General features: G+C 35.9%; 3 protein-coding genes across 7 annotated transcripts in view; 2 read left to right on the top strand and 1 right to left on the bottom strand.

Annotated features, from left to right (window-relative positions):
- Positions 1 to 28622: 28622 nt before the first annotated feature.
- Positions 28623 to 38174, bottom strand: LOC127097838 (homeobox protein HAT3.1). 5 transcript variants are annotated; one of them, XM_051036321.1, is made up of 11 exons: positions 37942 to 38174; positions 37629 to 37717; positions 36123 to 37218; positions 35399 to 35978; positions 33922 to 34087; positions 33709 to 33832; positions 33512 to 33624; positions 32614 to 33162; positions 31912 to 32187; positions 29924 to 30013; positions 28623 to 29847 (listed from the first exon to the last, which is right to left on the bottom strand). In XM_051036321.1, the coding sequence occupies exons 3-11, from the start codon at positions 37174 to 37176 to the stop codon at positions 29002 to 29004; spliced, it is 3798 nt and encodes a 1265-aa protein (XP_050892278.1). In that variant the 5' UTR covers positions 37177 to 37218; positions 37629 to 37717; positions 37942 to 38174; the 3' UTR covers positions 28623 to 29001. The 5 variants fall into 5 exon arrangements, with proteins under 5 accessions (XP_050892278.1, XP_050892279.1, XP_050892280.1 ...); XM_051036322.1 differs by having other exon boundaries at positions 35399 to 36218; positions 36363 to 37218; XM_051036323.1 differs by having other exon boundaries at positions 35399 to 36362; positions 36510 to 37218.
- Positions 38175 to 59087: 20913 nt separating this feature from the next.
- Positions 59088 to 63745, top strand: LOC127092669 (uncharacterized). The gene is made up of 6 exons (XM_051031554.1): positions 59088 to 59486; positions 59583 to 59788; positions 61468 to 61744; positions 61955 to 62062; positions 62590 to 62834; positions 63101 to 63745. Exons 1-6 carry the CDS (start codon positions 59325 to 59327, stop codon positions 63216 to 63218), a joined length of 1116 nt encoding a protein of 371 aa, XP_050887511.1. The 5' UTR covers positions 59088 to 59324; the 3' UTR covers positions 63219 to 63745.
- Positions 63746 to 71110: 7365 nt separating this feature from the next.
- Positions 71111 to 72089, top strand: part of LOC127096275 (pumilio homolog 11) — a 3192-nt gene continuing 2213 nt past the window's right edge. Inside the window, exon 1 of the mRNA XM_051034867.1 lies at positions 71111 to 71234. Coding sequence (XP_050890824.1) covers positions 71111 to 71234 — 124 coding nt within the window. The remainder of the gene's footprint in view (positions 71235 to 72089) is intronic.

Raw genomic sequence — 72089 nt, 5'->3', positions numbered from 1 at the left:
CGAGAATTCTTGACGGATGACATATATAGAGCACAGTCTTGTCAAGGTGCAGTTACTTGCCAAATCCCTAATTTTTGCCTAGATTGCCCCAGTGTGAGGTGTTCAATCTAGCGGGATGCAAATTCTTTTTTTTTTTTCAATGTCTCTAACTTTTGCCTGGATCGCCCTTTCGGGTTTTCAATCCACCGAGACGCTCCTTTTTGCCTAAGTCGCCCTTTGGGGTGTTCGACTTAGCGAGCTTTTACTTTTTTTTTGTTTTGTTTTAGGCGAAGTATTTCTTGACTGCATCTGGAATTCACAGGACGAGTGAACTTCTCCGTTGTTGTAAGTGTCAAAACATTGCCTGAAGAGGCTCTCTTGAAAACGTATGGACGTTCTTAGCTTGGAGTCCACTTGCCCCTGGAATCGGGCACGAAAGACAAGACTTTCTTGAGCACAAGGTCCCTCGGAACACACGAGCCTTGACCTTCTTGTCGAATGCTTTCATCACTCTCTGCTGACATAACTGATCATGGCAGTTGATCTCTTCTTTTCGATCGAATTCAGCATCAGCCAACTTGGGACTTTGAGGGTGCTATTTTTTTTGTTTCTTTCTTTCTTTTTCTTTCTTTTGATCTGGATTTCTTTTGATTTTTTTTGATTTTGCACCCTCCTCTTTTCTTTTTTTCCTTTTTTTCTTCCTTTTTTGTTTTTGATAATGCCCCAGTTGGCTGTTCTGCTGATTCTCGAGATGCAGCTGAGTGATCTTCTTCTCTTGCTCAAGAAGTCGGGAAATCTCGTCAGGAATCCCTTCAACATCATCTTCGTCCGCTTCGAATACAGGGAATTCAAAATTGGGAGATGACGTCCGATCACTATGTTCAATGGGTTTGAGAAACAACCTGCATAATGATTTGATATGAAAAGCTCTTTGAAAATCAAACAAGACAATCGTTATGCAGATGAAAAGATTGCTTTTATTCTTGTTTTTTAAGGTTTTTTGGTGATCACCAATTTCATGCAAAAAGCAAAAAGGGAAAATAATTGGAAAAACAAATGTTTAACATGCTTTTATTTGAATGAAAATATCATTGCACAAAATGTTGCCAACAATATCATCACTTCTCCTTTTGGCATGGGAGAAGGGTTTTTAAACAAAGTGATTGTTACTCTGACTTATGAAAAACCGTAGAAAAGCCCACAGTGACCCAATTGTGGCAGACACCTCCAGGAATGATGACTGTCGATATCTCTTGCATTAGCAGCTTCTGCTTTCTGAACAACCCTTCTGAAGAAAAAGTCGGCGCCAGCCCAGGACTTGTTATCTTCATGCTTGATTAACACAGGGACCTAAATCCTCCAAGATCAGAATACCTGACCTCACAAGGTCTTGAACCTTCATCTTCAGCTGAAAGCAGCTATCCACATCATGACCAGGAGCACCCGAATGATACACACAATGTTGTTCAGGCCTATACCACCACCGAGGGTTGACGGGTATGGGCGGCGGGTCTCTGGGAGTAATCAAGTTCCGCTCTATCAGAGTGGGATACAGCTCGGCGTAGGACATGGGGATTGGATCAAAAGTGATCTTCTTCCTCTCATTACTTGTACCAGCTTGATTGTCAATGGGAGGCTGGGAAGCCTGTTGCTGAGGACGAGGTTGTTGACGCTGATGCTGCTGAGCTGGTCTTCTCTGTTGCTGTTGAGTTTGAGTCGCTGGAATAGTTACAGCAGCAGCCTGACGATACTGTCCTCTGTTCACACTCCTCCGTCGGTGCACAACATTTGTTTCAATTTCTCCCCTTTTGGGTGCCCCAGAGTATAGCTTCTTAGAACTGGAAGAACTTTGAAGAGCCAGGATGGCGAACCGGAGCGCGGGTTGCTCTGACATTAACAGTCTCTGCAGCAAGAGGTTGTTCACTGATTCTGATACGGCATAATCATTGACGGGAATAGTGACAGTAGCATTCTCATGAACGGGTACATCCACTGGTGAAGCACGGTGGACTGGTGGAATCATGGCTTCCAGTCTCTGGGCTAAGGCACGCAGCTCCTCTTGCCCCTGAACAACTCCTTGCATCGTTGTCATGAACTGGGCCATGTTTGCCCTCATCTCGGCCAATTCTGCTTGAACCTGATCCATACTCCTTTGTTGATTGAGTCTGGTTGAGTAACGATGCGGTCGGCGGTCAGCAATCCTCTCTCAGTCAAGAACCGAAGTGAGAAGTCTCTCCAAACATGTCTGTAATGCAAGGATGCTATGTGCATGATATGCATGATATGGGTACTATTTTGTCATGAATGATCCTGATAAAGGATATGCATATGCAAGTTAACTTTTCTTTTTCATGCATTACTATTTTTGGAAAATAAACATGCTATGATGCAAATGATGCAACATGACTGGTCAGGCTGTGCGTCTCAAGGCACAGGGTCAAAGCTTCGGCTTGAACTCTGATCACAAACATCTGAAACCCAAAGTCAATCTGATCAACTGGCATCTGAAACCAATCTGAGGAACCAAGTCACCATAAATCCGACTTGGGGAGTTCCGAAATAAACGAAACTGGAGATTACATCACTATCATCACAGGAACATCCATTGAACGGATGACAGCCAGCTTCTCTGAACAGGTACTTTCAAATTCAACCCGGGGATCCGAAATAAACGGAACCCACTGATAAACCACGGACAGAACTCTGGCGTCCCAGAAATAAATGTCCATAATTCACAGTCACCATCTGTACCGAGAGTCACCAACTGTACCTGTTAAAATGATCAACCCCCCCCCCCACTCACGGGTGTCATCTAGGCCAGGGTAAGGTCGAGAGAAACGCAACATAAATAACCTTTCGCAGAATATCATCCTGTGCACACCCGATGTATGCACCGATAATATCCCACCAGGGTCTGAACTGCTCGTGATATCAATGTTCCGCTAAGTGGCGCCATACCACCCGCTTCCCATGAATCACTCTATTCCTAGGTATCCTAGATTTCACTCATGGCCTGGGTATTGGGTCTTTTACCTCAAGTAACTCCCACCCCCAAACAGAGAAACACAGACAGCACAGCAGATGAATATGAATGAAATGCAAACATTAATGCAAATAATAAATGCAAACAGTAAGTGCACATATATACAAATGAATGCAATAAATACAACACAAAGCAACCAAAACCCTAACCTAGAGAGCGCTAGGAGAGACTCGCTCAGGGAAGATGGACCAGCATAGGTCAACTTCTTTATGTCCCCAGCAGAGTCGCCAGCTGTCGCATCGCGCGAAAAACCGGCGGGAAAAGAAAGAACAACAGAGCCGCCACCGTGCGTTATTTATCCCAAAAGAGGGAAAGGAAACGCTCAGAGTAAACCTGGGAAAGAACATGGTCTCGCGACCAAAGAGTATGGGTTCGGGAGTCGGTTATGCGAAGGGAAGGTATTAGCACCCCTACGCATCCGTCGTACTCGACGGGATCCACGCACAATAGAAAGGAAAATGGTTGCTAAACACTGCTCAAATACTCACACATACTGGCTGAAAGAAACGCAAGAGACTGACTGAAACTGACTCGGCAGGATGTCGCATCCTGGGCCTACTTAGTCTATCAGGCATAGACATCAGAGTCGAAGTAGTTCGGACTGGGGAAACGACACATGCTCGCTAGGATGTCGCATCCTATGCATACGTATCTTCTCGGACGAGAGAAGAATCAGAGCATTCGTAGCTCGGCTGACACGCACACAAACAAACACAGGCAAACGTGGAGCCCGACTGCCAATCACTGGACTTACATCGGCATCCGAACCTAAACACGCGCACACTGGAACCCAAATGCCACTCGATGGACTTACATCAGCTTCCAAGCACACAACAACACAACAAGTTAATAGGGAGTCGGGGACTCGAGCCTATAACTGTCAAGCACACACTCAAACAAACAGACAACAAATTGCTAAGGAGTCAGGCACTCGAGCCTAGCAACTGTCAGACAACACACACAAAAAAAAAAAAGGGCGCCCGGAGAGATCAGCTCAATCTCCTGCCTACATACTTCATCTGGTGTGAAGATCAGGGCGATGTAGTTCCCCTACGCAGGGATAAAGGACTAGCCTAACCAGATAACAGAGGGAGACACAACTAGGGAGACTACGACTCGAGCCTAGATGTTATCATGCAAATCAACCCTAAGTTAAGGTTTCTAGCTAAACGGCACGAGGGCCAACCTATCCTAAGCATGGCTCACACAGGAAGCAAGCCACACACACTTAACTTGCACAGGAAGCAAGCCAAGCAAAACCTACTTGCACAGGAAGCAAGTCTAAACTAATCCTAACTTGCACAGGAAGCAAGTCAAACAATCCTATCTTGCACAGGAAGCAAGTCAAACAATCCTATCTTGCACAGGAAGCAAGTCAAACAATCCTACAAGCACAGATAGCACACGCTATACACAAACAAGTGGCTCAGACAAGGGTTAGGTTTTAGTCAAGGGGTCATATCAACCTCAACAAACAAACCTCTGGGATGGGGTGAGTATTGCTCTTAACCTTGCCATTGAGGGGCTAAGGTGAAGCAGATGAAAGGATGAAGTGAGGATGAGACCTCACAGCTCTTATCCCTGGCCTGGGAGAGCTCAAGACAAGAATGTGTGGGTTCAGAAAGTGGGAACCCTTCTACACATTTAAAACTGACTCAACTGTACAATTGTACAAGATCTTGGGTTTTTATCTGTAATGCATCAACACAGTGGTGTGAGCAAAACAGATGACACACTGAATAGTGGGGGATAGATTGCATATCCCTACCTTCCACCAATTGCCTCTTCACTTAGGAGGTCTTTGACTCTATGCAAGGACAAAAGTAAACACCCACAAACATTGCCTCTTAAGGAGGACTTCAGACAGTTGCCTGGCCAAGTAACAGGCCAGGTCTTCCAGACTACATGAAGTAAAAGAGAGATACCTCAATGCAAATTGCTTATACAAGCAAAGCAAAGCAAAAAGTTCACAAGGAACTAAGCAACTAAAGCACCTGAAACAGTCAAGCAGATGTTAGCATGCAACTTCAAACAAAACAAACAGAAACAGACACCAACAGTTAATTGGAGGCACATGGATGTGCAAGGCACAAGGCTTAAGGCATGTGAGCCAAGCCACCTACAAAACAAACAAGTTAGACAATGGTATCTAAGCAAGCTCAATCAAAAGAATTGGTCTCAATGGCCATTTGATGGTCAACCTGAAAACACAAGCTCAAAGGTGAGTAACAGGTCCACTAGGACAAGCCTAGGGTCAAAAATGAATGAGAAAGTCAAAAAAGCAAGGGGCAAGTATCCAAAATCATGTTCAAACAATTAGGAAACAAAACCAACTGGGTTCACATCCATATCAACCACCATCATCATTTCATGAACAGATTAGGTCAAAACATGGCAAACAGAAGCTCATAGAAGTCAACAGCAAGACTTAACTCAAAAGTCAACTCAAACATTTCCAAAAATCACCAAATAAATCATGGTCAAACCTAACACATAGCATGGTAAGCATGTCAAATTTCATCTCATTTGGACAAGTGGAAGGCAGTCAATGAAAATCAGAAAGTCAAAGCAATTTTGAACATGCTCAATGAAGTCAACCAAACATGCATCAACTTAGAAAAATCATAAGTCACGAATGGTGTAATATAAATGAATGGGATCAAAACCATGGCAAAGATGAGGATGTCTAGTTATCTCATGTAAAATTTCATGTCCATCTAATAAAGTATGAGAATTTCACAAATGAAATGGGAACATGTGTCACACAAGGGCAACATTTGACTAGGCAGGGAAGAAAAATCTCAAACAAATGGAAAATGACACAAATAATTCCAAGAAAATTCACATGTAAACTAGACATATAAGAGTAGGTTCATGCAAAAAATCAGATCAATTGGAGGTCAAGAAGCATGGTAATGAAAATCATGAAGTTGGACATCAATGATGTGACACAAATTGTCACACCCTAATTCAAAAAATCATAACTCACAAACCACAAATGATAAGTGCACAAACTCTACACCAAAATCACCATGAGTGTGTCTATTTTAAGCACAAAACATTTGGGAGCCATTGGATACATTCTCATCATTTCACAAATGATTTGGCAAAGTGTACAAAATTTGGTCACATGTCACAAACCCTAGCACCATTTAAAAACCACTCATCCAAAAATTCTGGAAAAATAATGATAAAAAAGTAGAGATCATGATGAACACAACACAAAAAATCCCATTGAATTTGGATCAAAAATGAGCAAGTTATGATTTTTGCAAGATTGGTAATCAAAGTGAAGAAATTAATTGAATTAATATTGAGAAAATGGCATTTTGGTAATATTTTGGCCCACTAATCAAAACACGGTCGTTTTGGCCATTGTGAGGAAATGTTTTCATTGGCTAATGCTGAAAGAGGCCATGCACACGAAAATGGGGAAAATCTGGGCAAATTGGGATTAGGGTTTCAATGAACAGTGCAATCTCATCACCTTCAAACACGATTTTTTCCAGAAATTGAAATTGGATATATGGAAATGACCAGCAAGCAATGACAAACATGAATCTAACAACCATTTTCATTGAAACCTCGTGTGTATCATGAATCGAGCACAAACACATTTCCACACCAAACTTGTTTTCAAAATAACTTCATAAACACACAACCATTTCCACAACTAAGGCCATCATTAAACTCAGCATTGAAAGACCTATTCAAAACATGTGTCAATTTTAAAAAAAGTGGAAGTTGAAAACTCACCAATTTGGAAGAGCAGTTGTGTTGCTGATGCTTTTTGATGGTTTTGAAGTGAAATAACTGTCCTAGAGCCTTCTTGATGATGAATGGTGAAGGTTGTTTGACTTGTGGATGCTTCAATCTTGGATGGCCATGGAAGAATGCTCTGCAAGAACAGTGCTGCAAGGCCTCTATAGGTGGAGAAAAAGTGATTGCAATGGCTTACAATGCAGTTTGGATGATGTTTCAAACCAAGCAGAGTTTTACTCTTTGGAGTTTTTGAACTGTTCTCTTGAAATGCCAAAAAGCAAAACATGAATGCAGTTCTCTTTAAGCAAAGCAAAGCCAAACTTCTCCTAGGTCCTTGGACAGATTTTGTAATTTGATCAAAATGCCAAGTGAGAGAGTTTGAATGAGTGAGTGAAATTGGTTTGGTTATGCTGGTTAGGTTGGCTGCAGAGCTGGTTAGTGACAAAAAATGAAGTTTGGTTTGCTGTTGGATATTGCTCTTGGTATGGCAGGGTTTGTGATGATGAATAGATGGTCCAAATGCAAGGCTTGGTTTGGTTCATGTAGGGTTTTGGTGCTGTTGTGTTTGGACAGAGAGAATGAGATGCAAGTAGCAGGGTGAGGTTTGAGAAGGATGAGAGGTCTTTTGCTGCCAAAAAATGTGTTTGATTGTGTTTGCAATTAGTGTGTAGCCTGACAGAAAAAATGGTGCTTCATTCTTGTGACAAGCAAAGCCAAAGTTTTGTTCACTGTGATCTTTTGACAGTAGGTTTGAAATGCCAAATGCCAACTGAATGCAGTTTTGGATTTGTGAGTTAAGCAAGGCAGGGTTGAACTATTGGAAGTTTTGTGGTGAGGTTTGGTTTGGATTCTTTGTGGCTGCTAGTAGCAAGAAATCATGCTTTCCTATGCTGTTTGCTGTTGCTTCTGCTTTAAGCATGATCTTGCATTTTTTGTGGAGGTCCATGCCAAGTGAGAGAGTGAGGATTTTGTATGAGTGAGAGAACCAATGAAGTTCTACTGGTTTTTATGACAGGAAAATGCAGTTTTTGTATCAAAGCCAGGCTTAGTTCATTTTGTGAGTTTTGGAATGATTTTGATAAATGCAAGATGTGATCCTTTTTAGCATCCAAGAGCCAAAAGGTTCTTCTGTTGTGTGTTGGTGGCTAGCTGTTTTTTCATAGCAGAAAAATGGTGAGGAACCATGTGCAAGGCAAGGTAGGTTAGGTTATTTGGTATTCTTTTTTGACAGAAATTGCAACATGCCAAAATCAGTCCCTCTCAATGAGTTCTGTTATGTGGTTGTGGAATGTGGTTAGAAGCTCTTCTTGACAGAAAATAGTGAAGCAGTCCTGTTACCAAGCAAGGCAAGGACAGACTTTGTAAATGCAAGAGCAAGGTGAATGAATTTTTGATGAGTGAAGTTCCTGATTTTCTCCCTGTGTTGCAATGTTGTGACAGGATTTTTTTTGATAATGCAAGGCAAAATGGCCAGGTCCCGTTTTAGAGAGTGTATGCAGTTGGTTTCATGACAGAAAAAAAAGGATGGAGGGTATGGTCAAGCTAGCTAGTTCATTGAGTGTTTGGATAGCTCTTGTAAAAATGCAAGTAAGGTCAATGCAGGTTTTTTTGGATGAGTGATCCCTTTTTCTGCCATGTGTTGGATTGTGGCTGCTGCTAGTTTCATGTGACAGTACCAGGCCTTGTTGTTTTCTTGTGTTGCAATCTTTTATTGTGGCTGCAATTGGTGTTTGCAATGTGACAGAAAATTATGGACAATCCTGCTGCCTTGTGGTTCTAGGCATGGTTGTAGGATGGATTCAATGAAAACATGTACTTGCCCTCCACTTTTTAAGCAACTAAACATGGCCTTCTATTGTTGTTGGTTTAGGCTGCAAGATGAGGTCTCAAATGACAGAAAAACAATGATGCACAATGCTGCTAGGTTGTGGTACAAGGCATGGCTGTGGGATGGCATGGACAAGTATGGTGAAATTGTACCTTTCTTACAATTCAAACAACCAAGCAATGGCCTTATGTACTGCACAAAATGAGTTTGCAAACACATTCTAAATGACATTCCTGAGCTTTTCCAATTTGGCCAAATGTTAAAAAAATGTTTATATCAAAAAGTCAACTTTTGGTCAAACTTGCATTTAAATGAAATAGGTCAAAAAATGCCATTTTGATTGGTGAAGTTTTAGCTCATGAAATTTATATTTTTGGAAAGAGGGGATCAAATGTGACTTGTAGGAAAAAACCCCACCAAAATTGGCCAAACGGTTTGAGAGATATGGCCCTTTGAAGTTCAAGATTTTCTGAAATCGACTCGATCATAACTTGCCAACCACACATGGGAATTAAGAGTTCTAGGACTTTTTGGAAATGGGAGAACAAGATCTTCAACTTTCATGTTGGGAAAAAATTCATTTGAGGCTTGTATCAAGATGTAAGTTTGAGGATCAAGACTTTCCATTTATGGCAGGTTTCAGTTACAGGCCCAGTTTCCATTTTGGGAAATTTTGATCTGGCTTCAAATTCTTCCATGATGGTGTTTGGCATGATGTATGATGACTATTTGGACATGAATGAACTCTCACAAACCCATTCCAATCATCCAATCACGGATTAAATGGACAGTTGACCAACAGTTGACTTTTAAGGTTTCTGACTGATTGTGCATTGACTGATGACTTCCAAACCCTAATTCCTTGAGAACTTGACTTCAAATGATGTCCCAAGTTGTATGAACTCTTGATTATTGACCATGGTGCCCAAATTCCACAAGAATGACCACCATCCACTGCTTTGACTGACAGTTGACTTTTTTAGGGCTTTTGACTATCTGTGTATGAACTGATGATCTCCAAGTCTTCAACCCTTGACCAAAATACTTCAAATAGACCTCCAAGCCATGTGAACTTGTTGGACAAACCCCAGGGCCTTGGCTCCTTGAGAATTGTGCTTGCTTGCTTGACTGACTGATCTCCTGATCAGTTTGACCTAATTCTTGCTTGCTTGCTCTTGAGGCAACTGAGGGTTATGCAAATGCTATGCAATGGACCATGATATGCTATGACCTAATATGAAAATGTATGTACAATGATAGGTGCAAATTTGAGGTGCTACAATAGGCAGTCTTCTATACCTAACTGCAAGTAGACCTGACATTTCCTATGCAGTTGGGGTGTGTGCTAGATACCAAGCAGAGCCCAAAGTGAGCCACTTGAATCAAGTAAAGAGGATCCTCAAGTACATCAATGGGACTTGTGATTATGGGATGCTGTACTCACATGGTTCTGAGCCTGTCCTATCTGGATACTGTGATGCTGACTGGGCTGGAAGTGCTGATGACAGAAAAAGCACATCAGGAGGATGTTTCTTCTTAGGAGACAATCTCATATCATGGTTCAGCAAGAAGCAGAATTGTGTATCTCTGTCCACTGCAGAGGCTGAATACATAGCTGCTGGAAGCAGTTGTTCCCAACTGGTTTGGATGAAACAGATGCTCACTGAGTACAATGTCTCTCAAAATGTCATGACATTGTTTTTTGATAATCTCAGTGCCATCAATATCTCAAAGAATCCCATCCAACACAGCAGGACCAAACATATTGACATTAGACATCACTTCATCAGAGATCTGATGGAAGACAAAGTGATTACCCTGGAACATGTAGCCACTGAACTCCAACTGGCTGACATATTTACAAAGGCTCTGGATGCCACTCAGTTTGAAAACTTAAGGGGCAAACTGGGAATATGTCTCTCTGAGAAATTATAGCAACCAATGATGTTTGGGATGTATTGTTTAATATCTCTGCCTATTAAACAATTGGAAGTGGGCTCTGATTGGTCAAAAGATCATAGCTATGCCACTTGCAACAAGTGTGGCAACAAGAGGTTAAGGAGATATCCTAACTTGAGGCAGCCTATGCACCTGCAGGAGTTCAAGGACACTGTTCATGCAGGAGTGGTTCTGGATGTCAAACACAAAGTCATGGCATCTGATATGGTGGTACCTACTGTAAAGTAAAAGTGTGTGACTACTTGATTAAAGTTGTGAAGCAAGATCAAGTGGGTGTTAACTTGGTTGAAACTGTGAAGTAAAACCAAGTCTGTAATTCTGTCAGTTATGTGTAATATTGGTCTGCAGTTTAAAGTGTTGCTTTGGCAACATTTTTGACAAAAAGGGGGAGTAATAGGAGATACCCCAGGACAACAGATTATTTTGCAGATATTCAAGACAGAGGTTGTGGTGCAATTAGAAGTTTTTATTTAACTTCTGTGTGTGTGCTGGTTTGTGGTATGTGTGAGTGTGCTGCCACTCTAAGTGTATTAGCTAGGTCAAATTCCTGCTAGATGTGTGATTTCCGCTGCTATGGACTCTGTTGTGAGATCAAAGTGTTTTAGCCAAAAATTTGCCAAAGGGGGAGTTTGTAGGTGTTTAATTGGCTGCATTGTATGGTAAAACACTAGCTGGATTCCAATGTCTTGACTGATGTCATGACATGATGTGGAGATGTTTGTGTGACTGCATTATAGGTTAGAATACCTAGCTGTACTCTTATGTCTTGACTGATGTCATGACACACTTGAGTAACTTACTGCAGGATTAGCTAATACAGGATGTATTGAATGTCAAATTGGATGTTGTGACATTCATCCCTGTCAGTAGATACTGAGGAATAGAACAGGTGGTGTTCTGTTAGAACTCAATATTTATTTTCAGTCCGGTTATCAAGGAAATACCAGACCTGGCATAAGGCCTACTGTCTGAATGTCAAACTGGATGTTATGACATTCATCATTGACAGCATATACTGAACAATAGACAGAGTGGTGTTCTGCTACACTTCAGTATGTTTCTCAGTCTGTTCTTCAAGAGGATAACATAACTGACTTAAGGCTAAATGTGTAAATGTCAAATTGGATGCTTTGACATTTATTAATGTAAGCTGTTACTGTAGAATGGACAGATTGGTCCTGTACAGTTCAGCAAATTTGTACAGTCTGTTTTCAGGAAAAACAGACTTAGCATATGGTCCTTGATGTCAAGCTGAATGTTGTGACATTCATTCCTAACAGCATATGCTAAATTGTAGGTTGTTTAGTTTTTCTGTTTCAGCATTTTTCTCAGGCTATTCTTCAGGGATTCAACAGCTGAGAGAAAATCCAGGAAACCAACAACCAAACTACATTTAATGAACCTAACAAATAGCCTATTTGTTAGTAACCTAGATGTGGAATTTAGGGGAACTCGCGTGACCTTAAATTCAGGAGAATACAAGTTCAAGGCCCAAGTGCTGCAATATAAAAGGAAGTCATTCCTTCATTCAGAACTGGGGATTTTGAGGCGTGAAGATTTAGTGTGTCCATCATACTTCACTGCTGTATTTTTGTGAGTGTTGTATTAGACATATCTTGTAAGCCAAGCTATTATCACGTAGATGATTGCATTGGTATAGGGTGTTCATTGAGTTGTAAATGTTGTGTCACTCTAAGCTTTTAAGTGTGAGTGCTGTGTATCTTGATTAAAGTTGTTAAGCACAATCAAGAGTTGTTTGAAGTGTGACTTCAAAATTGTCTTTAATATTGATTAAAGGTAGTAATCACTGAGGTGATTGAGGGGGAGTGAGTAGGAACTCTGATCTTAGTGTAAGATTGAAATTGCATTGGGTAGGGATTAACTGAAGAGTTGTAAACGGGGGAGTTTAGCTTTGAATTAATACTACTAATAATGGATTTCCTCCCTGGCTTGGTAGCCCCCAGACGTAGGTCATGTTGGACTGAACTGGGTAAACAATTACTTGTGTTATTTACTGCACTTACTTTTAAGTTCTACATAATTCTTGTCTGTGCAGAATTGGATGTCATAACAACCCGTGTGACATCGAAAGTCTGATAACTAGAATTTCAATTGGCATCAGAGCAGGCACCCTGCCTGTTAATTTCTGGGTGAGATCTAGGGAAGTTACTTTCTAGTACCATGGACAAGGATAAATGACACTCAAATAGACCACCCATGTTGGATGGTTCTAACTATGATGACTGGAAGCCTCGTACGATAGCCTTCTTAAGATCTCTAGATAGCAAAGTCTGGAGAGTTGTCAACAAAGGATGGGAACATCCAACGAAGACTGGTGAAGATGGAGTCAGTGTGCAAATTCCTAAAGAAGAGTGGGACAAGGAGCAAGAGGCATTAGCCCTTGGAAATTCTAAGGCCTTGAATGCATTGTTCAATGGAATCAGTAAGAACATCTTCAGGCTGGTGCACCACTGTGAGCTAGCTAAGGAAGTTTGGGATACCCTAAAGATAACTCATGAAGGTACCTCCAAGGTGAAGATGTCCAAACTTCAGATGCTGACCACCAAGTTTGAAAATCTTAGGATGAAAGAGGATGAGACTATTCATGACTTTCACATGAATATTCTTGAAATTGCAAACACCTCTGGTGGACTAGGTGAGAAAATGGCTGAAGAGAAACTTGTAAGAAAGATTCTCAGGTCCTTGCCTAAGAGATTTGCTATGAAGGTCACAGCCATAGAGGAGGCTCAAGACATCTTCAATATGAAGGTGGATGAGCTCATTGGTTCTCTCCAAACCTTTCAAATGGGCTTGTGTGAGAATGCTGAAAAGAAGAACAAAAGCGTAGCTTTTGTATCTAATACTGAAGAGGAGTCAGAAGCAGGATATACTGGAGGTGATGAAAGCATATCAAAAGCCATAGCCATGCTTGGGAGACAGTTCAACAAGTTTGTGAAGAAGATTGATCAAAGAGGTAGACCTAATGTCAAGAGCATCTCGTCTGACATCAGGAAAAGATCAACTTCTGAAGAAAAGTTCAACCAAGGCAAGGGAATCTAGTGTCACGGTTATGAAGGTTATGGACACATTAGAGCCGAATGCCCGACTTACCTCAAGATGCAAAAGAAGGGGCTAGCTATCACATGGTCTGAGGGAGATTCTGGAAGTGAATCTGAAGGAGAATCTGCTAAACATGTCACTGCACTAACGAGTGTTTGTGCCACTGATGATGATTCAAGTGCAGATGAACTGACCTTTGATGAACTGGTTGCAGCTTATAAGAAGCTATGTGTCACCAGTGCAGAAGTGCGTGTACAAGGAGAAAAGCAGAAGAAGCTCATCAAGGAGCTGGAAGATGAGAGACAGAAGCATCTGACAGTCATAGAGGGTCTAAATGGTGAGATAACCCTGCTGACCTCCAAGCTGGATCAAATGACTAAATCCATCAGAATGTTGAATAAAGGAACTGACACCTTGGAAAAGATCCTAAAGATAGGACAGAAGTCTGGAACCATATCTGGTTTAGGCTTTGTGAAAAAATCCTCAGCTGAACTCAAACGCCCAAAGGCTAAAGTTCAGAAATTCAAGCGGAGGTCACATCCAATGTCTCAACATTAGGGAACCAGGATGAATAATCATCAGAAGAGGAAATTCCAGAAATGGAGATGTCACCACTGTGGTAGGCTTGGCCATATAAAAGCCTTCTGCTACAGGCTTCATGGTTACCCTAACCAAGCCCCTCATGTCAGGCCTAAGCATAAGACATATAGGCACTATGTCCCCATCAAGAAGCGACAATGGTATGCTAGGTTAGCTCACACAGCTCTAAGGGCATCTACCAGAGAAGACTGGTACTTTGATAGTGACTGTTCAAGACATATGACTGGTATGGAGAATATATTGGCGGATATACAACCTCACACTACCAGTTATGTGACCTTTGGTGATGGTGCTAAAGGAAAAATAAAAGGTGTGGGTAAGTTGGACTGCTCTGGAGTCCCAGAACTGAATAATATACTGTTAGTAAAAGGACTGACTGCCAACCTCATCAGCATAAGCCAGTTGTGTGATCAAGGATACTATGTTCAATTCACTAAGGAGCTATGTGTTGTGACAAACGGAGATAATCAAGAAGTTATGAGAGGATCCAAATCCAAAGATAACTGCTATCTGTGGGAACCTAAGCTATCAAACTTCTCCACTATGTGCTTCTCTGCCAAGGAAGAACAGGAGGTGAAGTTGTGGCATAGACGCCTTGGTCATCTACACTTAAGGGGAATGAAAAAGATCATATCCAAGGAAGCAGTTAGAGGAATCCCAAAGATGCTTATTGATGAAGGAAGAGTCTGTGGAGAGTGCCAGGTGGGCAAGCAAACCAAGATGTCACATCCGAAGCTGGGACATCCTACAACTTCCAGAGTTCTGGAACTATTGCACTTGGACTTAATGGGACCTATGCAGGTTGAAAGTCTGGGTGGAAAGAGATATGAATATGTGGTGGTTGATGACCATTCCAGATACACATGGATAAGCTTCATCAGAGAGAAGTCAGATACATTTGATGTCTTCAAAGACCTGTGCATCAGACTTCAAAGGGAAAAGGACAGTTGTGTTGTCCGAATTAGGAGTGATCATGGTACGGAGTTCAAAAATTCCAAGTTTGATGAGTTTTGCTCGTCTAAAGGAATAAGTCATGAGTTCTCCTCTCCTATAACTCCTCAGCAGAATGGGATAGTTGAAAGAAAAAATAGAACTATTCAAGAATCTGCCAGAGCTATGATTCATGCAAAGAAGCTCCCTATGCACTTTTGGGCTGAAGCTATGAATACCGCCTGCTATGTTCACAATAGAGTCACCTTGAGAAAAGGAACCTCCTCCACTCTGTATGAAATATGGAAAGGCAGAAAACCCACTGTGAAGTACTTTCATATCTTTGGAAGTAAATGCTACATTCTCTCAGATCGTGAACAGAGAAGGAAAATGGATCCCAAAAGTGACGAGGGTATATTCCTAGGATACTCAACTAACAGCAGAGCTTATAGAGTGTTCAACTATAGGACCAATGTCCTGATGGAATCCATAAATGTTATTGTGGATGATAAAGAGGAAGGAATCAATGTCATAGAGGATGTTGGAACATTTCTTGAGACTACTACAGACATACCAGTCAAGTCTGAAGAAGTACAAGAGACTCCTCCTGAATGTGAGGTAGATGCACCCACCAAAATGCCATCTATCAGAATTCAGAAAGACCACCCTAAGGATCTTACCACAGGGGATCCCAATAGTGGTGTGACTACCAGGTCAAGAGGAATTAGCTCAAATTCCTGTTTTGTATCCAAGGTTAATTCTATAAGGACATCCTAAGGCGGATAATGGTCTCGACAATCGGACAAGATACTCAACGGGTTTGCCCTTTCGGGTGTGCCGTTGCAACTCTCATAAGATCATCCAAACCAAAGATCCGGGAAAGAACGGTCACCGAAGTCAACAGCTCAGAAGAGGTAACCCAACCATAGTGGAAACTCCACAATGGAAAAGCTCTCTCAAAAGAACCTCGTCCGGCTTGTGGTATGTCACGTCACAACAACATGCCCAACCAACATGTGAGGAATGTGAGACCACGCTATTCCTAGGTGTATACTCGGGCCTGGGTTTTAGCCCCACTCAGAACACCCATCCTAAATCATAGGAACCAAACCTGTCCAGAATCCAGCACAATGGTAATATGATACATGCAAACATATATGCAAATATATACACAGTATAATAATCGCAAATTCCATAAATAAAGCAGTAAAAGCAACCAAAACTACCCTAAAGAGCGCTAGGATTGACTCGCTTAGGGAAGATGGACCAGCAAGAGGTCAACTTAGTCCCCAGCAGAGTCGTCAGCTGTCGCAACGCAAAAAACAACCGGCGGAAAAAAAACATGTTTACAGAGCCGCCACCGACGCTATTCATCCTATGACGGAAAGGGAGCGCAGGACTAACCTAAGAAAGGGAAAGGAACGGTCTTACGACCAGAGATTGCAAGGTACGGGAGTCGGTTACGCAAGGGGAAGGTATTAGCACCCCTCACGTCCGCCGTACTCGACGGGATCCACGCTCAAAAGAATAGGAAAAGGTTGCTGATAAACTGCTCAAAGAAATGCACACACTGGAATAATAAAACAGGTGAAAGAAGATGGAGGAAGGGGACTCGGCAGGATGTCGCATCTTGGGCCTACGTAGTTTGTCAGAAACAAACATCAGAGTCAACGTAGTTCGGGGAAATGGGAAACATGCTCGCTAGGACGTCGCATCCTATGCCTACGTATCTTCTCTATCCAGAGGAAGAATCAGAGCACTCGTAGCTCGGCTAACGCACGCCGAAGCAAAACACCGAAAAGAGACGCTGAGACGTCAAAAGAAAAACTCAACATGGAAACAGAATGCCAATAGATGGACTTATATCTAACTCCTCAAAACAAACAGGAAACAGAATGCCAATACATGGACTTATATCCGACTCCAAACAACAAAAAGGAAACAGAATGCCAATACATGGACTTATATCCGACTCCAAACAACAAAAAGGAAACAGAATGCCAATAGCTGGACTTACATCCGACTCCAAACAAGTAACAATCGCTAACCAGCGAACACCAAAGAAAAAGGTTATCAGATTGACAAACTAATAGGGAGTCCGGAACTAGAGCCTAATAGTTGTCACACAAACTCAAAGAGACGCTGAGACGTCAAAAGAAACAAAAAGGTTGAAAAAGAAAAAGGGTGCCCGGAGAGATCTCGCTCGATCTCCTGCCTACGTATCTCATCTGGTATGAGAATCAGGGCGACGTAGTTCCCCTTAACAGGGGAGAAACTCTCTCCTAACTAGAGACCAGGGAAACAACAGACTAATAGGGATACTAACTCGAGCCTAATAGTTGTCATGCAATCCACAAATCCCTAGGTTGAGGTCTCTAATCAGAACCTAACTCACACAGGAAGCAAGTCAGTCCAAACAGCAAATAAACACCAATCACAAATGATCAAGCATCACACACTATATACATTCAAGAGGCTCAGACAAACGGTTGGGCTTTAGTCAAGAGGGGTCATATCAACCTTGACAAACAAGCCAAACTGTAAGGGTAAATAGGAGCTCTTAACCACTAACATTGAGAGTTAGGGTGAGCAGATAAAAAATGGTAATGAGGATGAGACCTCATGCTCTTAACCCTGGCCAGGGTGAGATCATGACAATGAAAGCGTGGGGATCCAGAAAGAGGGACCCTATTCCACTTGACTGGCACTATACAAAGATCTTGGGTACATGTTCTAGAGCATCAGCACGTAGTGCGAGCATAAAGAACGACTCACTGAATAACAGGGGACTGGCTACTAGTCCCTTCTATCTATCAATTGCCTCTTCACTTAGGAGGACTTATCAAGTAACATGCCTCACTTGGAGGTCTTTGGCACAAATGTAAACAAACACAATCAGAGCCTCATAAGGAGGACTTCAGCCAAATGCTTGCCAAAAAGGTGACAGGACTTCCAGACTACATGGAGTAAGAAGGCTAAACTACCTCAGTGGTGTATCAACCACACTCCAAAGCAAAGCTCAAGCAAGAGCTAAAAGCAAGCCACTAATGTACCTGTACAAAAGCTTAACAGTTAGTATCTCAATCAGAAAACCAACAGACAAACAGTGGAACTTTCCTATATTTACACAATACAAGTCATAAGTGCAAGCACTCAAGTGAGTTCATCACATCAATGGACCTACAATACAACAATAGTTAGTAATCAAAGGTATTGGCATCTCACAAAGTGAAACCAAACCAACCATTAGTGCCAAATGCTCAAACCTAAAACACAAAGCACAATTAGTTATGTACAAAAACACTAGTGAAAAGACTAGGTCCAAAACCAAACCAAATGATCAAAACAGAAGTCAACCTTTTGCATAATGCACGTTCAATCAATCAAGAAAATGTCCTCAAAAGAACCAAGATCAATTCACAAGGCAAGTTGCTCAAATGATCCATGTAAAGCAAAGGCAAGACAATCTGCATAAATTGGACATCCAAATTAGAAAATCCAAATCAAAATAGAAATGCATCCAATGGACATGAGACTTTTTATGTGAACTCATCATGTTATGAACAAACAATGTGCAAAAAATTAGATCCAGAAGAGCTCAAATGGTAGGTAAACAAAAATGCACAAATTGAATACCAAAAATGTGACACAAATTGTCACACTACATCATCATGTGTACAAAACAGTGATAGCATATGATAAAAATCCCAAACCAAAGCTCAAAAATTATATCACATGTGAGGATCAAGCATGCAAAATTTCAGACCAATTGGATTAAAGATAAACATTTCACAAGCAAACGAATGCAACATATCAAAATGATACAAGGCTCAATCAAAAATTCACAATTAAAAAATCCAGAAGCAACAGATCATGAAATTAGTTCTATAAAAAACTAGAGATCAACACAAGATTATGAAAAAAAATTGAAGTGAAATTGGATCATTCTACTATTTTTTGTGATTTTTCAAAGTTGGAGAAAATATTTGAAATAATAAAAGAAATATGGAAAATGAAAATCAAATGAAAATCAGAATGTACACAAGCAGATTCGAACCCACGCATCCAGAGTAAATGAGAATATCAAAAATTAAATCAGCAAAGTACACACGCCAGGGATCGAACCCACGCATGGAAGGTAAATGAGAAAAATCAATTGGATTTCAGAAACATGCACAAGCGAGGGATCGAACTCATGGAAAGCAAGTCAAAGGCGCCTAATGAAACGCAGTGTTTCATTTATGCGTTTGCAGCCAACTCAGCATGGTCAAACATGCGTGGAACGGTCAAGCGGAGCGTAGCCAATAGAAACGCCAAGCAAGCAGCAAACGTGGAAGCACAGGTGTACAAAACCCTAGCGATATGCAGAGACGCCGGAACAGTAGTTCCAGTCGTCTTCTCCGACCATATCCACGGCGGAGGTCAAATTTTTTTTCCGGAATTTAATAAAACTTATACCATTCGAAAGATCATTCAATGCACAGTCCAAATCCATGATCAAATCAAACTAATTCTTCCTGACATAAGCGGATCGAGCAAAAACATAATTGACATCCAAACTTGAATTCAACATAACTTCCTCATTTCTTCACCAAAATCAATTCTAAACATATCAGCATGATCACCTAAGCAAGATCTACATGTTTATGGCAAGAATTTGGCAAAAAAGAGAGGTCGAATTTTCACTTACTTGAAGTGCAGTGATCAAAAATCGTGTGTTCAAGCTTCCAGAACTTCCAGATCTTCTCCTCTATACTTGCTTCGAAGCTTTGTGTACAAAAAATCCACTGAAACCTCTTAGATCCAACTGAATTTCAAGCTTCCATTAACATGAGGTTGCACTTGAACTGCTCCAATTCTTGCTCAATTCCAACAAATAATGGTTGATTCCTGCTCAGAATTCCATGAGGATCAAGAATCTCATAAAATATTAGGTGTTTGTGTGTAGAAAAATGAAAATCCAAGTGAGAGAAAAATTGGAGGGAAATGAAAATTCTAGATCTCAAAAGTTAGTTATGAGGAAATTCAGTTATGGTTTAGCTTTTATATGAGGTGTTAATCATGCTGAAATTAGGATTAGGCTTGGTGTTAAACATGATTAGTGAATTATGAAATGTTTTGCAAAAATGCCAAAGTGAGCTTGCATGGCCATGTAGCACGTGCCAAATCTCATGCAATGCTTGGATTTCACTTAAAACCATTCAATAATCATCATGGAATTGGTAGCTTGCTTGTATCATCAACCAAATTTGAATTATAAAATTTCCCTCCAAAATGCTCATGTATGAACAAGTGATCATATGAGTTTCTTTCATGCAAGGCAATGATTCATTTGAAAAGTATTGGTCAAGACAAGCATTTTGCAAAAAGAGTGGACCAATTTGGAGTTTTGAATCAAAAGTTATGGCATTTTGAACTTCCATGTATACTTTGTGATCATTTGGCCACAACTTCTCAACCAGTCATCAAATGATCATGATATAGGACTTTTTGAAAAGGGAAGAGAAAGATCTTCAACTTTCATGTTCACCAAAAATCCATTTGAAGCTTATTTGATGTTGATAAGTCAAGTTGAATATGGACCAAAAACTTGCCATTTTTGGAACTTGAAATTACAAGTCACTTTCCATTTTTGGAAACTTTTGCCATGACTTCAAAATCTTCAAGATAGATGTTTAGAATGACAAATGGACCTCTTTTGAACATGATTGAAGTGTTGAAACTCATTTTCCCACCTCATAGCTCTCAGTTGACTGCACAGTTGACTTTCTGGTCCTCAGATGACCTTGAAATGCCCTGATCAGCTTGAGCCTCTACCACTTGAGGAAATTGCTCAAAAATGAAACCCTGGCTCATGTAAGCTCAATATAATGATCATATGATCCTCATCATCATCAAATACCTTATCTACTTGAGAAACCCTGGCTGGAAGAAAGTCATTGATTAGGGTTGACCAGAGGTCAAAACCCTAATCCAAAGGAACTTGAGAATGAATCATGAAACCCTTGATGATGATAGAGCCATGATGATAGTAATATACCCTTGCAAACAAGATAATGCCCAAGACCTTTGAAGAGCCAAGAAAACCCTAATTGAAGTGCAAACCCTCAGATGGTTAATGATCAATTCATAGAGACCCTCATGCTTGAATCATGTAACTTCCCATCTTCTGAATAGACTTTGGAGGTTGATCTTCTTAGTTCCATATGATATGCAAAATGCAATGCCTAATGTCCTAAAATGAAATGCAATGTGTCAAACTAGTCCCAAGAAGAGGAGGGCAAATTTTGAGGTGTTACAAAGTGGATGAAAGTAATGAACCAGCTAAGGCCTCAAAGGAGATGATGATCACTATTTGGAGGCTGAACTAACTAAGGCCTCAAAGGAGGCAGCTGACACAAGAGGTGCTCATGCAAGATTTGTATTTTTGGAAAAGCTTTATAAAGACCATCTGCAGTGGGCTAAGGATGTCGAAGATGATGATTTGCAGGTTGACTATCATCGAACCTGCACATTAAAGTGTTAACTCTTGCTCTGGGTTGAAATGCTCATTTTTATGGATAAAAGTGCAACCTACATCGATGTGGTCTACCCTCAATACTTCAACGACTTGACTGCGATTCACGAATACAATTGGGGGTCGCCTGTTTGGTCTACATGTACTTGAAAATGGGCACGGGTTATCTTCTGAACACAAAGCAGGTGACAGGGAATTGCACGCTTCTTATTGTAATTTATTGTTACTAATATTTCCATAATTCTTTTGTTATGGTAGTTATTAATGTTGTATTTGAATAACTTTCAGGGATGTATTATATTCTAGTTCCCTTGTATCACACGATTGTCGAGTTACAAAATATCGTGCAGTACAGGTGGAGGAGAAGGCATGGGGTTAGACATACTCGTAGCTTATATTTGTATTTTTTTATATTTTCAAACAAATTTGTATAATTGTTTTCTTTCACTTCACCTTAATTTAATATGAGTTTACTGTGATATAACTTTGCCTAAAAAAGTTACAATGTTGGGACAATAGTGCTACTCTGAAATGATTCATGGGGGTTTTCGGATATGCATCTCCAAAATATTCTCTCTTCAATTAACATGCTTCCAATTTTTTTAAAAGAATTTCAAAAAATATTTCGAAGGTGCATCTTCAGATACACCCAAATAATATGCGAAGATGCATATTGAGACCATGTTTTGTTCAGCATGGGGTGGCTAAAAAAAATGAAGTCTGGTGTGATTTTGGATACGTTCGGAGATGCGTCTCCTAATGCAAGAAGATCATTTTCAAGTTTTCAAAATTGTGGGATGCACAATGTAATGAATACTTCTTCTGATCTCATATATAAGCAACTTAAAAAATGTCTCTTTAAAAAGAATATCTAAATACATTTAAATTTTGTTGAATTGTAATTCCTTGTGTCGAAGTAGGTTGCTCGACAAAACAAGGAAGTGTCGAACCACTTAGCATGTTAAGTTGTGTTAGTGTGTCGAAGTGTCGAAGCATGTTGCCTCACACAGGATTTCGACTTATGCCTATTTTAGTAGTGTTAGTTATTTTGGGCTTTTATAGTTTTGGGCTTTGGCTTGAGGTTCAAGTTAACCTAAATCTATAAATAGAGGAAGTAACTCTAATTTTTGTAATGAAGTGAATAGAGTATTCATAACATTGTAATTCACATAATTTTGCAATTGCAAAGTGAATAATAAGTTTTCCACAGTTTATGGGCAAAGAGAAACTCTGCAGAATTTTAATTCTTCTTCTCCTTCAACGTTCTTTACACTCTTTCTTTCTCCATTGTTCTTCTCTTTTCATTTCTATTGTGTGGGTAATAACAATCTTGTTCATTAAGATTGATTGAAATTCTCCATAGGTTTTGAGGGATTTCCAACATCTGGTATCAGAGCCTGGTTTAAACGATTCGTGAGAAGAAAATCACCATGACAATGAATCATCCAAACGGACATTTTCCAGTAAATCTTCCGATTCACAAGAACAACAATTATGAGAGTTGGTGCAAGCAGATAAAGGTTGTGTTCTGTTATCAAGATCTTTGGAATCTTGTGAAGGAAGGAGTAACAACGCTTGCAGAAGCCTCGACAGATCAAGAAAAGGCTGCACATAAAGAATTGAAGAAGAAAGATTATAAATCTCACTTTATAATCCATCAATATGTTGATGCATGTAACTTTGAAAAGGTTAGTGATGCAGAGTCAACGAAAGAAGCATGGGAAATTTTGGAGAAATCGTTTGGAGGCACAAAGAAGGTGAAAGAGGTGAGGTTACAAACTCACAAAAGGACTTATGAATTGCTTCAGATGGAAGACAATGAAAGCATAATTGATTTCTTCACCAAGGATACGAAACTGGTGAATCAAATCAAGGTATGTGGAGAAGTGTTGACATCAAGATCTGTTGTTGGAAAGATCTTGAGGTCGTTGGCTCCAAAGTTCGACCACGTGTTAGTAGCCATATAAGAGTCGAAAGATTTGTCAAAATTAACAAAGGATGAGCTTCAAGGGACGTTTGAATCTCATGAACAAGGAATGGCTGAAAGAGTTGCAAGAAAGTCAAAGAGTGATATGGCTTTGCAGGCTCAATCAGCAAAAGAAAGAAAAGGAAAAGGAAGTTGTAATGGCAACAAAGACATAGGAGGTTACAACAATTCGACTGGTCGAAATCATCAAGAAAGAAATTGGTCGAATTAGAGAAAACCCTATAACCAAGGCAACCAAAGAGGTGGTGTTGTAGGTAGAGGAAGAGGTGGTGGTCAAAAGCCAAACAAGAGTCACATTCAAAGTTACAATTGTCAAAGGTATGTTCACTATTCTAGTGATTGTCTGGAAAAGCAGAAGAATCAAGAAACTTATGCAAAGTTGGCAAAACATGAAGAAGAAGTGGCATTGTTGATGGTTACAACAAGAGATGAAGAGAGATTCAAGGACCAGTGGTACTTGGATTCAGGATGCTCATCACACATGTATAGAAGGAAAGATTGGTTTGTCAACATAAAGCCCTCAATGAAGAACATGGTGAAATTTGTAAATGACAACACTCTAGCAACTGAAGGTGTTGGTGATGTTCTGATTATGAGGAAAGATAGCAAGAGGTTAGTAATTTCAAATGTGTTGTACATACCAGACATGAAGAGCAATTTGCTCAGCATAGGGCAGTTAGTCGAAAAGAACTACAAGGTGTCGATCAAAGACAAGATGATGAGATTTCTCGACTCAAATGGAAGGATGATCTTGAAGGCTCCAATGTCTCATAATAGAACTTTCAAGATTGAGCTTAATGTGATAGAGCATAAGTGCCTTGCAACAATAGCCAACAAAGATGAATGGATATGGCATTACAGACTTGGGCATCTCGATTTCAAAGACATCAGAGATTTGAAGAGAATAAATATGGTTTCAGGATTGCCAGAAGTCGACATTCCAAACAAAGTGTGTGAAGAATGCGTGCAGGAAAAGCAGCATAAGAACAACTTCAGTAAGGATGCAGGAAGCAGGTCAAAGGTAATTCTTAAAGTCATATACTCTGATGTATGTGGTCCTCTCCAGGTGGATTCAATTAGAGGTAACAAATACTTTGTTACATTCATAGATGATTTCAGTTGAAAACTGTGGTCTTACCTGATCCAGAAGAAAAGTGAAGTGATTGAGGTATTTGCCAAGTTTAAATCTATGGTCGAAAGACAGAGCTGTCAAAAGATCAAGATTTTGAGAACTGATGGTGGTGGAGAATATGTGTCGAAAGATTTCGATGCATTATGTGTGAAAGAAGGGATTGTGCATGATGTGGTTCCACCCTACACTCCACAACAGAATGGAGTCGTAGAAAGGAAGAATAGAGCCATTATGAATATGGTTAGAAGTATGTTGAAAGGCAAGCATCTACCCAAAGAATTATGGGGAGAAGTTGTGTCGACTGCGACATATATCCTGAACAGATGTCCGACGAAGAAGCTAGAAGGAATCACGCCAAAAGAATGTTGGTCTGGTGTCAAGCCTAGCTTGAGTCATATGAGGGTGTTTAGATCTATAGCACATAGACATGTGTCAGATCAGTTGAGAAGAAAACTTGATGACAAGTCGAGTCAGATGATCTTGATAGGATATCATTCGGCTAGAGGATACAAGTTGTTCGACCTAGTGAATAAGCAAGTAGTGATCAACAGGGACGTGATCATAGATGAGCTTAAGGAGTGGGATTGGATTGAGAATGTCAAGAAAGATTCAGTGAGAATCTTTTGTGATAAACCAGCTAGTGAAGTCGAAAGAGAAGTTCTACATGAAAAAGTCATAGGTGAAGCAGGCCCAAGCAGACCTCGGAGAACAAGACACGTGCCTGTAAGGTTGCAAGAATGTGTGATTACATCATATTATGTGGTCAATGAAGAAGGTGAGTTGGTAACTCTTCTTTTTACGCGGATATCGAACCTGTCAATGCAACTGAGGCATTGAAAGATTCGAAGTGGATGAAAGTAATGAACGAATAGCTGAAGTCAATCGAAGTCAACAACACCTGGTCACTTGTCGAATTTCCCCAAAACAAGATGTAAAGTAGGTATACAAGGTAAAGTTGAATCCCAGAGGAGAAGTGACTCGACACAAGGCGAGACTTGTGGCGAAAGGATTTCTTCAGAAAGAAGGAATCGACTTTGATGAAGTCTTTGCACCTGTTGTTAGGATCGAAACAATCAAGTTGGTTGTTGGTCTAGCAAACATAAACAACTGGCAAATGTGTCATATGGATGTGAAATATGCATTGCTTAATGGACCCTTAGAAGAAGAAGTTTATGTTGCACAACCAGCTAGGTTTGTGAAACATGGCGAAGAAAGAAAGGTGTACATGCTACATAAAGCCATGTACGGACTTAAACAAGCTCCAAGAGCTTGGAATAAGAAGATAGATGGCTTTCTAAGGGAGAAGGAATTTGTGAAGTGCAAATCTGAATATGGAGTATATGTAAGAAGAAGCAATGGTGGATTGCTTATACTATGCCTCTATGTCGATGACTTGTTGATAACATGTAGCTGCAAGAAGGAGATCAGAGACTTCAAAGGTGATCTCAACAAGGAATTCGAAATGTCAAATCTGGGTGACATTTCATATTTCCTTGGCATCGAATTCTACAAGAGTGGTAGAGGTTTGATGATGCACCAAAGAAGGTATGCATGCGAAATACTTAAGAGATTTGAGATGCAACATTGCAACCCAACTTCGACTCCAGCTGAGCCCAGATTACAACTGTCGAAAGATTCAGATTCAGATGATGTCAATCCAACCCAATATAGAAGACTTATTGGGTCACTTCGATACCTTTGTCATACAAGGTCTGACTTAGCATACAGTGTAGGTATGGTAAGTAGATTCATGCAAAAGCCAAAGGTATCACATCTAGCAGCGACCAAGAGGATACTAAGGTATCTGAAAGGAACTCTCGACTATGACATTTTGTTTCCTGCAGCTGATGAAGGAAAAGAATGCAAATTAGTGAGATACACTGACTCAAGTTGGTGTAGTGATGTTGAGGATCAAAAATCCACAGTTGGCTATGTGTTTATGCTAGGTGGTACACCAGTTGCTTGGAGTTCGAGAAAAGAGCCAGTAGTGGCATTATCATCATGTGAAGCAGAATACATAATTGATTCTCTTTGTGCATGTCAAACAATATGGATGGTGAATCTGGTTGAAGAGATAACAAAGAAGAGACACAAAGCAATTACCATGAGGATCGACAACATGTCAGCTATCAATCTGGCGAAGAATCCGATAGCACATGGTCGAAGCAAGCACATCGAAGTGAGGTTCCATTATCTTCGAGAGCAGGTAGCAGATGGGAAGATGAATGTGGAACTGCAGAACTGAGAATCAGATTGCAGACATCATGACGAAGGGAGTGCAGGTCGAAGTGTTCAGAAGACTAAGAGTTATGATGAATGTAGATATCATAAACACAATGAATTAGATGGTGTGTTGAACTGCAATTCCTTGTGTCGAAGCAGGTTGCTCGACATAACAAGGAAGTGTCAAACCACCTAGTATGTTAAGTTGTGTTAGTGTGTCGAAATGTCGAAGCATGTTGCCTCACACAAGATTTCGACTTTATGCCTATTTTAGTAGTGTTAGCTATTTTGAGCTTTTATAGTTTTGGGCTTTGTCTTGAGGTCCAAGTTAACCTAAATCTGTAAATATAGGGAGTAACTCTTATTTTTGTAATGAAGTGAATAAAGTACATAACATTGTAATTCACAGTATTTTACCGTTGCAAAGTGAATAAGAAGTTTTCCACAGTTTATGGACAAAGAGAAACTCTGCAGAATTTTAATTTTTCTTTTCCTTCATTATTCTTACACTCTTTCTTTCTTCATTGTTCTTCTCTTTTCATTGCTATTGTGTGGATAATAACAATCTTCTTCATCAAGATTGATTGAAATTCTCAATAGATTTTGAGGGATTTCCAATAAATTTTACACTCTTTTTAATTTTACCTATATTTTTTACTTTGGAAATTGTTTATTTATTTTGTTACTTATAAGTTTTTTTTTACTAATATTTAAAATCATTGAATTTATTTATTTTGTTACTTATATTTGATACCGAAAGGATTATCCATAAATCCTTTAGTGATCATTCACTCTCATTTGATGGATTCAAAGTTTCATTTTTTAATTCAAATTCAGTTATTTTGATGGATTCAAAGTTTCATTTTTTAATTCAAAATCAGTTATAAACATCTACGGAAGAAGCATGCAACTTCATTGCGGTGGTGAATATAAACCATTCACCACCTTCCACAACAATTTATACTTTTGTTGCATGTATTTTAGTTTTTGATTTTCTTTTCAATTTTATAATACTTATTTTATCTTGTCCACCAAAAATGTTTATGTTATCTAAATTTCAGTTTCAATATTTATATATTTTTTAATTTAAAATTGGAAAAAGTTTGTGTTATCCAAGACAAATCTACTATACAATAAATGATCTGGCCAAAATTAATAACTTTTAAACTTCCATTTATTATGATATATAAACTCAAATTTGAAAATGAACTTTCCCTCCGAATAAATTTGTACCAAAATAAACCGACTAAAATCTGTAGTTACTCCCTTATTAAGGATATCTATGCATACAAACATCTCCATTAGCATAATTTTAATGTATAGTAGTAAATATCTACTTAATATGAAGAAAATGGATTCTAATTATATTACTCCATTCCAAAATAATCGTAGTCCAAGATTTTTCAGAAACAAAAAAACCATAAATATATCTAATAAAGTTGAAATTTGATAAAATCTTCTTTATTAATTATTGATTGTTAATCATGGTTAGAAATACAAAGTAAAATATAATGATGCTCCTGTTCGATTCTGACATTTTGTTACTAGGTGTGCAACATAACACAAAACACAGTGCAACATAACACAAAACACAGTGCAACATAACACAAAACACAGCACATCATGATATTGAATCCTAATTTAAATTGTTCCCCTTTTTCTATCTGTTTTTGTTTTGTTGGTAACCGTTCTCAAAAGAGGAGAAAAAAACATCATTTGGTGGAAAGAATATGTGAATGAAAACAATAAATACATCAAAAACTGATAACTTACAACTATTTTTAGGGTTTGAATGAGGGAACTCTAAAACCAAGTCACTTGCATGAATACCTGAATATCTATTTCTTAAAATACAAACTGATACAAATGAGATATTACCTCCGGGAACAGAAACATCCGCCGAGCTGATCGTATTAGAATCTCAATCTCACAAAAGGATGGATTAATCTTTCTGCCTTAGGAAAAAAGACAATTATGTATATCATTTCCCTTTCTTTTTCTTTGTTTTCTTGCCTGTTTCAACTTTCGGTGGGGTTGGGTCTTTAGGGGCCAACCCTGCTTCAGATGCCTGCGGCTCAGACAATTGCTTCCTTTTCCTAGACCTCAGGGTTCTTGATTTTTCTCCAATAGTCTTCTGGGAAACTAATCCAGATTCCTTCTCTCCTTTATTTTCTGCTCCATTGTCAGTGACCTGCTCTGAAGCATTACCCATCTCTCCTTTCTTTTCAGCTGCGCTGTCAGTGGCCTGCTGCTTCCTTTTCTTAGAACTTAGGATTCTTGATTTTTCTCCAATAGTCTCCTGGGAAACTAATTTATGTTTCTTCTCTCCTTTATTTTTGGCTCCGGTGTCAGTGACCTGCTGTGAAGCATCACCCATCTCTCCTTTCTTTTCAGCTCCGCTGTCAGTGGCTTGCTGCTTCCTTTTCTTAGAACTAGTGGTTCTTGATTTTTCTCCAATAGTCTTCTGGGAAACTAATTCATGTTTCTTCTCTCCTTTATTTTCGGCTCCATTGTTAGTGACCTGCTGTGAAGCATCACCCATCTTTCCTTTCTTTTCAGCTCCGCTGTCAGTGGCCTGCTGTTTCCTTTTCTTAGAACTCGGGATTCTTGATTTTTCTCCAATAGTCTTCTGGGAAACTAATTCATGTTCCTTCTCTCCTTTATTTTCGGCTCCATTGTCAGTGACCTGCTGTGAAGCATTTCCCATCTCTCCTTTCTTTTCAGCTTCGCTGTCAGTGGCCTGCTGCGAAGCATTACTACCTGGACTTGCTTTCATATGTGGTGAATGTCGAAAGCTCCATCGAGAATTTCCAAACCACTTGTCAACCTAAAAGTGGAAAAAAATTGGTAAACGCGGAGTTGTGTGAGGAAGATGAGCTCAAACGTACGGTAAAGGAAATTACCTGATGAAATGTGAGTCCAATTTCTTGCGCCAAGCTTTCTTTTGTGGCTCGTTCTGGATATTGATTTTCTTTGAAAGATTTGTAAAGCCTCTGCAAATAAATACAAGAATGGAAAGATAGTTAAATCCTAAGCAGATTGAGGCGTGTTTTGTGTCTTTGCTTCATTTGAATGGAAAGATAGAAAAATATACAAAAATCAGCAGTAGATCATATGGTGCTATTCAAGCTGTGGGTTGATTGACTATATATAGACAACCAGGTTACTCAGATAAAATGCATGTCAATTTCTGCCTGTGTTCTGTTGTGTGTGACTGTTTGTGCACATGCTTCATAGAGATTATAACTAGTATGCTTTAAATTTAAGAGGGCCATCATTATTCTCTTTCCAACACTCTCTACTATAGGCGGAAATTCATGCGGATTCTAGAAATTTCCATGGGACTCATCCAAAACAGCATACACACAAATTGTATCCCATAGTAAGAGTATTGGAAAAAGAATGTTGGTAGCACATCACAAAATTTAAAGCAGTTTGATTGACTTCAAAGAATAACATTTGGTTAGGGATAGTAATTAAAATACAAACAATAAAACACACTTGGTTTTTATTATTTTTCTCTGAACTTTGTAGGTACTATTTTTGTAAATTTTAATGGTAGGAGTATCGTTTATAGGAATGATCTAGACGATTGTTAACTTTCTAGACAAATTCCAATCTTTCTGTCAGTACATAAGTAAGATTGGGTTGAGTTTCTAGAGATGTCAATAAATTTCTCTGTCCGGCCATATATTTCAAGTATTCATAATATAGTCTTCCTATGACTGCAAGATATGTAAAGTGAACACTAACCCAATTTAGATGCAACTCTAGTACAATCAGCACCATTAGTAATTCCCTAATCTCAAAGTAGGCAAATTTTCCCTCCTTTTGAAAATAGGTATATTAAAAAACTAAATAGATCTAGATGAAACTTCTATTCCCAAAACCTAACTTTTTTGTTCAGTGATGTACACCCTCGGGTCATTATTATAAGCAACTTCCATTTTTTTATTCATTCAACAATTTGATGAATCTGGATTATATATGAACTAAATACATCAATTGTTGAATGAACCAAAAAAGTCTAATTTACTTATAGTAGTGACCGGAGGGTGTAATGGTTTATAGCCTTACATACTGTCCAAAACGAAAAATACTTGCATAGAAACGAACATAACACTAACTTTAGAAACAACCAATTACAATTCTTTTATTAATTAAAAAATAAAAAATAAATTTTTCTCCTGCATTATCACCACCACCCCACCCCATAATTCCAATTAAAAAAGAAATTAAATTTACAAAAATTCTCTCTCCTTAATAGTTGTTTCTAAGAATATTGATGTAGGTGTATTCATATGCAAGTATTTCTCGTCCAAATATATATTAAACTACTAATCCGACAATTATACAATTAAAAGGACTTAATGAAGCGTTAATTCAAAAAACTTTAAGCAAAACAAATGTCATTATTGTTGTTTGAAACAAATTTACTTTATTTATTGAATGTATCATGATATATATAGATAACATGTACAAATCTAATAGTTCATTTAATAATAGAAATATAAAACAATAAATATAACCTATGCGGTAAACCATGAAAGATATCTAAAATTCCCATAAAAGGACCAGTTATAACGTGTAGTAAAAGTAAAACAAAGTATTTTGTTATTATTATCAATTAATATAATTGCAATATACTTTCTGTATTTCAGAAAATTCTTAACCTTCTACTTAATAAACTACAAGTAGTCCAATTAAAAGATAAACCCTCCCCCCAAAATAAAAAGCTCCTTTTTGCAATTCAATTTTGCATATAGGCCCTCGAGTATATCTAAAGGACATAAATTGAATGAAAGACAGAGGATGAACGAGTATTGGTTGAAAGATATCCTGAACAGAAAACAAACTTCAAAACCAAATTCAAACAGCAATTAACAATCACCTGAACAGCAGCTTCTCCAAGTTTTTTGTGTGGAGATCCACGCTTTTTACCCCTGGAACCAGATTCGGTGCATCCTTCAAGTGTTTTGGTGGGTGAGTTATTTGTATTTTTATCTTTATGCTGATGGGTGTTCCTCTTAGTAGAACGTCTAGAATTATTTGAGGCACTTCCATTTGGTGACACTGGAGTAATTTTGCCAGTTAGTTTCTTTTTTCTACTTGGAGTAGTGGTGGCAGCCCAATCTTCATCCTCACTAGTATCACTGTGGTATGCCTCCTACAATAGGAATATAGGCATAGCAGTCTAAAATATTTGGAGAGGAAAAAAACAAAAGAAGGAAAAATAAATATATTAAACTCTGCACCCCTTCTAGAAGTCTTTGGTTCGTGCGGTTAGAAATATAGCTGAATTTTGTTTTCTTTTACAGCTAAGATTACTAGAGTTCTTTCATGCTTAGCAGAACTCATCAGAAAAATAGTAATGAAACAAGTCGCTGTGAATGTATTATTCTGATACTGCTAGAATATAACAAATTACCTTATAAGATATTGATGAGATTTTATTATATTCTGACACATACAAGAACCCTGTATTATTATGTCAAATTGTATAATGTATACCCTATATCAAATAAGAAAAGAAGACTTTGCATATAGAATCAGAGTATAGTATTTTAAACCTCATACCACAAAAGGGACTTACTTCATACAGCTTTTGGTAGTCCAACCTTTCCACATTTCTTTTCCCAGAAGCCGGAGTCATATCTTCTTCATCGAGATCTGGCTCAACTAAAGATGACAGTTCGTCAGCTAGAGATGGCTTCTTGCGATTTTGTTTTTTAGAACCTTTGTTCTTAACATTATCCAACGATGCAGATGTGACATCACCAACTTGTTCAACGGACATGTTATCCTTAATTGTGGCAGCAAGATCCTCAGAGTCCGATGTGAAATCAGAGTTTGAACTTTCTTCTGTGGCTTTACCACCAAGATTTGGAGCATCAGGATCATAATCATCATCTTCTGAATCTTCAGAAGGAAGACCCATGTATTGATCCTCATGACGCGTCTCCTCTAAATTCTCAGAAGCAGAAGCATACTCAGATTCGTCAGAACTAGATTCACCTCCTTCAACCTCCACATCCTCTGGACCATTTGGATTATAATCATCGTCATCAGAATCATCTGAAGGAAGTCCCAAGTTGTTATCCAAGATACTTCCAGCAGCTGTAGCTGCTTCGGGGAAAACCCTCTGAACAAAGATCAGTCACGTAATCAGGAGGGCATAGAACGAAATATATATATATATATATATATATATATATATATATATATATATAAAACAGGGAAAAGGCTAATGACTTCTTTATTATGTATTGATTTTTTAGTTTTTTAACCATTATATAAAATAGTTATGAAAACTTGCTTTTAAAACAAGTATTATTTATTCTGATTTTTTAGTTTCAAAAACAAGAAAATCAAAAATTTGTTTCATAAAACAGTTTTACAAAACAAGGTTTTCAGTTTTTAAAATTTAAAATAAAAACTAAAAACCAGGTTTTAAGAAGGGAATCAAATAAGCCCCAAGTTTTTCCACTGACCTCCCATGTGTCAGTAAGAGAGAGACTTGTCCCTAACAGGTCATTAACAATATCAATGCAGTCATCTTTGCAATCACATCCTGGGCATAACCAACCCTCATCGCCAGGTGGAACTGTAAGCCACATAAGAAAATACATAAATGATAAATAACTTTTAAGCATAAAGTGATAAATTAATCAGGTGGACCAGATATTACTGTCTTCAGTTAACAATGGAGGATCCAAACAGAGCTGGTGATATCCTCGGTCACAAGCACCATCACAGAGAATTATATCATTATTAGTGCCCAACACTTTGGTCTGACATTTTGCACAGAATATCTGCAACAACAAAATTGAAATTGTCACAACTCCAAAATCCTGGGAAACGGAAAGCTTCATTAAAGAATGAATATAAAGGAATAACCTACATCCTCACTATCAATCTCTCCCTCGGAATCAAACAATGATTCAGGAAGCTTTCCTTCAGCACACAATGAATCCAAATTTTGAAATAGATCCCTAATTTTTAATTTCCGTCGAAGAATTTCAGACTTAGCTCGTTGAATCTCCTTCTCGGGCTTTAATTTTTCCAAACTGCAAAATTACCACAATCATACAGTAGAAACAAATCATTCACCACAAAAACAAACAAAAATGAAACAAGCTTTGAAATTGGCTATCATAAAATAACTGGCAAAGCAAGAATGATCAAATATCATTTATTCATCAGTTTTAAACAAAGAATATGCTCAAAAATGACAACAAACAACAGGGAAAAATTGGATCATTATATAAGTACAGAAATAGAAAACTTGCTAATGTGCTTAAATGCAGCATAGAAACTGCATATGGATCAATGGATATATATAATTTCCAAAATATTAGAGTAAAACAAATTAGTTGAATGACACAAATAAAATGCGGCACAAAAACTGCATATGGATCAAAGTGTACATAATTTATAAAATATCAGGCTAAGAAGAATCAATTAAAAAAACGACAAAAATAAGATGTGGAATACATGGGATAAGCTTGGAACAACTGAGGTGCTAGGTCAATTGTTTAAATCCAGTAGTACAACCAGGGTACTACAGAACAAACTTTCCTGATAGCCAAGTTGGTAAAACAAGCCTTGCTCAAATCTAAACCAAACTATCTCATAATTTAGCAACAGAAAGTTAATAGGGTAATATAGCAAGGGACCAAATTAAATGAATCCCATGAAAATGGATCATTAAAGATAAATTGAATTCTATAAAGTTGCATTTGGTGATGTACATTTGTAATTTTATTTTTATACAACTAAAGTAAAATTCAAATGGTCAATAAAGTTAAATTCAAGCATGAGTTGATGCATTCTTCAGCAGGATACTAAAGACAAGTAAAGGGAAAGTAAGGTATCTGTAGTACAAGTTTTTCATTTATATTTGGAAAGGCTTTAATGATCAAAATAACATGTAAAATAATCTGATACCATGTCAAATCCAAATGCTAGTACATGTTGAGAACCTTTTTTATCTGGGGGCAATAAATAGAAGTTCTAGTACATGTTGAGAACATGATAAGCATACTGTTCAAGAACTCATAATATATAATCACTCTAAACACATACACAACAATAATCCCAATATTTCAAAACATGCAGTTATGGACTTGCAATTATTCAACTCGTAAAAGGCAATATATAGGATAAGGATTCTTATGATGGTATCTTAAAACAAGGACATGAAAGCCCCAGGGGGCAGAATATTGCAGATGTGGTTCCATTTCAGTTGCCCGGCAATTAATCAGTAGAAATAATATCATCATTATGATATTGAAGCTAAGATCAAACATAAATCAGAATGCAAATCCAAATATAGATTACAAGCAAAGCAAATCACAGGAATGATACAATTAACACACCTGCCTCCTTTCCAGCCCTCACCAGAATACGCATCGATCAAGTTCTGTTCGTAGCCCATTCGGTTTAAATAATATCTCAATTGAGCTCTGATTTTAGAAAATTGATCATTAATTCCCTCTTTTCTTGCCTTTTTCTTTTTCTTCTTCTCTTTTTTTGTATTTGTTTCATCATTGTTAACATCAACAACATTATTAATTGGTTCAGGAGCTTTAGGTTTATTATCTCTTGACCGCAGAGCCCTGTCACTGCTTCCCAACGACCTCAATATATACTTCTTCGGTGGTTTCGAGTTACTTTTACCCATGTGTCTCGATCTTGAACGAGCTAAGCTTTTAGACCTTCCTTCTGAACAATCAGAGCTAACAGTTTTAGCAACATCTCCAGAAGGTGGATCCAGTACCTTGTTCAAAGAATCTGCATTCACTTGAGCAAGAGCAGATTGTGTTTGGTCTTCAACAGGGCCAGTTACTGCATCACTCATTTCACCAGGCTCATTTGGAAGACTAATATCTTTCACGCCATCTCCAAAAGGTGGATCTGATGGCTTATTCGCAGAATCCGAGTTCACTTGAGCAGGATGTTGTGTTTTTTCCTCAACAACAAGGGAAGTTACTGCATCACTCGTTTCACCAGGCTCATTTGGAAGACTAATATCTTTCACGCCATCTCCAGAAGGTGGATCTGATGGCTTATTCGCAGAATCCGAGTTCACTTGAGCAGGAGGTTGTGTTTGTTCTTCAACAACAAGGGAAGTTACTGCATCACTCGTTTCACCAGGCTCATTTGGAAGACTAATATCTTTCAGACCACCTCCAGAAGGTGGATCTGATGGCTTATTCGCAGAATCCAAGTTCACTTGAGCAGGAATGGGTTGTGTTTGTTCTTCAACAAGGGAAGTTACTGCATCACTCGTTTCACCAGGCTCATTTGGAAGACTAATAACTTTCACACCATCTCCAGAAGGTGGATCCGATGGCTTATTCGCAGAATCCGAGTTCACTTGAGCAGGAACGGTTTGTGTTTGTTCTTCAACAACAAGGGAAGTTACTGCATCACTCGTTTCACCGGGCTCATTTGGAAGACTAATAACTTTCACACCATCTCCAGAAGGTGGATCCGATGGCTTATGCGCAGAATCCGAGTTCACTTGAGCAGGAACGGCTTGTGTTTGTTCTTCAACAACAAGGGAAGTTACTGCATCACTCATTTCACCAGGCTCATTTGGAAGGCTAATATCTTTCACACCGTCTCCAGAAGGTGGGTCTGATGGCTTATTCGCAGAATCCAAGTTCACTTGAGCAGGAACAGGTTGTGTTTGTTCTTCAACAACGACGGAAGCTACTGCGTCACTCGTTTCCCCAGGTTTATTTTGAACATTTTGAACACATTTGTTTTCCGACTTGTCATCAGATAAGCAAACAGGGACATGTTCCGAGGGTTTAGGCAGTTGAATAACAGAGTTCTCAGTCATATTTGCCAAAATTTTATTTGATTTTTCATCAATAACAGAATCGGTTGCCACAGTACCAAGTACACTCTGTTCGTTGTCTAAACACTCAGAGACGATCTGAACTGTTTTTTCATCAATAACAGAATTGGTTACCACAGTACCAAGTACTCCCTGTTCGTTGTCTAAACACTCAGAACTGATCTGCGCTTTTTTTTCATCAATAACAGAATCGGTTACCACAGTACCAAGTACTCTCTGTTCGTTGTCTAAACACTCGGAGCCGACCTGAGTTGTTTTTTCAGACAAATCACAATGTTGAGTTCCCATCTCGTCAGTAGTTTGAACCTCAGAAAGCTTGTCAAATTTCACCTACAAATCACAATCATTATGCCGTGTCAAATGTTGAACTAGTCATTGGTAGGAGAAAACACACATCACCACAGCATCCACCACCACTATAGCCAGAAAACAAGTCTAAGAACTACAAAGAAGACAATCAATCTCTCTCAACTTTTACACTTTCATGCTTAACATAAATACACACATATACATAACATTAATACATAACATAACCAAGATTTTAAAAAATGGTCTGCGGCCACGAAAACCGCTGTTACAAAACACTATCAGCAAGTGCCGCCATTTTTATGTTAAAAGAACAAATTGTGGTTGGCTGACATCGCAAAACCCCTCTGCATAACATTAATCCTTGTTGACACATTAAAATGAACTGGAATGAAGTTCTCAACGTAGATGAGAATGTGAAGAATAAAGCTCACCAGGTAGGACTAGCTTTAACCACTACGGACTTGGCGCTCTCAAAGTCTGCAGATTTACCCCAATGAAGCAAGTTGTGGCTTGAATTTAACTAAACAATGAACAAAGAAACATAATTTGATAGTTACAAAGGAGGCAGCTAAAAACACCAAATCAACAAATGAGTTGAAGTTGCAGAAATCATTCAAAAATCCCATTTTCAAGACGCTAAGTTCATTCTTAAACTTGCATAGCAACAGAGGTAACCAACAAGAGCAAAAAGATAAAAGATTTAAGCATCAAGAGAAGCAGAAACGGTAGATTTGAAAAGCTTACGGTGTGGTAGTGAGTGACATAGTAATCTTCGCGGGAAATGAGAGAGACGAGGCGACGAAGACGAAGATGCAGGAAAAGGGGGGAAAGTTCGATCTAATGTGAAACGGTGAGAGAGAGAGAGAGAGAGAGAGAGAGTTCCCTTTTCGGAATCTCAGCGCCAACGAGAGAAAAAAGCGGTGCTTCTATACTACTCCTGCAAATCTGGGCCACCGTTCTTGTTTAAGATAGGGCTTGTGTTGCATTCAGATTCTGTAGGGTTTAATTAGGTTACAAAACTATTATCCACACCCCTCGTATTTTCAATACACTTCTCCGTGTTATATTTTTATATTTATATTTATATTTATTTATAATATAACATTTTTAGTAAATTTTAATATGATATACAAGGTGAAGCAACTACCTCATGTGTTATATTTTTACAGTTTATTTTTAAAAGTTTTAATAATATGGCGTATATTTTTGTTACAAATTTCTTTTTTTTATATATATTTAAATAAAAAAGTGGTTAGAGGTTTTCAAAAAATTATAATTTTAAGTTTTTATAACAAATTAATTAAAAGAAAAAAACTTGTTTCAAACCTATTCACTGTGGGTTAAAGAATTAGTTTTGATATTCGACCATTTAAGGTAAATATTTATGATTAGATATTTTAACATTATAAAATAATAATTTTTTAAATAGATATATTTTAAATATATATATGAAAAATAATTAAAATTAAATTTTCACAAAATATAGTTTATCATCCAAATTTGTCGTAGCAAAAATAAAATATTTAATTTTTTTATAAAAAGATATTTAGACCAGGTCATTTCAGGCTGTTTTTATTACAAAATCTCTTTTAAATTTTTTTAAAAAAAAATATGTGTAGCTATAACATTATTTTTTTATAATTCTCTTTTAATTTTTTACAAAAATGTGTAATTATAAATATTATTTTTTTAAAATCCCTTGTAAATTTTTAACAAAAATATTCTATGTAAAAAGTATTTAAAAAATGAGATTAATTGTTATGCACTGTCAGTGTAAAAAGTTTTACACTGTCAATGCATCACAATCATCCGTCTGGATTACTTTTTAAATGTTTTAAATAAAAGTCAAACCTCTTAAATAAATGAGTGGTTGTGATTAACTGACAGTGTAAAAAATCTTTACACTGTCAGTGTATATCAATTAATCTCTTAAAAAATTATGGCTAAATATATGTCATTCCTATATTATTGAATTTCGATTTATCTTGTAAGATTGTTTTTTATATTCTTCCTTATAATGTCTTTATTATATATGTTTAATTTCTGATTGGCTATTTCAACCCATAATTTTTTTTAAATCTTATGTGGAGTTCTGAGTATCCAAACTCTGTGTGACAAGTGAATAAACGTCGGGATGAAGTGAAATGGAAGGCATAGAATAAGTTAGTATGTAATATATATTTAATTAGTCGGTTAAGTTAGATATTCAACCGTTTGAAAAATAAACTATTATGTAATATATATTTAATATGAAAATATTATAAATAAAATAAACATAAGTTTAGTGATTAAGAATCTCACCCATTTAAACTTAGGTATTGAGTTTGTTGGTAGCAAAAATTAGAATTTTTCAAATATTTTACTATTTAAAACAGTACAAATATATTTTACGTGAGTGACTTTTGATTTACCCCTCTTGTAATAAATAATATAAAAATAAATAAAAATAAAAACTATCACAAGGATTTTAAATAATAAATAAAAATAAAAATAAAAAATCACGTGAACGGGGAATTAAAAAAATTCTTACATTACTAAACTGAAACTCGTTAGTATTAACAAGGGGTAGGGCTGACGTATATTTAATCCAAAATGATAATAAACAAATATTTAAATAATAATTGTTCTAGACCGGTTAAAGGTCCAAATGACTAAGGCCTAGTTTTTTTCAAATTCATTCCACTTAACTCAATATATAAATTTAGTTCACACAAACAAGTAAGGTATATTCTCCGATCTCCAATTTTTACATGAGTCAGGATGTTTATACCCTGGTGATCAGATAGCGCATCATTAGAGCATTCAATAAAGACAAGTTTATGATCCTAAGGTTTCAACGGTCGTCCTCAATATAAAACCCGAGGTCGAAGAGGGCGGAAAGTGTTTGTAACATCCGAAGTCGAAAAGGGTGGGGAATAGTCACCCGAATTCACATCGAAATGAGAGAATCATGAAGTTGTACAGGTATGGTACTGCATGGTTGAAGGAAGACTTATAAAAATTAATTGGTATTGCCTATACCATAATTTTGATGAATTTTGTTATGAATCACGAATATGTATTTCATGGACAAATATCATAATTCACTAAAATCATGTTTAATAATACTCATAAACACCAAAATTATCCTTTCATTCACAAACCACATATTATCCAATAAGGGTCATCCAAATTCAAATCACCTAAAAGTTTGTTTATTAAACAATATATTGATTTTTCTCACATCTAAAATTTTTTAATTAATTATATTCCTAAATGTGAGTTAAATATACTAATATTTTTATAATATTTTATAAAAGATGTATTTAATTATTTTAGGCTATTTTACCACAATTTCAATCCAGGACAAAGATTTTGTTGGTTTTAACTTTTTTTATAAAAAATATTATTATTCATCAGAAAGATTAAACAAAGTTTTGAAATTTTTTATAATCAAAAGGTTAATCCTTATGACATTATCAAAGGTCTTTAAATACATAAAACAAAGAGACTTTAATGAGTCTCATGGGTTTTTACTTTTTAATCATAAACAAAATAAATAAAGCATAGATTGCTAAAATTTTAGAAAATAGTAAAATACTATTTTCGGAACTTAAACGGGCTTAAACGGCTTAAAAAACGAATATTGTAATGAGTTTGATTGATATGACGAATCTCTTTCTGAAAAGATATAATAAGACTCATTCTGACATCGGACGCCAAACTTGCGCAAAATTCAGCTGAAGCTCGACTTCTCCTTCGATACGTGCAACCAACCCTCATACCTCAGATTTTCCAAGTTTCCGTCTCCCAATGTTGAATCCTTACAGCATATCATTCTCAATGACAAATTCCCAAAAGTTATGATTAATTTTAGAGTTTTTAGATTTTTCCCCAAAAGGATTACGGTTAACATAATGATAAAAAGAGTGATCAAAAGGGATTATCCCTATAAACACTAGTGGGATATTATCATATAGAATTTACCAAAAGGGTTTATCACCAACATGCAATTTCATATTATTCTGTGATTTAACATCAAAATTAATTTTATTAACAAATCACCAAAAACAAATTTATTCATCCAAAAATCATAGGAAATTATCCCCAAAATTTTAATATAAAATATATTATTCATACAATATGTTCATACAATATGTTCATACAATATGTGACCAAAGCGGTTGTGTCAAACCTCATATGGTCAGACCAAATAAGTACAATAAAATACTTGTGTTTTGATTCGATACGTGCAGAGATGAAAATAACATGACGTTGATGAAAGGGTAAGGGAATCCTCGTCATTTTGTTGCCTAAAACCCACCATACAGTAAGAAATTTACCCCTGTTTAAAAGTTTTGATGTTCATCCCTCTCCAAATCGTTGCCTCATTATCGCTCCCAAAATGGTCTCAGATGCGCCGTTTAGTGATATGTCTCCAACCTTAATTTTTACTCTAACTCTCTTAGGATACGATATATATTATGTTTAATCCAACTTTAAAATTAATTTTCAAATATTTAATCTCAAACGAAATAGTTATTTAATTGATAAATAAAATAAATCTTCAATTAAATAATTATTCAATTAAACGTCACACCTTTAATATTTAAATAAAATATTTATTTGATTTTAATAGAAAAATATATTTTTAACATAAGGTGTCACCCTATATTTAAATAATTGAATAATTATTACTATAAACCTTAAATAACTATTATCGTTCATTTAAATAATTAAATAAAATCTACCGCTCAACCAAATATTTTAATAATTATTAAATTATTAAAATACACTTGAATACTCTATAATATAACACCCAAAAACACACCAACATCACATAAATAAATGATCAGATAATTCATAAAATACTATAATTAAATAAAAACAATTAAATAAATTATTGGTGTTACAGTGGTCGCACGGATTCACATCGAAATGAGAGGATCTTAAGGCTGTACAGGTATGGGATTGCATGGATGAAGGAATGTTTATAAGGATTGATTGGTACTACGTATACCAACAATATCATTCAAAATTCCCATTTTCAAAACGCTAAGTTAATTCTTAAACTTGCATAGAAACACATGTAACCAACAACAACAACAAAAGATAAAATATTTAAGCGACAATAGAAGCAAAAACGACTGATTTGAAAAGCTTATGGTGTGGTAATGAGTGACATAGTAATCTCTGCGGAAAATGAGAGAGACAAAGCGAGGAAGACGAAGTTGGAGGAAAAGGGGGGAAAGTTCAATCTAATATAAGAGAGAGAGAGAGAGAGAGAGAGAGAGAGAGAGAGAGAGAGAGAAGAGTTGAGTTCTATTTGCGTTTGTGAGAGAGTTCCCTTTTTAGAATCTCATCGCCAATGAGAGAAAAAAGTGGTGCGTCTATACTACTTGTTATACCTCAGTTTTGTCCTACCTTAAAATTGCATTACATTTTATTTCTATTTTCCTTTCATTTATATCATTGCATCATGACCATTTTATTTGGTCATGGACTCTCATAATCATTCATTAACATGCATTAGGTCAAATGAAATAAAATGTTAAAAGTTCAGGGTTTAATCTTTTCTGGTCACATTGCATTGTCACTCATCAATACCATATGCATACGTTTGTATTTGTTCATTTATGTATCCTTTAGGGTGACTTTATTTGTATGTCACTTTGTATTTGGTCTCTAAAGCAATAAATTCACTTGGATTTATTTGAATTTATAAAGAAATTTTTTCTCTTGGTTTTGAATGAGGAATTTTTTTTTGGATAAAGGCTTATAAACATGTGCAAATTCATTTTTAAGGTTAGCATGTGCATATTTTGTGAAGATTCTAATCATACTTTTTTTTTAATAATACATTGTTGACTTTGCATCAAAAGCATGATTGGATTTGTATTATTAAAAATTTAACTAAATTTTCATTATGGAGTAATTTGAAATTGCTTTATAAATAAGACAAATATTACTTTTAGAAAGAGGTTTGTTTACATTTTATTTTACACATAATAGTATTACAAATTGAAAAAAACAATGGAAATAAATAGTTTATTTGGTGCAGCTAGCCTCATGTGTATCCTCCATGTTATAGTGTTATGGTCATCACCTGAATTCGTTCATGCCTTCATCATCATGTGGATCATCATATATTTCAATTTATCACCAATATAATCATCCTGCAAAGTGAAGAGGGAAGCATTAAACACATGTATCATACCTTTCCAAATAGAAAATTCAATTGAGAAAGATTCAGCAATGCGCAAAGTATGAACACATCACCATACATACATTGACATATATAAGTTGGAACCACAAAAACCACGCCTTACTCACACAATTAGAAGTGAACTTTAGTTAAATTTCAAATTCAATTTCAACAAGCACAAATTGAAATGAAACGCAATAGATTTTTTACTCAACACATCACAACCTCTCATCAAATTTGAGCACACACATTACCAATGACTCACGAGGATTAAATCTCTAATCTCCCTCCAAAAAAACTCACTAACATAATTAATCTTCGCTCACGATTTCCCTCTCTTTTCTCCTCAATCACTTACCCATCTCACTATAAAACTCACCCCTCATTTTCACTCAAAGGGAGAAAAAAACACCCCTTAACTACATTCTACTGAAATCTCTCTCCATATCCCTCACCTAAAATCTCCATATACAACACTCTCTAAACTTCTCATTGAAGTTTAGCAGAGTATGAGTTAAACCTCACCTACAACAAAGTTCAAGGACACGAGAAGAAGAAGAAGGAAGGAAGGAAAGTGGAATACTAGAAGGGGAGAACTCAAAAGTGAAAAACAAAAAGAAAAAGAAGGAAGTATAGTTATTGAAGAAGGAGCTGCTATGTTGGAGCTCCCACAACCATACTGGAGCTATTGCTCACCAATTTGGTGCCCCTAAGCCTTCTTTTCGTGTTTTTCTTGTGTTTTTATAGTCGTATTGTTGTTGTTGTTGAATATTCCCCTATTTTAATTGCTTATTTCTTGTTGATTTTGGGATGAATGTAAATGTGTAGGGTTTGTAATTTTGAATGCATGGTCTATATGTTTCGTAGGTTTTTCAGTTTGTTTTAATCTTTGATTTGCGTTTATGAGGGGTTTATGGGCTAGGTTTGCTTTGAGGAGTTCTTGGTTTTAGGTGTAAAGTGTTTTTCTGAAAAATGGGATGAACGCATTCAAAGTGTTCATCACCATATTCATCAAGTTCTTGTTCCCATGGTAGTTTGATATGTTTCTTTGGAGTTTATGGTTTGTCACGTGTTTGAGATGAGAGAATCATGAGAGAGAAACAAGCATGAGAGATAGTGGAATTGGGAGATTGATCACTCGCGTGAGAAGTCCAAACCCTTAATCTTTCTCCTCCCCTTTTTCACGCTGACATGTGGCATAGGTCTAAGCCCTCAAATCATTAGGCTCGAGCCTTGTAGACTTTAAGATTTGATTACTATTGGCATTGACTGAGAATTATAGGTGTATCCCCTAAATTTCTTGTCGTGCATCTCCTTCTTGTGGTCATCTGATGGTGTTGGCGTTTGATCTAAGACTATCTGAAGATACAATTGAAACTTTATGAAGATGGAATAACATCCTAATTTTATCTAAGACTCTTAGAAGATATTAGAGAAGTATCTCAAATGTTTGTCTATTGGGGAAGAAAATTTCAGAAAATACTCCCTTTAGAGGAGGCTTACTGGCAAAGCTCTATAGAGCAAAATATCATAAGAGACTTTTTAGGGTAACCCCTGCTTGGAGAGCAACAATAGCAAAGACATTGGGAAATACCATTATCAACCATAATGTTGAAGAATGACTTGTTGGAGAATAATCCCAAGAGCACATGCGGGGTAATAACTCTTTTCAGAGAAATAATGATAACTTAAATGAGGATTGTCATGGATACTTATGATTAACCCTGGATCTTGTTATGTAGTTTGATTTTGTATGATGTTTCACTTTGGGTGCAAATACCTATGCATAGAATGATGCATAGATATGCATGCGAGGATGCAATTCTTGGGGATTTTTAAGTGCATGTTGGAATACGAGTAATTTTGTTCGTTTTTTATGAAGCTTCCCGTTTCGGAGGGAATGTTATGCATGCAATGGTGTTTATTTTATGAGAACTTCTCATTTCGGTGAGAGTGTCCTTTTGTGAAACTTCCTGTTTTGGCAGGACAATTATGGATGAAATTTTCTATTTCGGCAAAAAATTTATGCATACAATGATGCATGTTTGAATGAAAACTTCTCGTTTCAGTGAGAGAGATTTTTTTATATGAAACTTCCTACAGGAAATTTATGTAAGTATGTTATATATGATGTATGTAGAAGTGCAATCAGGTAATTGGATTTTTGTAGGATTTTGTTTTTTTGTTGCCAATGAAAATTGGACTTGGAATGTGAACTTCTAGGCGAGAACTGGATTTGAATAATAAATTACCAGACGGGAAATGGTGTTTAAAATGACTACCATACGAGAACTGATGTTTTGTTTTTGTTTGTCAGACGAGAATTGTCTTTAGACTAGGCTACCATACGAGAACTAGTTATTAAAACTATCTAATATACGGGAAGTGGTATCAAGATAGGTGACCAAAAAAGAACTGGTTTAAAAGTTGTCTACTAGACGGGAACTAGGCTTTGAAATGATTTGTTAGACGGAAACTGGGCTTTGAAATGATTTTCCAGACAAGAACTCGGCTTTGAAATGATTTTCCAGAGGGGAAACTGGGCCTTGAAATGATTTGTCATACGAGAATTGGGCTTTGATGTTAGATCTATGTTGCGAGGTTATGCTCGATGAATGAGATGATATGCACGACTTTATTCTAGAGCGAAGCGACATGACTAATTCACGAGGATGACTTATGAAATGATTTAAAGGTTTCCAAAGATGGCATATGGTGGGTAATGGATGAAGGGGTTCATTTACAGCAAGGTTTCTCGTATGTCAAAAGCAAAAGGTTATTTGATGGGGTGCTAACATGGTTTCTCGATACTTGTCTCGTACTCGATGGTTGCTGAGGTATGACGACACTTGCTTGAGAAGTTTGAAGACATTGAGAGTACTTGCCCTAGTCTGTTGGGTATTTGAAGAAATTTTCCTTAAAAAGAAGCTTGGAAGAAATTTACCATGATATATCTTTGAGATGGCTTACCCCAGAATTTCGAGTCATGGAATAATTTATCCTTGATTAACCAACTCTTTGAATGGTTGGCTTTGATGTGCTATTGAGGTAGATTGCCCTGATATAAGCGTTGAAGCGAGTTAGCTCATATTGATTGAGTTTGTGAGGGATTTCCCCTTAATAACCAAAACCTTTAGGTGGCTTGTCCCTGGTTGATAGAGTTTTGAGATGGTTTTCCCTTGAACAACCGATTCTTAAAATAATTTCCCCCTAATCAACTGATGATGGGAGACTTGCTTTAGATTGACCAATTCCTAGTCAACATAATCACTGGATGACATGTCCCTGATCCATAGGGTTCTCAGATGGTCTTGATTTTGATCATCATTGACGAATGATCAAGTTCCTCGCCGATTACTTCTTGTTGGAATTTCTATGATATTAAGTATTGATTTGCAGTTAAAATTGTTCGTTCAAAATGGAAATTTTAATATGATGTTTGTCACACCCCAATTTTGACCCTGAATCATCGATTCAATACATTCATCATGACTATTGCATCTTTATATAGCATAACATGCATTTTATACTGCATAGTGCCTAAAATATCAGCCGAAATAAATTTTTGGATCTACAGAAAAATCGGTTGAAACAATTCTCAAATATGCATCAAAACAATAGGAGAAAAAATTCAAAACTAGGCTTGCAGACATCAATTCTATTAATATACATTTTACGTAGTTTAACCTGGTGTGCCCAGTTTATTTTTCGGCTAATTTTTATGGCACATTTTGATCTGTTTGAGCGTTTTAATCAAGAGTTTTCCATTTCAAAATTTGACGAAAACATGTATGTTTTCGATAAGTTTATTTCGCACTGATCATTGGGGTGCAATCGTTTTATTTTTTTCAGGTAACTTTGCGCCCAATTTTTATTCATTTTTTATCTATTCTAGACGATTATTTAGAATTAATCATACTTTTAATTTAAAATTTGATTATGTCATTTATTTTTAATTTATTTTTGAGGTTTCACTATTTAATTTAATTTTGTTAAAAAAAAGATAGGAAATATCTTATTTCCTATCCATACCGAAGGTCACTTATCTGTTTCCAATTGGCCAATTTCCATAAGATTCCTCACAATTAAAAATTGTCAGCTAGCAAATCCAAGTTTCCTCTATCCAATCCCAACGACTCTCTCTATTTGATAAAAGAAATAAATATTGTTTCCTCACTCCACTGACATTATTAGTACACACACATTCCACTAACTCTCACCCTCTCTCAAGATTCTAAAGAAGAAAAAAAGAAAAACCCCACCAACAAAAAGTGGTTACGTGTCTGCCAAAGAAAAAGGGGGGAAAGGGGCTTTAAATAAAAAAATGGACATCTGGTGTGGAGAGAGAGATTTTTTTTCTTTGCAGAAAAATTCACTTGCCTCCATCAATTTCCCTCAACCTTTAACTCTCTCCTTTTTTCTTTCCGCAATCACAACCTCAAAATCCCCACCATTTTTTGTCCATCACCATGAAATTTCTTGTCGTTTCTCTCCGCCTCGACACCCATAACCGTTACAACCGTGACACCTTTAATTCTTCACTTCAACAAACTTTTAGTCTATTTCAACCATCATTGCGACTTCCGTCGTTTCCTTCCCATTAATCCACCATCTTCGGTGTACTCCTCTTTTAACAATGAAGATGTGACATCAATAAGCTTTGTTCATCAGTTATATATAACAACACAACTCACCTCAACAAACCGTTAATCGAGCAACATTGTGATTCACTATTGGTATTGTTTTCATTTCTAACTGAGTTTGTATGTCGTGGTATGTTTACAGCTCATTTGTGTTTTGCAAAAGATGGACTGATGAGTGATAAAATGTGTTTTATTTTGTTTTATGCTTGTTATTGGTATTGAGTTTGTTTAAGAAAAATAAAATTGTAATTAAATGTTTTGGTTTTGATTAGTGAAAAGTTTAGTCTCCCTAGGTACGTCTCTGTTTCAGTGAGACAGTTGTACCCCTCAACTGTTAGGGTGTTAACTTTTGTTATTTTAATTTCAAAATGTATGCTGAATATAGATTTGTGGTTTTAAGTTTTTGGGTTAGGATGTTTTTGTTATTGAGTCGTTGAAGTCTATTTTTAGTTTGTGTTGATAAATTTTGTTGATTATTTTGGGTTGATGTAGTAGTTTGTAAAGGTATAATATTTTTAAATAATATTGTTGTTGTTGTTGTGTTGATGTCTTATTTAATTTATTTATTTCTCATTTTTATTGCATTTTTATTTTATATATAGTTTTAGATTGTAAATAAATAACAATTAATGATTCATGGCTGAGTGGTTAAGGTGCTAGCTTGCTTCCCATAAGTCAAGGGTTCAACCCTTACACACCCTAATTCCATATTTTTGGCATTGTTTTATTTGTTTTTTCCATTATATATAACACTATATATTATATATGCTTGATTGTAAATATATGTCAGCAATAAGACATGGGGGGAATGGTTGAAGCTCCACGCTTCTCTCCCTCATGTCCTGCCACTTTCTGTCATCATTTTTGTCATTTTCCACCCTTCTTTTTTATGGTTTTTTAACACGTGTTTCTTATTTGTGACCTTGTCTTCACAATTTAATTTTAGTTTATATTTTTTCCAATTATTTTCACCTGATTACGACCATTGCAAAAGTGCCTCGTGAGTGTTTTAGAAAATGCGATACTTGTTGGATTTCCTTTCATGGTCAAGCTTCGAACTTTGATTTACGGATTCAACATTTCCCACATTGTTATTCAATGATCGTTTTCTTGATATATTGATGGTATTTCATTGTGTTTTTTATTTATCGCATACGACATTTCCATTATTGTCAATATGTGCAAATCGACTTTAAGCATATTACCTAGGGTTTCGTTTGCATATCAATATCATTTTGCCTTGCACGTCCTTGCGTTATGTGACTTTTATTCGCATCCCAATTTTAATATATGCATGCTTCAATTTTACTTCTTTCAATTTAATTTTTTAGTGTGTTGTAAATATAACTTGTATGTTTCCTAATTTCTTCACATGGCTTACTCTTGGACTTTCTTACAATGAGACCATTCTCTTGCACTTACACTCATTCATTGCTTGTTTGTTGATCAGACACGATTTAATCATTTCATTATCATGAATCCCCATTCAACAAAAGGTACCATTATTCCCATGACGTGTAATAATTCTACCGCTTTTATTTCTTTGTTGCTTAGTTAGTTCTAACACAATAATAAAATCAACCATTTTTCAATGAAGATAAAAAATAAAGACTCGATCCAACGTCAAGTATTTTCTCAATAACCAAATTAATCCATTTCTTTCTACCCCATCTTCTTCCAAACCATTTCATTCAAACCTTTCGCAATCATTCATCAAATGCTTGATACAACGTCAAGTCATTTTCACAATAAAACTCAAAATACTCAATGTCTATTCAACATTTTCCAATAAAGATAGAAACGAAACGGGGTGGATACCACGAGCTCTTGAGACTAAGATTCAAGTGAAGGAGAATTGCGGTCCAAAACGCAGCGGAAATTAAAATTTTCTCCTTTAGAGATCCTTACGAATGGTCATGATCAGTGATAGAATATTTACCTCTTGTGACGATTGAAACCTTTGGTGCAAATCTCTTGTGACGATCAAAACCTTTGATGCAGATCCACGAAGCGATCACGAACGTTGAACGATGACAACGTCTCTACTCAGTCCACACGAACGGATTCCTTCAATCATAGTGCTAGCTGGTACGAATGAAGGTTTTGAGTGAGAGAGAGAGAGAGAAAACGAAAAGAATGCAACCGCCATTTAATGCTTCTGCACAAGAGTTCTATTTATAGAACCACTTGTGTGGGCTTCAAGCTAAAAAGCCCACTTAAGTGTATTTTGGCCCATATCTTATACTATGCCCAAAATCACTTAAGCCCATGGTACCTTACCATATTTCGTATTCTACTCAAGTACACCGTACCTTACGATGTTCTATAATTCACTTAAAGGCACCGTACCTTACGGTATTCCTTAGTTACTCTATCTCTCATCAATTCGTCCTTTGTGTGTGACCCAGTAGGTTTTCGTGACGTTGGCAATTATATTAAATCACGCATTTAACATAATAAACAGTGAGCGGTATCTAGCAACACATCACTGCTACCCAAGACACGAAAATGTCATGTGATCTGACAAAACCTTCTGTGATAATACTTATGTGTATAATTACCCTTTTGCCCTTATGTCTATATTGAACACAAGGCATAGACCGTGTCATCCTTGTCCAGTTCAATATTGGGCCCATAGACATTTATCCTGTTATGCAGGATGGGCAAATTCCATCTAGGTCACTCATGTCCCTCAGCATGCTTCGTGGAGTACCCATCAACTGTCTTTATGGTTATCCAGTTACGGACAACGTTTGATCAGCAATAAAGCACTCGACTCTACATCTAGGGTCCATAGTGGTTTCAGGTCGAAGAGTGGTATAAACCATTATCACCATGAGAATAGCTTATGACACTTTGCATAACTTTCTATATAGTATTCTCATAGCGGGTCAATCTGGTATAAATATTACTCCTAATATTCATACCTATGTTTAAGACTTGATAACTCTTTATCCATGATCCATGAGATATGATCATCAGTCTACAAACATAATAGTCTTAATGCTTTAATGTTATCCCACTTCACACTAAAGCTCGACTACAGATACTTTAAGAATAGTTTCCTTATGTTTAATGTGTTCTCATGATTAAGTCACACTTAATACATTAAACGGACTATCTATTCCAGGGACTTTATTAATCAACCATAATAAAGAAAATGCCTTTTATTATTAATAAATAATTCGATACAAGTACCAAAAGTATTGGCCTCTAGGGCTTACACCAACATCAAGATGGATATCTCACCCATCTTAACTCTCGCCATCATTCAAAACTATCAATGTAGTTTGTTCAAACCCTTTTCTTAATTAAATATCAGAAAACACTTAAAAATATCAAACCTTTTTAGAAATAAGATGTAAATAGAACATGATGGATACCATGCACTCCTGAGACTAGGATTCGAGATGGATATCTCACCCATCCGAGTTCTCGCCATTACTCAAAATACATTCAAACCAATCAAATTCTTTTCTCGCTATTGTGTGATTGACCCTTAAAACCTTTCTATAATCGAAAGGTATTTTGTTTCGAGACGATGCAAAACAATGTTGTGTCCACTTGAATGTGCAAGTATGCTTGCGACATTGCCCGCAAATGTTGATTTATAAATCCATTTGGTTGTGATGCAAATGTCCCCTTTTCCACTTGTTTTGGGTAGTCCAACAATGCTTTCGTCAATTGACACAAAGCAGCTATCGCTAAAATCGACCAACAAACAAATATTTTCTACCCATAATTACATAAGCCTTGAGTTTTCTATTGCACCCAGAGATACGTAGGAGAAGGATTTGTAAATATTGTCAGGCCCATTAATAAAAAACTTAACTTTAGTTCCCTTCGTTGCTCATTAATAAAAATCCAAAAAAACATTTTCTCTTTTCTTTTGATCTTATTCTTCTTTTCTATCTTAATAACTTGAGAAGCCTACCATTTCTAATCTAATACTAACGTGCACGACTAACCTAATGGTTCCCGTTGAGTACAATGGACGTGAGGGGTGCTAATACCTCCCCCTTGCGTAATCGACTCCTGAACCATGACTTGGTTGCGACGACCAATATTATTGTGGTTCTTACTTGGGTTTTATCGATATTTCCCTTTTCCTTTTAGGAATAAATAAAGTTCGGTGGCGACTTTGTTCAGTCCATCATTGTGAGCGTGTGATTGCGCTTCACTAGGTCATGTTCTCATTTTTCGAGGTGCGACACACACACACACTAAATATAATATTCGGCCTAGATGCAGTGAGATATATAAGAGAATCGATCATACCTTTATACTTCTTGACATATACATCATACCATTTTCCTTCTTTTTAAGTTTCAATTTGTAGTCATCGGAGTGTCAATCGACTTTGGGTCTTCCATACCAAATCTCTTTAATAAGTCATTGCAATATTTGGTTTGACACATAAATGTTCCTTCATTAAGATGCTTGATTTGAAGCCTAAGGAAGTAATCCAAATCCACCGTGAGACTTATCTCAAACTCACCATGCATAAGCTTAGAAAACTCCTTGGCAAGTTGCATAAGCTTAGAAAACTAGAAGAGTATGCTTTCATTGATTCTTAATGAAAAATGTAGTATTTACCTTTCCCTTAGAGTACCCTTGATCAATCAAAAACTTACTAAGTCGATCATACCAAGTCCTAGGTGTTTATTTGAGACCATACAAAGCTCGCTTTAGTTTGTAAACATGATTAGGATACTCATAATTTTCAAAATCGGGAGGTTGAGCTACATACACTTCCTCATAAATATAGCCATTAAGAAACACATTTTCATGTCCATTTGAATTAACTTGAAATATTTGGAGCAAGCATAAGCTAGTAAAAGGCATATAGCCTTGAGGCGAGCAACCAGGGCATAAGTCTCCTCATAGTCAATACACTTCTATTGGTTATAACCTTGAGCCACTAGCCGAGCTTTATTCCTATTTATCACTCCATTTTCGTCGAGTTTGTTTCTAAAAACCATCAAATACCAATTACTCGATGATTTTGGGGATGAGGGACAATGCCTCGTACATAATTTCTTTTAAATTGGTTTAGCTCATCTTGTATGGCCATAAGCCAATGCTCATCAAGTAATGCATCTTTAGCGTTTTTAGGTTCAACTTGTGAAACAAACGCAAAGTGATAACAAAAATTACTTATATTGGAGCATGTTGTCATGCCTTTTGTGATGTCTCCAAGAATGTTGTCGATGGGATGATCTTTGGATGTTCTCCAAGTCAAAGGTAGTCCATCCAATGTAGTTGGACTTTCAACCTTCTCCTATTCATAATCATTATTTTCTTCTTTCTCATATTCCATCGCTTCAGGCTGATCAATTCCTTGTTCAGTTTCCTTGAGAGGATCTTGTGAAGATACACCTACATCATTAAAAGAAACAAGTTTCACGACATTTTTCGGGTATGAATTATTAAAGGTAACATGAACCGACTTTTCAACAACAAGTAATATTTTGTTATAAACCCTATAAGATTGACTAGATTGTGAGTATCCGAGGAAAATACCCTCATCGGTTTTTGCACCAAACATACCTAACTTATTCTTTCCACTGTTCAAAACAAAACATTTGCATCCAAAAACATAAAGATGTCACATTAGGTTTTCTACCCTTAAGCAAATCATAAGGAGTTTTGTCTAAAATAAGACGTATTAGTATCCTATTCAAGATATAACACGTCGTGCTAATGGCACCAACCCAAAAAACTTAGATAAATTGCCTTTATTGAGCATATCTTTAGCCAACTCCTCTAAAACACGATTTTTCCGCTCCACAACATTATTTTGTTATGGAGTTCTAAGAGTGAATAAGTTATTCTCAATGTCATGTTTGACACAATACTTCTCAAATAAATGATTTTTAAACTTACCTTTGTGATTGCTTTGGATAATAACAATTTTCAAATTCATTTTATTTTGAGATAATCTAGCAAATTGATTGAAAGCCGACAAAGTCTCATCTTTACTATACAAAAACATGACCCAACAAAATATTGAGTAATCATCTACAATCACAAAACCATAATAGTTACCACCTATGCTCTTGGTCTGTGAGGGACCAAATAGATCCATATGAAAAAGCTTAAGAGGTCCTGAAGTGGAAATAATGTTTTTCAATTTAAATGAGACTCTTGTTTGCTTCCCCATTTGGTATGCATCGCATATATGATCTTTTGAAAATTTCATTTTGGTAGACCGATCACTAAATCTTTTGAGGTCACTTTGTTTAGTAAATCAAAGTTGACATGAGTTAGGCGTCTATGCCATAACCAAGAGTTTTCACTCATGGTAGCTAGACACCTAGTTCCAACCAAGGATACATCATATAAGTTAAGCATATAAATGTCATTAACCCTCAATCCCCTTAAACATATAATCCTTCTTCTCATTATGTTCAAACAAGCAACAAGATTTGGTAAAAGTGACTTTAAATCCCTTTTTACATAGTTAACTAATTCTAAGTAGGTTATGTTTAAAACCTTCAACTAAATAACATCGGAGATAGTAGTAGATGATGGATTACCGACAATAAATTTTCCAAGTATTGCTCCCGTGTTATTATCTCCATACATAACATAACCCTTATTCTTTGGCACAAAGTCAATGAATAGAGATATGTCACCTGTCATATATCTTAAGCATTGACTGTCGAGAAACCACATCTTCTTCGTAGACTCAAGACATTCAACTTGTAGAATCAAACAAGGGAGATATGTATCCAATTTTCATTGGGTCCTTGAGAGTGGGTGAAATCAAGGTTGCATTTGGGCAACCATTGAAAAGCTCCTTTAAGAACCAAAAGTTTCTTAATTTTGCATTTTTCGATAGTATGCCATTTCTTTCAACAATAGAGACAAGACAAATTTTGATGAGATATGCTTTTGCTATTGGACTCCTTTTGAAAAAATTATGCTTCTTACATGAATGGTTTAAAACCCTTTCATACTTTGATTGATCAATAGAAAATGTAATCTTTGGTTATAAGGCTTTGTCTAATTTGACTTGAAGAGTATTTATCTTTTTTTACCAGTCATGACAAGATTCACAACCAAACCTAAAAGGATTTTCATCCTCGTTCTTGTCACTTTGAATATCTATTATAAATCTCTTAATAGCTTCCAACTTCCTTTCGGATTCTAACACTTTAGCTTCTAAGTGTAAAAAGACTTTTTCATGTGAAGCTAATTTGTTAAAGGTAATTAAGGCTTCTCTATGAAGATATTCAAAAGCTTTTTGTATTTGAAGATAATATAAGTCATTAATAGTTTCAAGCTTATAAAGAGTTATATGTTTCTTCTTTTTATATTTTCCACAAGGAAAATTCGGATCGATTCCACACTTGAAGCAAAGCTTTCATCACTCGAGGAATCACTCACACTCTCCCAAGCAAAATATGTTCTTCTAGACTTTCTAGACCTCTTGTGATGACCTTTGTCTCTGTCTTTCTTAATCTTAGGATATTTCAGTCTATATTGACCAAATTCTCCATAATTATAACAATAAATTCTAAGTTTACCTTTCTTATTCTCATTTCCCTTGAGCCTTTCGCTACCCTCATAAACATGGTTAAGTTCTTGTCTGAGTGCTTGATTTTGTTCTTCCATATGTACCTTTGACATCTTTTGAGAAACATTCTCATGTCCTCATCATCGACGTTCTTGTCATACCTTATTTCAAAATCACTTTGCTCAATATATGAGGGCTTTGAGCTTGAAGTCTTTAGAGTAATACACTTCTTCTCTTCAACCTTGTCTTTCCTTTTTCTTTCTTTACCATCTTCTCGTGCTATTTTTCGTGTTTTTCTAGGCAAGAGAGTTCTTTCTCACGTTCTTCCAATTTGTCAAACAAGATAGTGAGATCAAGTACTTTAAGATCATTTACCTCTTTGATTGCGGTGACCTTGGGTTTCCATTCCCTATTAAGACATCTTAAAACCTTATTAGTAGCAATATCATTGAAAATAGGCTTACATAGAGCATCTAACCGGTTAATAAGATGTGTGGACCTCTTTTACATTTCGGCAATGGTTTCACCATGCTTCAAAGAGTTCAAACTATTGATTTAATATGTTGATTGTAGCTTGTTTGACCTTCCCCCATGAGTAACTTGTAACACATCTTACATAGCCTTGACAATTTCACAATGGGAAACACAATAAAATTCATCAACACCGAGTGCAAATATGAGAATGTTTTGTGCTTTCTAATCATAAGACCACAATTTCTTATCATTATCTTTCCATTGATTTTCTGGTTTTGGTACGATTACTCCTTCACCATTGGTGATAGTAATTTCATGAGGACCATTAATGATGACGTCCCATACACCCTTATTAACCGAGTTAATATGGATACACATACAAGCTTTCCAATAGCCATAATTTTGGCCGGTGAAAATTGGTGCTCTATTATACGCCCATTTAGGTTCGGTAGCCATTATCTAATAAGAAAATATTAAGCACGTAATAAACCGGAACTCTTGATTCCACTTGTTATATGATATGCCTAGATCTAGAGGGGGTGAATGGACCCTGAGTTAAAAACTTGATAAACAATTAGTTTAAAAATTTCATGGCGCGGAAGCAAGTTACAAATATCCTGGATAAAAAATTGTATAACCGAACCCGCTATCAAAAAGCTCAGATATGCATACTAATGACAATTGTATGATAATGATTCACAAATCAATTAACAACAACTAATAACAACTAGTTGAATGGAAAGTAATATAGATAAGTCTATCTCCAATGATAATTCACACAAAAATATAAGTGAGACAATTTGTCAAACACTTGGTATACGATCAATAATGTTTGGAATTATATATGGTATTATTGTTCTAGAAATCTAATCACAACCAAATGGTTTGTGATCTACACAACAACACCGATTTCAAAATATGTTCAAAATTATGATCTAAACAATATTGATCAAACAATCAATGTAATCAACAATTTGCAAACCAAAAATAAAAGAGAGATAAAGAGAGAGTACATAATGATTTGTTTAGGCAGTTCCCCAATCGACCTCATTATGGGTACGTCTGCCCTCAATTCGAATTAAGATATTATATTATATCTAACTTTGTAAATATGTGAATACAATAGATAAAGAAATCTAACCCTATAAACCCTAAGTTTGATGTTGATTCTACCACCTCTAAAACCCCCTTGTTTTTCAAAGCTTTGACTAGGTCTAATTAATTCCAAGCACACACTTATTGAAACCCATGATTTACGAATGCGATCCACCGTTCCACGCTACTCCTTTGCCCAATAACTTCTCGTTCTTCAAATACTTTACTAGGTCGGATCCAAATTACGTAATCTTGTCGAAAACCTTCAAACCCTAACGATCTTGAAGGAAAATCCCACCTTGGTTTTCTGATTTGAAATTCTTAAAGTTCTTAACCCAATATCAACGGTACAAACAACCTAATTGAATATTATAAATCCTAATCTATATGACACCCAATCAAAAAATGATTATGTGTTGTTTGATTGTGTGTATGCATATAAGAGAGATTGAAGATGCTGCAAATGTTTTGAAATATCCATATTTCATATAGGTTTTACTCACTAGAAACTTTGTTATACAATGATGCATGTATGAAGTATTTATATGCATGCATGTTTGGAGGCAAAAGGAATGCACAAGACTTGGAAAAATTGTGAATTTTTTAAAATTATCGTCGCATAGGTCGACCTATGAAGTCATGTGCCGACCTGTTCGACTCATAGGTCGACCTGTATAAGGTCACGTGTTGATCTGTGTATACCATGCACTGCCTATGTGTCGGCCTGAAGAGGCGACACATGAGTCGGAACCTATATGCTTCAATATTGCAACATGGATGTCGATCTATGGAATGAATGTGTTGACGTATATCATAATTTCTATAGGTTGACTTGTAGACGCATGTGTCGACCTATATTGTAAGTTTCCACAAAAAATATTTTTCATGCATTTTTTATGCATGAGATATTTTCCAAGTTGTGTTCTAAATACTTTTATGCTTCATAATACAAAGATGCACATAGAGAATTAGAGGATACCGTCCAATATACATTAACGCTAAAGTATCTTAGTTTTGACATCATGCAAAATACATCTAACGGAAGTTGCACTCACGTTATGGGAATCAAACCCACAGCCACACGATTGAGAAAATATATGGAATGAGTTATCCTGTTCTAAGCCGCGAGTTTTTTTTCTTCATATCGTGGTGTGTATGAGGCGAGATCAAGTAAATCGTCTCCATTAATGAATGACTTACCTGAATTGTTGTGATATTTCATCTTCAAACAAACAGTGAAAGCCATTGCATCTAATTCCGCCATAAATGATATTCATAAGATGTCGTTGTAGACGCTTTTGCATGAGACGATGAGGATGCATACCTTCACGATTCTCTTATTTATGCCTTCTCCAAACTAGATCGATAAATCTATGATTCCACATGGATGGGTTGGGGAGTCATTGAATGCAACAAGGTTTCAACCTTTTTGCAGTTTTAAATCTTTCACGTACAATCCTAATCCTGTGAAGATTATGAGGTACGTCAGGCTGCATGAGTTTCGTCATTGATGACGATCCTTTATCCTGAGTGGTTGTTTATGGCAACATTTACAATCAGTGGAAGTATCATAGTAAGAGTTCTATTCATCTTCTTGTGATCTCGAAACCCTAGGATAAGACTATTTTCCCATTGCCTTTAGACCACTGTTGAAGGATTTGAATGAGCTTTGTGATGAAACACATTCTTTCCAAAAGATCCGATACAAAAAAAATCAACGAAGAATGTAAGAACCGATATGGATGTTGAAGAAATTATGATGTTTTTTATGGTTAGATCGAAAGCCATCTTCTTGGTTCGAGCATAATAGTTGTTGTGATTCATGACTTTGGATTAAAAGAAATCTAAAATCTTTCGTGACAAGCAAATGAAATCTTATTTTCTAAATAATAATTCAGTTAAGAGTTTAAATATCTTGATATATTTATCTAAAAGATTAAACTAAATATATATATTTTTTTTAATTTAGATTTTGTTAGAATCTTGTTGGCTAACTTTGCTGTCATGTAGATACACAGATACCAAACCGTCCAGCTTTTGTAATTTGGAGTAATCCTGAACGACATATCCACCGTGCGTTTTGCATTCATATTACCCACACGCTCACAGTTTTATTATTGTGGCCGCAACTACAAGACACTGAAAACAGAAAGAGAAAAGAGAGTGGTGTGGGTTTTGTGGTTGGTTCATCGTCGACTCTCAACTCGACATGGCAACCCTTCCCTCCATCCTCTCCCTCTCTTCCTCTCTCCCTCTCCACCGCTTCCGTCCCTCCCCTTCCCTCTCTTTCTCTCCTCTCCGTTTCTCCACAAAACCTCGTCCCCCCTTTCTCGTTCTCGCTTCTTCATCACACGACGAATTCACCTCCAAGGTAATACCTAAACCCTAATTATTATCATTTGAATTGGTTTGTTTGCGTATCTAAATTGAAATTTGATTTTGATAATTGAGTTGTTGTTGTTTGTAGAAATCGGCTCTTTCTGAATTGATACACGAAATTGAACCTCTTGATGTGAGTTATATTCAGAAAGATGTACCGCCAACTACTGCTGATGCTATGAAAAGGACTATTTCTGGTATGCTGGGTTTGCTTCCTTCTGATCAGTTTAATGTAGTTGTTGAGGCTTTGTGGGAACCGCTTTCGAAGTTGTTGATTTCTTCAATGATGACCGGGTCTGTACTTCAATTTCTATCACTATGTTTAACTGTTAATTTTTTAATGCTTCTCTTTGTGGATCTTGTTGGATTGTTATTTTGCTAATACATATGATGAAGAGCCCTTTCGATGATGATAGTTAGTTTTTGGAATAAACCACGAAATTAGCCTTTGGTTCAAGCTCTTGAATAGGTCCATGAGTTTATGAATAAGGTCACTGACACTAGTATACTGTCAACTGTCAAGTTGGTCCTCATATTTAACCACTTTATATCCATTAGGTCCCTATATTTAGTCACCTGCTATCAATTTAGTTCCTAACATTACTATTGGATTTTGTCCTTCTGATTCTCAGAAGGATTAATATGTGCAAAAATTTGACTAAGTCAGAGATGTGTTTGGGACTATTCATAATCCCAGGGTCCTGTTTGGGAATTGGGAGAGCCCTACAAAGTCAGGTACGTTTTTGGTGGTTTACTCATAGTTTTTCCCTTTTCAGAGTTATTTAAATAAATAAATGGACAATCCATTTGGAGAAGGGAGAGAATGTTGCATACTCATGACTATTTAGTTTCTGAGAATATATGTTGATATTTGATAAAATGTCCCTGAATATTGATTCTTCCGAAGAATGCTAATTCTATCATGCTTTGCTATTAGAGAGGTTGGAGACTTGGAGAGGAGCTCTAAAAACACATGGTTTTCGCTTAAGTAGAAGTAAAACGGAGTATATGGAATGTAAGTTCAATAAAAGAAGAAGCATTTCTAACCTAGAGGTGAAAGTTGGAGAGAATATCATCGCTCAAGTCACACAGTTTAAATATTTCGGGTCCGTAATACCAAATGATGGAGAAATAAAAGGGGATGTAAACCATCAAATTCAAGTTGAGTGGATGAAATGGAGAACTTCAAGGGTTTTATGTGATGCAAAGGTACTGCTCAAGCTGAAGATTTTTTTTATCGGGTTGTGGTAAAACCTGTGGTGTTGCACGAAATCAAATGTTGGGCGGTTAAGAACCAACACAAAAAAAAAGTAAGTGTAGCAGAGATGAGGATGTTGCGTTGGATTTGTGGTAAGACTAGACATGATAGGATTAGAAATGAAAATGTTATTGTTTGGGTAACACCTATAGTAAAGAAGATGTGGAAAATAGACTTAGGTGGTTTGAGCTTATAGAGAGAAGACATGTAGATTCGGTGGTAAGTAGAGTGTAGATCAGATGGAAAAAAGTCAAACAATTAGAGGAAGAGGAAGACCTAGAAAGACTACAAGAGAAGTTATTAAGAGAGATATCTAGATTAACGATTTGGACAGAAGTATGATCCTGAATAGAACATTATTTTGAAAGTTGATTCATGTAGCCGACCCCACTTAGTGGGATAAGGCTTGGTTGTTGTTGTTGTATTTCTATTAGAGATAGTCTATAGGTTACCTAACTAATAACAACTACTAGAGCTAGTTGTCTTGTAAAGAAAAAATCTGTTGTTTTGTAAAGAAGAAATCTGCTATAGCAGGTCATTGCAGGCGAACTGTTTTGCAACTATTTATGCAAAACAGATACACCTTTGTAACTAACTTTTCCATAATGAAGTTCTAGTTATAACAGAAAATGCTAACTCTACTCTTTTGATTAATTGCCAGTTAATGTTTATCCAAATGGGGGGAATATGAGAAGCTTTATTCATATATTTGCAGGTATACACTGCGTAATGCTGAATATAGGCTTTGTCTGGAGAAAACTCTAGACACATGCGAAAGAGATCTTGAGAAGCCAAAGGCAGAAAGTACGAAGTTTGACTTACAAGACTTCCTACGTGACAGTGTAAATATTGACTTTGGTAGAAAGAATAGTTTGTCTTCCAAAGTTGAAAAGTCTCACGAGGATGTCAATATTGAAGACCTTGGCAAATTATCTGCCGAAGCTCAAGAGTTTATTTCCAGTCTGCAGTCTCGTTTGTCATCCATGAAAAAGGTATGCTGTAGAATTGAAGATCCTTCTTTGACACTTGATGGATTTTATGCATTGATTTCTGTTTCATTGAACTGTCTGTGGATTTTATTTTGCGTTCGAAGTTGTTAGTTATTGATTGGCACACATCTCAATTGCAATCAGGCTACCATTACAACAAACATGTTTTCTCATTTTTATATATTTTCCTTGTTTTTTGGGAAATTTCTCTAGGAGCTACAAGAAGTGAAGAGGAAAAGTGCTGCTCTTCAAATGCAACAGTTTGTTGGAGAAGAAAAGAATGATTTACTGGACTACTTGAGATCGCTTCAACCTGAACAGGTTTTGCCTTTTGTGAAAATTCTTTATTTGTGTTTTCATTGTGAGCCATGTCTTTTTGTGTACATGTGGTATAATTTCCGTGCATTACCGTGATGCAATTGTATCTTTTTTTGAAAGATATCTGGCCTTGGTTTTTTATCCCGTATTTGTCTTCATGCATTACTTGAAAACAATATCAAGGATGTCAATTTGTAATTGCTGTTGCATTTGTTTATTTTAAAATAACTTGTTCATATGATTTGTTAAAGCTGTTTAATCCTATAACCAACCTTACTTGGTTGGAAAAAACTTTTGATTGTTTCCGCTACATGAAACTTGTATCCTTTTCCAATTTCCATCATTAGGATGCAAATCAGAAAGATGTCAAAACTCCAAATATTCATTCAAACATTAAAAAACACATTCTTTTGTATTCCTGAATGTTAACTGTGACATTATTAGCTTGTGTAGGCTTATTTTATATCATTATATCTTATTTTCAATTTATATCAGTGTTTTAGTTGGGTGTGTGTTTGGCTAATGAGCAGGTAGCGCAGCTGTCAGAATTTACATCCCCTGAGCTTAGGGATATCATTCTATCTGTTGTCCATGGTCTTCTGGCTACCCTTTCTCCTAAGATGCATTCAAAACCTTCAACTACGTCAGAGAATGCAACAGTTGGAACAGCAAATGATGGGAGTGAAGATTGTGCCGAGGTTGTTGAGAATTCTTCACTTCAATTTCAGCCATTTATTTCATTAACTCGGGACTATCTTGCCCGCCTGCTCTTTTGGTTAGTATTTTTCTTGCCATTGTTTATATGCTTTTTTTTCTTCCATTTATTTATTTATTTGTTTATTATGCAAGAACAAGCATTTAAGATTTAATCAGGGTGAAAAATGATACAAAAATGATTTTTTTTACACAATGATACAAAAATGATAAAAAGTTAACTATTTATGATACTTGAAAGATGATTTGGAATGTTTAAGGCTATGTACGAGTGCGGTGCTCATTTCTGGACTAAACTAACTTTTTCTCACTGACTTCCCCCTGTAGGTGCATGCTGTTGGGACACTATCTTAGAGGTCTCGAGTACCGAATGGACTTGACAGAACTGCTATCCTTGACAAATGATGCTGAGAATGACGTTTCTGGGAACGAACAAATTGTTTAAGTGCTGTTCAAATTTTGGGGGTACAATCTGTTTATAGATGTGTGGTTTCAACCCGGGCATATTATGATCCACATCAAGTGCTAGTCACTTCTGCTGAGGGTTATCACTGCTTACAGAAGAATTAATCTCACTTTCTTGAAACGGTAACAATTCTCAGTCTCTTCTAATGTCAGACCATTAGAAGAATTGAAGGCGGTTGGCGTTTTTGTTGATGGTTGATTGATTATATTATAGTCTACACACAGAATATGAAAATGTGACGTACTATGCACAGCTTGAGGCGCAAAATGAAGTTGGTTTCTTATCAGTTTATATTTGAATAAAACAGTTTACTTAGAATGTATCTAGATTTTATATTTTTCTTGATTGGTTTAATTTTATGTCTTGACCAGCAATAAAAAAGGATAAAATATGTACCAAAAAAAATTGTGTTCATACTGTGAGTGGGATGTTAGGTTTTTTTGTAAATTATTACTAGTATTTTTTAAGTTAGATGACCTTATTGTGAAGAATGAATTTGCCAGACACATTTATTGTTCTTTCTTTTGGCTGGATTGGAGTTGGCATTGAGCCTGAGGTGATTCTTCATGCTGTTCGTGTCCCACCCAAAAAGATCAGCAAGTGCTTACATTCAAAATGGCTGTCCTGTATATTGAGTGCTTAAATCATTAGTCCAAAGCACATTACAAACCTTTGCTGTCTGGATCACGAGCGCTGTGTTTTCTTAAACATCGAATGTTACAATTGTAAATATTATGTTGGGAGTAGAGATTGAACTCTCATTATTTAATTTTTTACTTCTATCACTTTATCTCCCAACCAGCCCTTTAAGCACTTGATTTTTAGGGGTTACTTTTCATCTTCACATTTCTTAAAAACATGTTTTTGAAAATGTACTTTAAGTGATACACAATATGTTTATTGAGATGTGTCCTACATTATGAGTTTCTTTTTGTTGAGAAAGAGGGCCTAAGTCAAAAGAATAAAAAAAACTACAAAGCCAATCTCCAAAACGGTTCCATAGTGTCCCTATCTATCAATGGCTTGATAAAGCCGGAGCATCTTCTAGAAAAATTAGTTCCTTCATAAAATTCAGAGCATCTTTTAGGAATATCATATCGTGCATATTATCAATTTTCACTTTTGCTAGTGTATCTGCACAAGTATTTGCTTCCTTAGACAAATGACCCACCTTCACATTTGTGTGCATATTTGAAATTCGTCTTTATGAAATATCAATGTTTATTTTAAAATTTTATGATATTTTAAAATATATTTTTTTCTTTATTTTTTATAAAATTTATAAAATAAATAGTTTAATAATATCTAATTTATTTATTTTAAATATACTATGTTTTTTAATTCACATCTCATAATTGTTAAATTGTAATGTCTTTTAATTCATATCTCATAATTGTTAACTTGTCTGAAATTGTGAAATTGCCAAAATTAGTTTATCAATTGGATCCACTAAACTATTATTCATCCAATCCTTTCATCAAATCTATCTATTACATAAAAAAAAAAAAAATAGCTAATGGATTGAAAAATTAATTAACAAAAAAATATATTAGCCATAACATTGAGGTTTTCTCAATGAATATGACTAACTGGTTCTTTATTTTTAATTGTAGTTTTCTTCTTAAATAATTTGCATTCAATGAAGAAAACAAAAATTAGTTGTTGATATTTTTCAAATCAGATTAGTAGTACATGGCATAACTTTTTCACATTGAGAGAAAAAAAAGAACCGTAAACCATTAAAAATCTAAAGCATTTAAATACATTAAAGGAAAATGAGAAACTTAAAAAAACAACCTTTTACTTCTATCATTTTAAAGGAAAATGAGAAACTAAAAAAACGAACCTTTCACCAGTATCATTTTAACTACCAAACTAACCTCAAGTACTTGATATTTGGGGATTACTTTTCATCTCCATTCTTCTTAAAAACACCTGTTTTTTTACTTTTTATTTTTGAAGTAATTTATGATATATAATAATGTTTATTGAGATGCTTATATTCATTTAGGGTAAATCAATTTGGGTAGTGTTCATAACCGACCGCTGTCCTTATGAAAATTTAAATATATCTATTGTACCGTCTAAAAATTAATCTATATTTTAAAAAATTTCAGTCATCCCTAAAATATTACCGGTATGTTTTGCTTGTGTGGGTTAAACATCCGAGTGAATTCGCATTTTAAAATTCAGATCTACTTCTGAAGAAAATTTTACGTGTTTTTTAAATTTTTATTTCAGAACAATGGATGGATCATGATTAAAATTGAATATTGCTGGTCAAGATGCTATAAATCAATGAAATATAATCTCAACAATTTTTTTTAACTATTGAAGCATCGGAAGTTCAGTTTCTTTTTTTACTATTTTATATTTTAAATATTCAGCAGACAATACTTTTTAATAAACCAAGTTTAAAATAATAAAAACTATTGAAGTTTCTTTAAAATACAACAAGTCCGAGAGACTGTGGAGACAATAAACAATAATTATAAAACTTGCACTTTTGTGTTAACAACACATGTTTTATCTGTGATTATCTTGAATCTATTCACTAAAAAGCCATGCATGTTACAATCCATGTTCTATCAAAATCAAGAGTTATGTAGGCATATATTAATAAAATCATGTTTAAGTGTTTGATTACTTTTGTTTAAGGGCAAACAAAATACTAACTTGGGAAAAATTGATAAATATGAAATTTTTTACTTCTATCACTTTATTAGCTTATTTTAACACGGAGTAACACAAAAAAAATCTCTAATTTATGTTACATTAACAATTGTCCTGATAATTACACATTAGTCCTATTGTATATATTTTGGATCAATTAATGTTGAAAGATGGAAAATCAAAGTTAATCGAGCCATACACGATCATCTTATCCAAGACCTAGAAGCCTAAGTCAGACCATATTTGTTGAGAGAATTTAGGCTCAATCAACAAATGGAAAATAAAAGGCATGGATTAAAGACAAGAACAATTCATTGGGAGAATTTCAACTCAACCAACGAACTTGAGACAAAACTAAAAGGCTAAAAAACATGAAAAGTTCGTTGGGAGACGGTTAGTTAATTGAAATATCAGTTTTTCAACATAATATTAACTAGTCTATATTTATTATAACATTGAAGGTTTGTTGAAGGAATCGATCCAAGAATATATCACCAAAAGAGAATTTCATTTTAAACATAAGTTAAAATTTTGAACAGGAAATGAATAAATTTAAGACTGTATTTTACTCAAATGGTTGTTTTGTAAAAGACCCTAACACAAGATACGATGGTGGAGAAGTATATGCTTTTACTGGTCAAGATCCCGATTACTGGTCTTTTTTTGAAGCTTGTGACTTAGTTAAAGTGATTGACCCTGAGTTTAATTTGAGTTGTGTTAAGATGTGGTGGAAACATGATGAATGATCTTTTGAATAAGATTTAAAACCATTTATGGATGATGGAGATGATTGTAAGTTAGCTATGTATGTTATTAGAAATAATTGTGAAGTTGAAATATTCTGTGAGCCAAAACCAGTTCCAAGTGAGGCCATATTTATGGATAAAGTTAAAGATAAAGGAAAGGGGAAGAAATATGATGAAGATGATGACAAATTAAGTGAAAGTAGTGGTGATTCTAGTGATGAATCTATGAGAGGTGTACACTTTGATGACAGTGAGGAGAAGAGAATGAAAGGATTTGATGAGGGGCTTGATGAAGGGCTTGATGCAGGTGTTGATGGAGAAACTATAACTGAACCTGTTGCTAATAATGAGGCCCCAAGTCAACCAGATAAGAAGATGTTTATCACAAAAGAGATGGTAAGGAACATGTCATTGAAGATTCATACACGACCGATGAACTGGATAGTGGAGTTGTGATGAAAGGCCATGTGTAATCACGTTCAACGTAGAAGATTCTCTAAGTAAGGATTTTGTTTTCAAGGTTAGAATGGAGTTTTCTTCATTGAAGCAGTTCAAAGATACTATACTAGAGCATAATGTTTTGAATGGTAGGGATGTTAGGGTTGAGAAAAATGATGCTAATAAATGTAGGGTGGTATGTAAGGACAAGGAAAAATGTAACTATACTGTCTTGCAACCCATATAGAAAAGGTAGATGATTATAAGGGGCAGATAATGACCAAATCATTAAGGAGATTAGATAGAGAAATTGCAAAAAAGTGTTAGTTAGACAACAACTTATGCTGGTAGATTAATGTTTCGGGTTACACATGTCTTGTTTACTGATAGCTTTATAATGGACTTGGAAAAACATACATGCTCATGCAACTATTGGGAACTTGTTGGGATACCATGCAGACATGGTGTGGCTGCAATACATAGGAAAGTAGACGACCCCATCAAATCAAATATGTGCATAAATGCTATCATAAAAGCACATATGAAAAATGTTACAATGAAGTGATCACACCATTAAATGGCAATAACAAATGACCTAGAACATCTAATCCTATTATGTTCCCCCCTTTTGTTCAAACGTGGCCCAAGAAACTACGAAGGAGAGAGCCTGATGAGGTGAACCAAACAAAATGGCAAAGAACAAACACAAGCTGTAGATGCAAAACATGTTTTGAACTAGGCCACAACAAAAGGACTTGCAAGAAACATAAGCAAATTGTGCTTGTTCCATTTGGAAATACTGCACAGGCCAGCCAAGAGATACCTACACAGGCCAATCAGGAGAGGTCTACACATGTCAGTCAGACTAGGCCACAACAAAAGGACCTGACACCAAAAAAAGGGTAATGTGATACCTTAGTATTGTGATTGTGTTTGCATGTAGTTAATTAAGATTATGTAACAATGTTAATGTTTTGTTGCATGAGGAGGCCTAAGGGATCTGTCAACAATGGTACAAGTAAGACTGAAACAAAGTTAAAAAAGCCCCAGCGAGAGAAGAGAAAAGTCAATGAGGGACCTAATGTCAATGTGCCATCTGTCATTGGGCCAACTATCAAATAGCCAACTGTTAATGAGCCATCTGTCAATGAGTCAACTGTCAATGAGCCAGTTGCCAATCAGTCAACTTCTTGGATAAGTTCTATGATTGGGATGCTGGGACTTTGGCTGCATTACTAGGGGATGATGCAGAGACTTCAACCTTTGAGTGTTGACAAATCACCTATCAAGCCAACTGAATCAAATCCATGTGGTGTCAAGGTTTTCTTTGGTAAACAATCAAAAGTTTGCAAAAACAAACCTTTCACAGCCCCAAGATTATATTCACCAAAGCAAACTTGCACTGAACCAATGAGTATTAAAACCAAGAGCAGGTACGCGAATGCTGATGTGGCAGGTGCAAAAAGACAAAGTGAAAGGATGACGACTCTGAAAACAAAGGATGTATCTGACCCTGATAAAAAACATGATGATCCTTTGTTGATAATTGAAGAGGATACCATAGAAGAATTTTTGGTGGTGATAGGATATAAAAAATTTGGGCAAAAATTTGCAAGGGGCTAACCTAATGAAGATGTAGTTCATAGTTAGATTTTTATGTTTTGGTTATGTTTTTGTTTTGTAATATAATGAATGAATCAATTACTATTTTGGTATGGATCGACAACTAGTTTGATATGGATCACCAACTATTTTGATATATAATGAATTTAATGTACTGAATATGTAATGCAACTTTTGGGTTAAATCTGATTGCATTTCTATGTTAAAATTATAGATTCTATTGTGTCAAAATTATATATCACATTATGTCAAAAATAATTATAGGTCAAAATGAACCAACTTATAGATCAAATTCTATCAAAATTATAGGTCACACCAAGTGAAATTTATAGGTCACGTTATGTCAAAATTATAGTACAATGCATAACTGAACCAAATTATAGGTCATTCCAAATTACAAAGTGAAACTTACAAAATCATTTACACCAAATTATAGATCATGCCAAGTGAACATTACAAAATTAATTACACCGAATTATAATTCATACCAAGTGAATATTACAAAATCAATTAAACATTACAAACTTAGAAGAACAATAGTAGACCATTTCAACATTTACACTTCATTAACAATTACATGTTGACCAAAAACAAAAACACAATACAAATTGACTTCAACTTTTCCCAAAATGCCTCTGACTTAATCTTGATTTGCAACCTCTTGTTCTTCTTCATTGGAGATTCATACAACTCCTTCAAAGATTCAACAACTTGCATCTCCCTCACAGTGCTCTCATCTTTGCTCCATTCTTCATCTACACATTCATAATAATCCTTTCCTTGAGCAATATCACCATCCCAAATGAATAAATTACAAGTTTCCTCATTTTGCCAAAACGGACATCTCCAGAACATTCTCCCTTTATTCCGTCTGTTCTTGCACATGTATGATATCATACGACCGTTACACCTAGGGGTGGCAAACGGGCATGCCCGCCCCGTTTAGGCCCGCCCCGCAAAAGCCCACAAAAAAACGGGGCGGGGCGGGGCGGTCATAGTTGAGGATGCGGGTCTAAAACTTAGACCCGCCCCGCAAAAAAGTGAGGGCGGGGCGGGGAAAGTCCGCGGGCACTGCACTCTTTAAGCCTAAAAATGCAAAAATTTATGTAAATACACGTGCCCGCAAAAGCCCGCGAAAAAAACGGGGCGGGGCGGAGCGGACACATTTGAGGGTGAGGGCCTAAATCCTTGGCCCGCCCCGCACAAAAGTGCGGGCAAAACGGGCATGCCCCGCGGGCCGAGCCCGTTTTGCCACCCCTAGTTACACCCACACCTTCTCACTAGACGATTGTACACACCTATCGAATGATACGATACTGATTTGCTTGGCCTTGATGAAGATGACATAATAACGTCAGTGAAGAAGAAGACAACTATAAGCAAAGAAGATGAAATCAGTCAACAAAGAAGAAGATGGAGATCTGAAAAAACACGAAGTGGAGAAAAGGAATTAGGGCTTTTGCGTTTCCCTTAAATATAAAACAATAATTTAATGAAAATCTGACCTGTCAATTAAAAAATACACGGAACAAAAATTGAATATTCACATATTTATGAAGACTTCTAAGATATTTAACTGACTTTTTCTTGTATAGACATTGTAATTAATAGAATACATTTATATTTTACTAATTTAAATATAATCTTTATATATAAGTATTTATAAATATCTTTTCAAATCTCGGTAAAAGATAAGCCAATATTATTTTTTTAAGCCTAATATCATTAGATTCTTGTAGTCTGAGAGGAGAAACCGAACAAGGGGTGGATAAAAGCAAACTCCGATGCTACAGGAAGATGAAAAGTTTGAGGGTGAGTAGAGTTAAGACACACATATCGCAGCAATAATTTGTTTGCCTATATTAAAGTCTAAATCATGAATGATAAAACCCATGAATAAAATCTAATTCTTTTGTTAAAGAAAAAGACAATGAATTCAGTTTAAAGGAGTAGATTGCGTGAGAGTGATTATAATTTTTAGTTAGCAAATTAAATGTAAATATTACAGAAAAGTTATAAAAGAGTCATGAATATTAATTTTTTACTAAAATATAAATTTTTGATTTTTTTAGTTTATACTTTAGTCACTTTAGACTATATTTAAATTTTTGATGGAGTAGAAATAGGGATTTGTTACTTTTTTAGGAAAAGATATCTGTTAGTTTAAATTCAAATTATATATATAAAAGATATTTTTTTAAAATAATAATTATCATAGTTAATTTGACACACCTTATCTTTATTTTGGTTATAAATAACAAATTGGTGAGACCTTCTTTTTCTGAAAGTCTAATAAACGCTACAAATTTGATAGGTAAGTAAAGAAAAAGTGAGTAATTAAGTGCATAAAATCTTTAAAAATTATTATTCTGAATAAATATTTGTTTATGAATGGGGGACAAGAGGAGCACTGTTTCTTCTGCTGCAGCAGCCAAGTTTAAGTTTGGTATTATGGAGGAACAATTTAGGGCTCTTCAACTTCAACCTTCACAAATCAATGGAGTTTTTCAACAAGGTATTCATATTTTTTTCATTCTCAATTGAGTCTATGAATTACGTTGATTTTAAAAAAATTAAAAGATTTTTGATAAATCCCAAACAATATTTTTAAAAAATAAGTTTTACAACTTTGAAACAAAACACCATTAACCTTGCAAATTAAGTTAAATTAATTTTTAAACTAAATATTAAACTTGTAAAGTTAAATTAAGAATAATTTTTTAGAAATTTATTTAAATTAAAAATTAAGTCCTTTTAGATTTATTTTGTGTTTATAATAATAAAATTTACTAAATACCTTCCACTAATATTAGTTATTTGTTAACTTTTAATTTATGAAGTAGTTTTTTTAACAATCAAGTAACTTATAGTTTAATTTTATCAAATAAAACTTTAAATAAATTTATCAAAAATTTATAAACTACTAAAAATAAATAATAAATTTGTGAAAAAAAATACTAATTGTAAAATGAATTTTTTAAAACATATGTACTTAGAAAATCATCTTAAAACGTTAATTTATTAGTTTTTCAGTTAGCGGCTAAAACTTGGGGCCGGCATAAGATCTCAAATTAGTATTAAATTAATAGTATTAATTTATTTAAAATTAATCATTTTATATTATTCAGTAAGCTTTTTATTTATTACTTATATACTATATAATTTTAAAAAAATCAATAAGTAAATCTTATTAGTATATTTGAAATTCTAAAAAACTATTTTTTAGGAAAATTATAAAAAATTCCTAGACTTAAATGATCTTTAATTTTATTTGATTTAATTTTTAAAAAGTTTCAATTTAAGATTTAATTGGGTCAACTTTGATAAATTCATCTTCTATAATATTTTATAGAATATTCACTATTACTTC

Source organism: Lathyrus oleraceus, chromosome 6, assembly GCF_024323335.1.
Source record: "Lathyrus oleraceus cultivar Zhongwan6 chromosome 6, CAAS_Psat_ZW6_1.0, whole genome shotgun sequence".
Taxonomy (NCBI): domain Eukaryota; kingdom Viridiplantae; phylum Streptophyta; class Magnoliopsida; order Fabales; family Fabaceae; genus Lathyrus; species Lathyrus oleraceus.
This window is presented reverse-complemented; position numbering and strand designations above follow the sequence as displayed.

Excerpts from the sequence above, each read along its gene's own strand:
- LOC127097838 (XM_051036320.1), bottom strand. The coding sequence starts at position 37,176 with ATGGGAACTCAACATTGTGATTTGTCTGAAAAAACAACTCAGGTCGGC. Across the intron at positions 33,163-33,511 it reads CTCTTACTGACACATGGGAG|AGGGTTTTCCCCGAAGCAGC; the intron begins GTCAGTGGAAAA and ends ATCTTTGTTCAG. Across the intron at positions 29,848-29,923 it reads TTGGACTCACATTTCATCAG|GTTGACAAGTGGTTTGGAAA; the intron begins GTAATTTCCTTT and ends TTCCACTTTTAG.
- LOC127092669 (XM_051031554.1), top strand. The coding sequence starts at position 59,325 with ATGGCAACCCTTCCCTCCATCCTCTCCCTCTCTTCCTCTCTCCCTCTC. Across the intron at positions 59,487-59,582 it reads ACGACGAATTCACCTCCAAG|AAATCGGCTCTTTCTGAATT; the intron begins GTAATACCTAAA and ends TGTTGTTTGTAG. Across the intron at positions 59,789-61,467 it reads ATTTCTTCAATGATGACCGG|GTATACACTGCGTAATGCTG; the intron begins GTCTGTACTTCA and ends ATATATTTGCAG.